Source organism: Salmo trutta, unplaced genomic scaffold, assembly GCF_901001165.1.
Source record: "Salmo trutta unplaced genomic scaffold, fSalTru1.1, whole genome shotgun sequence".
NCBI classification, from domain to species: domain Eukaryota; kingdom Metazoa; phylum Chordata; class Actinopteri; order Salmoniformes; family Salmonidae; genus Salmo; species Salmo trutta.
The window spans coordinates 2,360,796-2,431,867 of record NW_021823258.1 but is presented as its reverse complement, the minus strand read 5'-3'; the positions used below and the strand labels follow the sequence as shown (position 1 = coordinate 2,431,867).

Sequence of the window (71,072 nt, the reverse complement as noted above, 5' to 3'; positions counted from 1 at the left end):
TCTCTCCAGGAACAGGGTTGGAGTTAAAACCTACAGGACAGTAGATCTCCAGGAACAGGGTTGGAGTTAAACCTACAGGAGGGTATCTCTCCAGGAACAGGGTTGGAGTTAAAAACTACAGGAAGGTATCTCTCCAGGAACAGGGTTTGGAGTTAAAACCTACAGGTCAGTAGATCTCCAGGAACAGGGTTGGAGTTAAAACCTACAGGAGGGTATCTCTCCAGGAACAGGTTTTGAGTTAAAAAACTACAGGAAGGTATCTCTCCAGGAAACAGGGTTGGAGTTAAAACCTACAGGAGGGTATCTCTCCAGGAACAGGGTTGGAGTTAAAACCTACAGGAAGGATGTAGAGCCCTGGTGTAGATGATGTTGATTATCTCCTCCTATTCTCATCTTCTTCCTCCCTGCAGGTTTCTATGTGACCCTGGTGGGTCAAACCGCTGGTGGAACCAGTTTGTGAATCTGCCTTGGGCCCGATCGCCTCATGTTCCTGGTCTCTAGCTGTGTTCACGGCCATGACGAGCAGGGCCCGCCTCCTCAGACGCACGCTGATGCGCTACGTCACCTCACCCTCACTGCTCATCTTCCCGCTCCGTCAGCACCGCCGTCTGTAAGAGATTCCCCACCATGGAGCATGTGGTGGAGGCAGGTACGACCCCCAAGGGGATAACGGAATGCAAATAGATGGGGTCAGGGGAAACTCATTTGACAGATAGATGCTGTACATAACGTCATGGACCAAGTAGTGGAAGCAGGTACCTCAATGACATGCGCTTGGCCTTACCTGGCCCCAATAGAAATACAAATAGGTGGGGTCAAAAGGTCGACAAGGTTTGGTTTACAGGTTTGGTTCAGGTCAAGAGTGTTACTCATCAACCTTCAGATGTTTGGTTCAGATCAAATGTTCTCTCAACCTTCAGTAGGTTTGGTTCAGATCAAGTGGTTCTCTCAACCTTCAGTAGGTTGGTTCAGATCAAATGTTCTCTCCAACCTTCAGTAGGTTTGGGTTCAGATCAAGTGTTCTCTCAACCTTCAGTAGGTCAGGTTCAGATCAAGAGAGTTCACTCAACCTTCAGTACAAAATCGTTTTACTTTTATCCCTTTTTCTCTCCAATTTCTCCCAATTTCCAATGGGTAGTTACAGTCCGTGTCTCATTGCTGCAACTCCCGTGGGGACTCGGGAGAGGTGAAGGTCGAGAGCCGCGTGTCCCTCCGAAACACAAACCCACCAAGCCGCCTGCTTCTTGACACATTCTCACTTAACCAGGAAGCCAGCTGCACCAATGTGTCAGAGGAAAACACCGACACCTGGCGACCGTGTCAGCGTGCATTGCATCTGGCCCGCCACAGGAGTCACTAGACCCGCAATGGGACAAGACCATCCCTGCGGGCCAAACCCTCCCCTAACCCAACGACGCTGCCAAAATGTGCACCGCCCCATGGGTCTCCCAGTCACGGCCGGCTGCGACAGAGCCTGGCCTCGAACCAGGATCTGTTGTGGCACACACCTTAGACCACTGAGCCACTCGGGAGATGCTTCCATAAATGTTTTATTGGTAAACAGGATGCGTGACATGTGAAAGTTAAACAAGGATCTGTAACTGGATCTTCTAGGACCATCTTTTCACTTCCTTCTTCAGTTTCGTTGGACTACCCAGGATCAGCCAAATCATTAGGATTCCAGTGATTGAATTAGACCTACTAAAAGCCTTGTTTCCTCTAACCACTAGTATTGCCCTAGTGCTGCTGTATCCATGCCTCATCCTCTCCCCCTACCCTCCTCCTTCTCCTCTTCCTCCTCCTCCCCTTACTCTCTCCTTCCACTCCTCATCCTCCACCTCCTCCCCCTCCCCTCCTCTTCCCCCTTCTTCCCCTCCTCTTCCTCATCATCTTCCTCATCATCTTCCTCCCCCTCTTCCTTCTCCTCTTCCTCCCCCTCTTCCTCCTCCTTCCTCCTCCTCATCCCCCCTCCTCCTCCTTCTCCTCCTCCCTGCAGGCTTCATGACTCCAGAAGAGAGGAAGATCTTTGGATGCTGTCAAGTCCTCCCCACCTGAAGTACTGGATCCCTGTGGTGTGGTTTTCTAACATGGGCGTCAAGGGCTAGGAACGGAGGGGCGCATAAAGGACAGCGTGGACCTGCAGACAATCCTTACGTGAGTATGGCAGTAAGCTTGAACAGGCATAGATAGATAAAGTATACCTGCCACCGGATACAGAGGAGACATTTTGGCTCTGAATCCTGCAGAGGTTGTAGCCTGGACCCGCGTGGACCTTCAGAACCATCCTCAATATGTGTATGGCAGTAAGCTGAGCAAAGCAGAGATATACCAGTAACAGAGGAAACACAGAGTCTAATCCCACTCTAAATAGAGGAGATTGACTCCATTTTAGCTCTGATGGGTTACGGGATACCTTGAGGACAGGAAGGAAAGATACAATCCTAACACAGCCTGCAGGGTTACTGGATACCTTGAATCCAGGAAGGAAAGATTACAATCCTAACAACAGCCAGCAGGGTTACTGGATACCTTGAGGACAGGAAGGAAAGATACAATCCTAACAACAGCCAGCAGGGTTACTGGATACCTTGAATCCAGGAAGGAAAGATACAATCCTAACAACAGCCAGCAGGGTTACTGGATACCTTGAGGACAGGAAGGAAAGATACAATCCTAACAACAGCCTGCAGGGTTACTGGATACCTTGAATCCAGGAAGGAAAGATACAATCCTAACAACAGCCAGCAGGGTTACTGGATACCTTGAATCCAGGAAGGAAAGATACAATCCTAACAACAGCCAGCAGGGTTACTGGATACCTTGAATCCAGGAAGGAAAGATACAATCCTAACAACAGCCAACAGGGTTACTGGATACCTTGAATCCAGGAAGGAAAGATACAATCCTAACAACAGCCAGCAGGGTTACTGGATACCGTTGAATCCAGGAAGGAAAGATACAATCCTAACAACAGCCAGCAGGGTTACTGGATACCTTGATCCAGGAAGGAAAGATACAATCCTAACAACAGCCAGCAGGGTTACTGGATACCTTGAATCCAGGAAGGAAAGATACAATCCTAACAACAGCCAGCAGGGTTACTGGTACCTTGAATCAGGAAGGTAAGATACAATCCTAACAACAGCCTGCAGGGTTACTGGATACCTTGAATCCAGGAAGGAAAGATACAATCCTAACAACAGCCAGCAGGGTTACTGGATACCTTGAGGACAGGAAGGAAAGATACAATCCTAACAACAGCCAGCAGGGTTACTGGATACCTTGAATCCAGGAAGGTAAGATACAATCCTAACAACAGCCAGCAGGGTTACTGGATACCTTGAATCCAGGAAGGAAAGATACAATCCTAACAACAGCCAGCAGGGTTACTGGATACCTTGAATCCAGGAAGGTGAGATACAATCCTAACAACAGCCTGCAGGGTTACTGGATACCTTGAAATCCAGGAAGGAAAGATACAATCCTAACAACAGCACAGCAGGGTTACTGGATACCTTGAGGACAGGAAGGAAAGATACAATCCTAACAACAGCCAGCAGGGTTACTGGATACCTTGAATCCAGGAAGGAAGATACAATCCTAACAACAGCCAGCAGGGTTACTGGATACCTTGAGGACAGGAAGGAAAGATACAATCCTAACAACAGCCAGCAGGGTTACTGATACCTTGAATCCAGGAAGGAAAGATACAATCCTAACAACAGCCAGCAGGGTTACTGGATACCTTGAATCCAGGAAGGAAAGATACAATCCTAACAACAGCCAGCAGGGTTACTGATACCTTGAATCCAGGAAGGAAAGATACAATCCTAACAACAGCCTGCAGGGTTACTGGATACATTGAATCCAGGAAGGAAAGATACAATCCTAACAACAGCCAGCAGGGTTACTGGATACCTTGAATCCAGGAAGGAAAGATACAATCCTAACAACAGCCTGCAGGGTTACTGGATAACCTTGAATCCAGGAAGGAAAGATACAATCCTAACAACAGCCAGCAGGGTTACTGGATACCGTGAATCCAGGAAGGAAAGATACAATCCTAACAACAGCCTGCAGGGTTACTGGATACCTTGAATCCGGAAGGAAAGATACAATCCTAACAACAGCCAGCAGGGTTACTGATACCTTGAATCCAGGAAGGAAAGATACAATCCTAACAACACCTGCAGGGTTACTGGATACCTTGAAATCCAGGAAGGAAAGATACAATCCTACAACAGCCAGCAGGGTTACTGGATACCTTGATCCAGGAAGGAAAGATACAATCCTAACAACAGCCAGCAGGGTTACTGGATACCTTGAATCCAGGAAGGAAAGATACAATCCTAACAACAGCCTGCAGGGTTACTGGATACCTTGAATCCAGGAAGGAAAGATACAATCCTAACAACAGCCAACAGGGTTACTGGATACCTGAGGACAGGAAGGAAGATACAATCCTAACAACAGCCTGCAGGTTACTGGATACCTTGAATCCAGGAAGGCAAGATACATCCTAACAACAGCCAGCAGGGTTACTGATACCTTGAATCCAGGAAGGAAAGATACAATCCTAACACACAGCCAGCAGGGTTACTGGATACCTTGAGGACAGGAAGGAAGATACAATCCTAACAACAGCCAGCAGGGTTACTGGATACCTTGAATCGAGGAAGGAAAGATACAGTCCTAACAACAGCCTGCAGGGTTACTGGATACCTTGAATCCAGGAAGGAAAGATACAATCCTAACAACAGCCAGCAGGGTTACTGGATACCTTGAATCCAGGAAGGTAAGATACAATCCTAACAACAGCCTGCAGGGTTACTGGATACCTTGAATCCAGGAAGGAAAGATACAATCCTAACAACAGCCAGCAGGGTTACTGGATACCTTGAGGACAGGAAGGAAAGATACAATCCTAACAACAGCCAGCAGGTTACTGGATACCTTGAATCCAGGAAGGAAAGATACAATCCTAACAACAGCCAGCAGGGTTACTGGATACCTTGAGGACAGGAAGGAAAGATACAATCCTAACAACAGCCAGCAGGGTTACTGGATACCTTGAATCCAGGAAGGAAAGATACAATCCTAACAACAGCCTGCAGGGTTACTGGATACCTTGAATCCAGGAAGGAAAGATACAATCCTAACAACAGCCAACAGGGTTACTGGATACCTTGAGGACAGGAAGGAAAGATACAATCCTAACAACAAGCCAGCAGGGTTACTGGATACCTTGAATCCAGGAAGGAAAGATACAATCCTAACAACAGCCTGCAGGGTTACTGGATACCTTGAATCCAGGAAGGAAAGATACAATCCTAACAACAGCCAGCAGGGTTACTGGATACCTTGAATCCAGGAAGGAAAGATACAATCCTAACAACAGCCAGCAGGGTTACTGGATACCTTGAGGACAGGAAGGAAAGATACAATCCTAACAACAGCCAGCAGGGTTACTGGATACCTTGAATCCAGGAAGGAAAGATACAGTCCTAACAACAGCCTGCAGGGTTACTGGATACCTTGAATCCAGGAAGGAAAGATACAATCCTAACAACAGCCAGCAGGGTTACTGGATACCTTGAGGACAGGAAGGAAAGATACAATCCTAACAACAGCCAGCAGGGTTACTGGATACCTTGAATCCAGGAAGGAAAGATACAATCCTAACAACAGCCAGCAGGGTTACTGGATACCTTGAATCCAGGAAGGAAAGATACAATCCTAACAACAGCCAGCAGGGTTACTGGATACCTTGAATCCAGGAAGGTAAGATACAATCCTAACAACAGCCTGGAGGGTTACTGGATACCTTGAATCCAGGAAGGAAAGATACAATCCTAACAACAGCCAGCAGGGTTACTGGATACCTTGAGGACAGGAAGGAAAGATACAATCCTAACACAGCCAGCAGGGGTTACTGGATACCTTGAAGTCCAGGAAAGAAAGGATACAATCCTAACAAACAGCCAGCAGGGTTACTGGATACCTTGAGGACAGGAAAGGAAAGATACAATCCTAACAACAGCCAGCAGGGTTACTGGATACCTTGAATCCAGGAAGGAAAGATACAATCCTAACAACAGCCAGCAGGGTTACTGGATACCTTGAATCCAGGAAGGAAAGATACAATCCTAACAACAGCCAGCAGGGTTACTGGATACCTTGAATCCAGGAAGGAAAGATACAATCCTAACAACAGCCAGCAGGGTTACTGGATACCTTGAATCCAGGAAGGAAAGATACAATCCTAACAACAGCCTGCAGGGTTACTGGATACCTTGAATCCAGGAAGGAAAGATACAATCCTAACAACAGCCAGCAGGGTTACTGGATACCTTGAATCCAGGAAGGAAAGATACAATCCTAACAACAGCCTGCAGGGTTACTGGATACCTTGAATCCAGGAAGGAAAGATACAATCCTAACAACAGCCAGCAGGGTTACTGGATACCTTGAATCCAGGAAGGAAAGATACAATCCTAACAACAGCCTGCAGGGTTACTGGATACCTTGAATCCAGGAAGGAAAGATACATCCTAACAACAGCCAGCAGGGTTACATGGATACCTTGAATCCAGGAAGGAAAGATACAAATCCTAAAAACAGCCTGCAGGGTTACTGGATACCTTGAATCCAGGAAGGAAAGATACAATCCTAACAACAGCCAGCAGGTTACTGGATACCTTGATCCAGGAAGGAAAGATACAATCCTAACAACAGCCAGCAGGGTTATGGATACCTTGAATCCAGGAAGGAAAGATACAATCCTAACACAGCCTGCAGGGTTACTGATACCTTGAATCAGGAAGGAAAGATACAATCCTAACAACAGCCAACAGGGGTTACTGGATACCTTGAGGACAGGAAGGAAAGATACAATCCTAACAACAGCCAGCAGGGTTACTGGATACCTTGAATCCAGGAAGGAAAGATACAATCCTAACAACAGCCAGCAGGGTTACTGGATACCTTGAGGACCAGGAAGGAAAGATACAATCCTAACAACAGCCAGCAGGGTTACTGGATACCTTGAATCCAGAAGGAAAGATACAATCCTAACAACAGCCAGCAGGGTTACTGGATACCTTGAATCCGGAAGGAAAGATACAATCCTAACAACAGCCAGCAGGGGTACTGGATACCTTGAATCCAGGAAGGAAAGATACAATCCTAACAACAGCCAGCAGGGTTACTGGATACCTTGAATCCAGGAAGGAAAGATACAATCCTAACAACAGCCTGCAGGGTTACTGGATACCTTGAATCCAGGAAGGAAAGATACAATCCTAACAACAGCCAGCATGGTTACTGGATACCTTGAATCCAGGAAGGAAAGATACAATCCTAACAACAGCCAGCAGGGTACTGGATACCTTGAGGACAGGTCATGGAAGAGATGACTAGTCCAAGACTGTCTGCTAAACACAAGGCATGCTGAGTATTATGAGGAGTAACATTATACCGTTTACTGGGAGTTAAATATTCTTAAAGTACAGCTCCTTCATTATAGGGACATCTTTATGAGGATTAACATTATAGACATGGACTTAAATGTAGTTAGTTTACAGCTCTTTTACTTGTGGAAATAGATATGAAATGCAATGATATAAACTGCAGTGTGACCCCTCACTTAACACTATGCTAAACTCTGAGCCTGTCTCCTCTAATATAATAACTACCGTGATCCGGAAAAGGGTCCTTGGGGGATCATGTTGCTGATGTTGTATGTGTGTGTGTGTGTGTGTGTGTGTGGGTGTGTGTTGGTGTGTGTGTGTGTTGTGCTGTTGGTGTGTGTGGTGTGTGTTCGTGTGCGGGTGGTGTGTGCCGGCAAAGGCAAACTCAGTCACTCCCCATGCTCGGTCTCTCTCTCTCTCTCTCCGTCTCTCTCTCTGTCTCTCTCTCTCTCTTCTCTCTGTCTCGCGCCTCATCTCTCATCCTCCTCTCTCTCATCGCTCTCTGTCTCTCTCTCTCTCCTCATCTCTCTCTCTCTCTCTCACTCTTCCTCTCCCGTCTCTCTCTCTCTCTCGTTCTTCTCTCTCTCTCTCTGTCGTCTCTGTGTCTCTTCCTCTCTCTGTCTCTGTCTCTCTCTCTCTCTGTGCTCTCTCTGGTCTCTCTCTGTCCTCTCTCTGTTCTCTCTCTGGTTCTCTAGGAGATGAACACGTTCAGGACTTGGTGCTCCACTCTATTTGGTTATGACTGGGTTGGGATTCCTCTCGTCTACACACAGGTGTGGATAGCACGTACGCACACACACGCACGCACGCACGCACGCACACACACACACACACACTTACCCAGGGAATCTTCTGGTAATAGCCACTGTGCATACCATGTACTATAACTCACACTGTCCTTCCGTGTTCTCTTTAAAACCCAGTGGTTGTGACAGTGTGGGTAGCCTGAAGCAGGGTTTCCCAAACATGGGCCTGGGCCCCCCCTGGGTGCACATTCTGGTTTTCGCCCTAACACTACACAGCTGATTCAAATAACCAACTCATCATCAAGCTTTGATGATTTGAATCAGCTGTGTAGTGTTAGGCCAAAAACCAAAATGTGCACCCAGGGGGGGCCCCTGGCCCATGTTTGGGATACCCTGCCTTAGAGGATGGCTTCCCTCTCTCCCCCTCTCCAATCCCTTTCCCTTTCCACTCCCTTTCCCTCTCTCCCCTCTGCTCTCTCTCACCCTCTCTTCCCCCGTCTTCCTTCTCTCCCCCTCTCCAATCCCTCTCTCCACTCCCTCTCTCTCTCGTCTCCCCTCTCCCTCTCTCCTGTCTCCCCTCCCTCCCCTCCCCTACTCCCCCTCTGCTCTCTCCCCCCGTCTCCCCTCTCTCTCCCCTAGTGGGCAATAAGCCCTTGGCTCCTCTCTCCCTCCATCTCCCCTCTCTCTCCCCTAGTGGGCAATAAGCCTTCTTCTCCTCTCTCCCCCATCTCCCCTCTCTCTCCCCTAGTGGGCAATAAGCCTTCTTCTCCTCTCTCCCCCGTCTCCCCTCTCTCTCCCCTAGTGGGCAATAAGCCTTCTTCTCCTCTCTCCCCCCATCTCCCCTCTCTCTCCCCTAGTGGGCAATAAGCCCTGTGTTCCTCTCCTCCCCTCAAGCGGTTCCAACCAGCTGTGGACAGGGAAGATGCCGTCCCTTTGTGATGAGCACGTCCAGGGCAGCTTACTGTAACACCACATGATGATTACAGAGAAATGGAGAGTTCAGAGTAATGGATGGGGCAGCAGGACCCGAGGGTAGGATGTGTTCTCTATAGCCATTGGCTAATTGGGTAGCTGCCCTCTATCTCTCTGCGGTCAAATTTCCAGTGTGACCTCTGGCGAGTCAGTGACATCTGTTGACTGAGTGTTCTGATGACCTGCCCAGGGACTGCAGTTGAAAATGAGCTTTTACAGTAATGTTGACTAAAGGTCCCTGTAAAACTAAATGTATTAAAGTAAAGTTTCATGTGACGTTTTTAGACTGATTTGTTGCTGTTCAGGCAGCAGCACTGTGAATTAAATGAAACCATTGACGTGATCGTGATCAGTTTTCAGAGGCTATGTAATCTCAGACAGTAAATCACGTCAATGGAATGACTTGGCCATGAGTGTCTCAGCCAACAATGAAAATACTCACATGGTCACATGCCAAATAAATCCTGTTTATTGACATTGTGTTTATTGACATTGTGTTTATTGACATTGTGTTTATTTGCATTGTGTAAGTGTTTATGTATACTTGTAAATAGCTACAAAGACAAACTGTGGAACCATAACTCTCCTTCCCTCTCTCTTCTCCCCCCCTCTCTCCCCATCTCTCCTCTCTCCCTCCCCCTTTCTCTCCCCCTCTCTCCTCTCTCTCCTCTCCCTCCTCTCCTTCCCCACTCTCTCCCTCCCCCTCTCTCCTCTCCCCCTCCTCTCCTTCCCCCCTCTCTCTCCCTCCCCCTTTCTCTCTCCCCCTCCTCTCCTTCCCCCCCTTTATCCCTCCCCCTCTCTCCCCCTCCTCTCCTTCCCCCCCTCTCTCCCTCCCCCTTTCTCTCTCCCCCTCCTCTCCTTCCCCCCTTTATCCCTCCCCCTCTCTCCCCCTCTCTCCCTCTCTCCCCCCCTCCTCTCCTTCCCCCCTCTCTCCCTCCCCCTTTCTCTCTCCCCCTCCTCTCCTTCCCCCATTTATCCCTCCCCCTCTCTCCCCCTCTCTCCTCTCCCCCCCTCCTCTCCTTCCCCCCTCTCTCCTCCTCCTCCCCCTCCCCCTCTCCTCCTCTCCCCCCCTCCTCTCCTTCCCCCCTCTCTCTCCTCCTCCCCTCCCCCTCTCTCCTCTCCCCCCCCTCCTCATCCTCCTCCCCTCCTCCTCTCCTTCCTCCCCCCCTCTCTCCCCCTCTCTCCTCTCCCCCCCTCCTCTCCTTCCCCCCTCTCTCTCCTCTCCCCTCCTCCTCTCCTTCCCCCCTCTCTCTCCTCCTCCCCTCCGTCCTCCCCCTCCTCTCCTTCCCCCCCTCTCCTCCCCCTCTCTCCCCCTCTCTCCTCTCCCCTCCTCCTCTCCTTCCCCCCTCTCTCTCCTCCTCCCCTCCGTCTCTCCCCTCTCCAGGTAGTAACCCTGGCCGTCTACACCTTCATCTTTGCCTGTAGTATGGTAACAGTTTCTTGGACCCAGCTCAGGGTTACCCAGGGCATGACCAGGACTTTTACGTTCCCATCTTCACTATGCTACAGTTCTTTTTCTACTCTGGCTGGCTCAAGGTACGACACAGACACACACAGTTGTTATTGTAGTCCAGCTGGCTCAAGGTACGACACACACACACACAGTTGTTATTGTAGTCCAGCTGGGTCAAGGTCCTGTCCTCCACAAACCTTTTCGTCTTTTGGTTTCAACCAGGGAAATTAGATCCCGGTCATCAAATCACAGCACTGTGGATAACAATTTGGGGTTGGGATGTTATTATGAAGGTCTTGTGAGAGTGACTGTGGGGTTACAGAGTGTACAGTGTCAGTGTACCATGTCTGTACAGCTGCTGCACAATGTCTGACAAAACATTTAATTGGATGAAAATGGGGATTTGTAAGGAGTGGAAGTATGGAACCCAAATTCTGTTGACAGTAAGATTATCTATGCCTTGTTTTTAGTGGGATTTCATTTGTCAACCAATGTTGTAATCTCTGATGTCACATGAATGCCAGTTGTTTGATATCACTTCCTTATCAAGACATTTTTCTGGGATAATGAGCAGTGATGTGAGAGGTCCTTCTCCTTCAGGTTGCTGAGCAGCTCATTAATCCATTTGGGGAGGATGATGATGACTTTGAGGCTAACTGGTGTATCGACAGAAATCTGCAGGTTACTTTCAATCAATCCATCAACCAAACATTTGTTGCAAAGTGCCTCACAGTAACCCAGACTAGTTTTCATGTCTTTCCCAAGCCAATATTATTGATTGACATGTAATTTGTGCCAATCGATCATTCAGTCAATACCTGTGTGTCTCAGGTGTCGTTGATTGCTGTGGATGAGATGCACATGAACGTCCCTCCAATGACTAAAGACATTTACTGGAACGACTCTGACGCTCTGCCTCCCTACACCCTGGCTGCTGCCGACTACTGCATACCCTCATTCCTCGGATCCACCAGAGAGTTGGAGTGAGGACATGCAACACACACACACACACACACGTTGTACACGCAAATGTATACTCAAGTCCTACGTATGCAAGGACACGTGTTGGAAAAACTCCCATCTCTCCTCAGCTAGATCTGTCTGAGAGAAGATGGACAAGAGGGCATGACTAGAGAGGGTACAGTTTATGTGTCAAATTGACACATTGTATCTAACCCTAACCCTTTTCCTAGTCTCGTGTTGCCATACCTCCAAAATCACATTGTTTTTTTCCTGACCTGCTACGAAAAGTCAATTCCGGTCAATTCTGACAAGCTGTATACTATCTAGTCTAATGTAGTCACTAATATCCATAAGCTGTATACTATCTAGTCTAACGTATTCACTAATATCCATAAGCTGTATACTATCTAGTCTAACGTATTCACTAATATCCATAAGCTGTATACTATCTAGTCAAACGTATTCACTAATATCCATAAACTGTATACTATCTAGTCTAACGTATTCACTAATATCCATAAGCTGTATACTATCTAGTCTAACGTATTCACTAATATCCATAAGCTGTATACTATCTAGTCAAACGTATTTACTAATATCCATAAGCTGTATACTATCTAGTCTAACGTATTCACTAATATCCATAAGCTGTATACTATCTAGTCAAACGTATTCACTAATATCCATAAGCTGTATACTATCTAGTCTAATGTATTCACTAATATCCATAAGCTGTATACTATCTAGTCTAACGTATTCACTAATATCCATAAGCTGTATACTATCTAGTCAAACGTATTCACTAATATCCATAAGCTGTATACTATCTAGTCTAATGTATTCACTAATATCCATAAGCTGTATAACTATCTAGTCTAACGTATCACTAATATCCATAAGCTGTATACTATCTAGTCTAACGTATTCACTAATATCCATAAGCTGTATACTATCTAGTCAAACGTATTCACTAATATCCATAAGCTGTATACTATCTAGTCTAACGTATTCACTAATATCCATAAACTGTATACTATCTAGTCTAACGTATTCACTAATATCCATAAGCTGTATACTATCTAGTCTAACGTATTCACTAATATCCATAAGCTGTATACTATCTAGTCAAACGTATTCACTAATATCCATAAGCTGTATACTATCTAGTCTAATGTATTCACTCATTTCCATAAGCTGTATACTATCTAGTCTAATGTATTCACTAATATCCATAAACTGTATACTATCTAGTCAAAAACGTTATTATTCACTGTAATATCCATAAACTGTATACTATCTAGTCTAATGTATTCACTAATATCCATAAACTGTATACTATCTAGTCTAATGTATTCACTAATATCCATAAACTGTATACTATCTAGTCAAAACCATTATTATTCACTGTAACATCCATAAACTGTATACTATCTAGTCTAATGTATTCACTAATATCCATAAGCTGTATACTATCTAGTCAAAACCATTATTATTCACTGTAACATCCATAAACTGTATACTATCTAGACTAACGTATTCACTGTAATATCCATAAGCTGTATACTATCTAGACTAACATATTCACTGTAATATCCATAGGCGGTATACTATCTAGTCTAATGTATTCACTGTAATATCCTCTATCTTTCAGTCTATCGGGCATTTTTCAGTTCGGAGAGGCAGACAAAATTGACATTCACAGACAGGACAGCCACAACAGCAATCACAACTTCCGTCATGGTCGTCAAAGGTCCGTCCTGGGGCACGTGCGTAGGCTTCTCAGCGTCCAGGATCCCCCCGAGCTCGTCCCTCCTCGTCCCTCCTTCAAACGTCACAGCAGTGAGGCCTTCTTCCCCTTCAGACCTGACTCCCATGACTACCCTGGATCAGACGACCAGGCTCCCCCAGGACCGGATCACTCTCTGTTCCCCAGACCCAACCTCTTTAACTCCCATAACCCCCTCTCACCCAACCACCCTCTGGATACGCTACGGGAGGTTAGTAGTACTCTTTCTTCCCTGGACACTGAGCCCCGTACGCCGTCCTTCACAGACCTGCCTCAGTGGGTGGTAAGTCCACCTGCTTTTTCTGATGATCACGGGGATAGTGGTTATGGGGGTGATGGAGGGATGTGTGGGGCATTATCTGGGGCTCCACAACCCCTGAATCATATAGAAGTCTTCTCCCAACAGACAGGGCATGAGCAGGTCTCAAGTAAGCCTGGGACTCCAGTAGATCTGTCCCCCATTGTGGAGGCTCTGGCCCTGAACACGAATCAGGGCAACAGCTGTACCCAACCGAGGCCCAAGAAGTTGAGCTGGAACGTCCCCAAAGACTGGTGTAAGCCACAGAGACGTCAGCTGTCCTTCCAGTTCTCCAGACAGGGCTCAAAGAGCTCCCTGCACAGCCTGCCTAGTCCTAAAGGCCTAGGGAGGAGGAGAGGCCGAAACACTTCCACAGCCCTCCACTTTCCTGCTGAGCCTGCCCAGTTCGAAGCACTGCAAGTCCCAGAGACAGACATTCTGGAGTCCAATGGTCATGAGAGTGACAAGAAGAACACGGATGACAGCCAAGAGAACAAGGACAAGTCCCAATCAGAGAACTCATAATATTAGTCTGACATACAGCACATATCAACCTGTTGTGCCCTAATATGAGTCATTTAACAGGATCTCTAAGGGTGTACCCAGCATTATTCATTGACACCCTAATAAACATCAAATGTTTGTTTTATAATAAAAATATAATTTATTCAGTCACCGTTCAATGTTAATCATTGTACTCACTCACAAAATGATGCAACAAAAAACACCTGGTTGCATTAAAACAATTATTTATTAACTTTAGTAGAATGGAAATGCATTAATTATTCTCAAAAGATGCCAGACAGCCACTGATAATGCTGGACAGACAGACACTGATAATGCTAGACAGACAGACACTGATAATGCTAGACAGACAGACACTGATAATGTTAGACAGACAGACACTGATAATGCTAGACAGACAGCCACTGATCATGCTAGACAGACAGACACTGATAATGCTGGACAGACACTGATAATGCTAGACAGACAGACACTGATAATGCTGGACAGACAGACACTGATAATGCTAGACAGACAGACACTGATAATGCTAGACAGACAGACACTGATAATGTTAGACAGACAGACACTGATAATGCTGGACAGACAGCCACTGATCATGCTAGACAGACAGACACCGATAATGCTGGACAGACAGACACTGATCATGCTAGACAGACAGACACTGATCATGCTGGACAGACAGACACCAATAATGCTAGACAGACAGACGCTGATAATGCTAGACAGACACTGATAATGCTAGACAGACAGACACTGATAATGCTAGACAGACAGACACTGATAATGCTAGACAGACAGACACTGATAATGTTAGACAGACAGACACTGATAATGCTAGACAGACAGCCACTGATCATGCTAGACAGACAGACACCGATAATGCTGGACAGACAGACACTGATCATACTAGACAGACAGACACTGATCATGCTGGACAGACAGACACCGATAATGCTAGACAGACAGACGCTGATAATGCTAGACAGACAGACACCGATAATGCTAGACAGACACTGATAATGCTAGACAGACAGACACTGATAATGCTAGACAGACAGACACCGATAATGCTAGACAGATAGACACCGATAATGCTAGACAGACAGACACCGATAATGCTAGACAGACAGACACTGATAATGCTAGACAGATAGACACCGATAATGCTAGACAGACAGACACTGATAATGCTGGACAGACAGACACTGATAATGCTAGACAGACAGACACTGATAATGCTAGACAGACAGACACTGATAATGCTAGACAGACAGACACCGATAATGCTAGACAGATAGACACCGATAATGCTAGACAGACAGACACCGATAATGCTAGACAGACAGACACTGATAATGCTAGACAGACAGACACCGATAATGCTAGACAGACAGACACTGATAATGCTAGACAGACAGACACTGATAATGCTGGACAGACAGACACTGATAATGCTAGACAGACAGCCGTTCAGCCTTTCCATGAAGCACTTCTGTCTCAGTGATGATGACAGGAGGTGAAGCATGGTGATTCCATGCATCGCTTCATCCACTCTTCTATCACTATCCTTCCTTCTTTCCTTCCTTCCTTCCTCCCTTCCTTCCTCACTTCATCCCTCCTTCTATCATCCATCCATCTCTCCCTCTGTCCATTCCTCCATCCATCCATCTCTCCCTCTGACCATCCCTCCTTCACTCCCTACTTCCATCGCTCCATTTACCCTTCCCACCTTCCATCTATCTATCCATCTCTGCATCCAACGTTGTATAGCGTGTGTGTCTGGCCTTAGCGAAGCCCACCCTGTCCTGTCCCCGGTCATAGATGCTATAGTAATCAGAGAGGAACACGTCCCCTAGGATCCACAGAGGATCCGTCGAGGAGGGCAGATCCTCCGCCTGGAACCCACTGAAACAGATCTCATGATCACCCATCATCTCCTGAAGAGAGGGAGGGAGGGAGGGAGGGAGGGAGGGAGGGAGGGAGGGAGGGAGGGAGGGAGAGGAGGAGGGAGAGGAGGAGGGAGGAGAGAGAGAATGAGAGAGAAGATATGAGAAGGGGAGGAGAGAGAAGGAGAGAGGGAAGGAGGGAGAGAAGGAGGGAGAAGGAAGGGGAAGGAGAGAAAAGGAGAGAGAAGTAGGGAGAATAGAAGAGGGGAGAGAAGAATAGAGAAGGAGGGAGTGAGAAGGAGAGAGAAGGAGAGAAGGAGGGAGAGAGAAGGAGGGTAAAGGAGGGAGAGAGGGAGTGTGTCAGAAATATGACAACAATCATAACAACCACTCATCAAATACCGTATGTTTTTTGACACAGGCCTACCGTAGGACACCAAAAAATATATATATCTATAATTGACACTAAAATGTTTATCACACACAAGTTAAAGTATATACTGTAATAGTATGTATGCCGAAATCTGGAAATATCTCACTTGTCATGTTCATTCACTGTATGTTGGACCAGTACCCACCCTTCTGACGTAGGACTCAGCAGTGAGCACGTATTCCACCCCGTTGAGCATGATGGTCACCTGGGGCAGGCTGGAGAGCCGGGCGCAGTCAATCAGGTACTGCAACACATTTTCCTCATTGAAAAGCATTGAAGAGAATTGGAATTTCAGTGTACTTCCTGAATCAACTGGAATTTAAATGGAATTGAGCCTCGTGCAGCCCCTGTAACTCTACAGACTGGCATGGAATGGGCACACTTCTGCAATGGAGGTGGGGGTAGCTCCTATCAGTAGTAGTAGAAGTAGAAGTAGTAGAAGTAGTGGTAGGATGAGTAGTAGTAGGAGGAGTAGTAGTAGAGATAGTAGTAGTAGTAGCAGAAGTAGTAGTAGTAGTGGTAGTAGCAGTAGTAGCAGTAGTACTAGTAGTAGTAGTAGTAGGAGCAGTAGTAGTGATGGTAGCAGCAGTAGAAGGAGTGGTAGAAGCAGTAGTAGCAGCAGTAGTAGTAGTAGTACTAGTAGTAGTAGAAGCAGCAGCAGTAGTAGTAGTAGTAGTAGAAGCAGCAGCAGTAGTAGTAGTAGTAGTAGTAGCAGTAGTAGCAGCAGTAGTAGTAGTAGTAGTAGTAGTAGTAGCAGTAGTAGTAGTAGTGGTAGTAGTAGTATGGTAGTGGTAGTAGTAGTAGTAGTAGTAGTAGTAGTAATAGCAGCAGTAGTAGTAGTAGTAGTAGCAATAGTAGTACTAGTAGTAGTAGTAATAGTAGTAGTAATAGCAGCAGTAGTAGCAGCAGTAGTAGTAATAGTAGTATTAGCAGTAGTAGTGGCATTAGTAATAGTAGTTGCTACATCTGCTCCTGCCACGCCTACTTCTCATCCTGGACCTCCCTAAACTTGCTACCACTCCCCAGTGCTCTCTCCCTCTCTCTCCCTCTCTCTCTGTGTGTGATTGTGTGAGTGGAGACAGGTGTACTGGAAGCAGAGCAGATTCCCACCAGCTGCAACCTGTTCCATAATCAAGAACCCTATAAATACTTAGCCCTGCCACTTCCACACTGCCAGATCGTAGCCTCTACTCAGTCAGTCTGCATTTCTAGCTGTTTGTTACCGCATAGATTTTGTTATCCTATTGTGCCACGCTGCTTTTTCTCTCCGCTACAGTCCCGTGTGCTCTGACTCTGTCACCTGTCCCTCGTCTCCTCAGTCCTGCTTCCTTCCCCTGGGTCCCCACTCTACTGCTTCATTGGATTCTGCTCCAGACCTGCTTACTTCTCTATTACCCACCCGAGATTCCCCTGGACTGCACCCCATCTCCTCTCCCGCTTTTCAATAAATACACTGGTTACCTATCCTTATCTCCTCGTCTGAGTCTGCATTTGGGTTCACCTGCTCCGCCAGGAGGAGGGGGGGGTGGCTCATAATGGGTGGAATGGTATCAAACACGTGGTGGATACATTGCATTGACTCCATTCCAGCACTGCATCTCAGTGCTAGAGATGTCTCTAGAGACCCTGGTTCAATCCCGGGCACTATCACAACCGGCCATGATCGGGAGTCCCATAGGGCGGCGCACAATTGGCACAGCATCATCTGGGTTATGGGAGGGTTTGGCCAGGGTATGCCATCATTATAAAATAAGAATTTGTTCTTAACTGACTTGCCTAGTAAAATAAAAGGAGTCGGTAGTATATAACGTGGTCTTACCTCTCCAAGGGAGGAGAGGGTAGCTCCTATCAGCTGTTGTAGTACTAGTAGTAATAGTATATAATGTGGTCTTACCTCTCTAAGGGAGGAGAGGGTAGCTCCTATCAGCTGTTGTAGTACTAGTAGTAATAGTATATAATGTGGTCTTACCTCTCCAATGGAGGAGAGGGTAGTAGTAATAGTATATAATGTGGTCTTACCTCTCCAAGGGAGGAGAGGGTAGCTCCTATCAGCTGTTGTAGTACTAGTAGTAATAGTATATAATGTGGTCTTACCTCTCCAATGGAGGAGGGGGTAGTAGTAATAGTATATAATGTGGTCTTACCTCTCCAATAGAGGTGGGGGTAGCTCCTATCAGCTGTTGTAGAGCGAGGATGTCACGGGTGGGACCGATGATGAGAGACGTGCCTGTATCAATGATGGCCTGACAGCCATGGGGACAGAATGTCAAGGCTCCCTGGACCTGTATACTGCAGTGGAAGAGGTGTAGCAAAACATGTGTTCAGAACTATAGGGAGATTACCTTTTTGAAGAATTCAATCTCTAATTTGGCTGCCATTTTGGTTTACTATGATACAGCAACAAGATGAGACTAAAGGGACTTTTCTGACCAGCATCCCATTGACTTCCTGACTAGCCAAAACCTAAAACCTTCCCTACCATAACCTAACCCTGACCCTAACCTGCTTTTAACCAATTCTGAAATGTAATATTGGTTTGTACATCACACCCACGTCCCCTTAGTTTTCCCCACAGCATCACAGTTGAAATCAGGGACAATTCCACCATTTCCCCACTAGATGACCGGACAGCACAATATTCTCCTTTTCTCAGTCATATGAAATGATCAAACAGCTGCCTCACTCTTGTAGGCAGCCCTACTACTAACTGTGGATATGTCCCCCGGTTTGACAGAGGGACAAGATGATATGAGTTATCCTAGTTCTGACCCAGTTTGACAGAGGGACAACATGATATGAGTTATCCTGGTTCTGACCCAGTTTGACAGAGGGACAACATGATATGAGTTAACCTGGTTCTGACCCAGTTTGACAGAGGGACAACATGATATGAGTTATCCTAGTTCTGACCCAGTTTGACAGAGGGACAACATGATATGAGTTATCCTGGTTCTGACCCAGTTTGACAGAGGGACAACATATGAGTTATCCTGGTTCTGACCCAGTTTGACAGAGGGACAACATGATATGAGTTATCCTGGTTCTGACCCAGTTTGACAGAGGGACAACATGATATGAGTTAACCTGGTTCTGACCCAGTTTGACAGAGGGACAACATGATATGAGTTATCCTAGTTCTGACCCAGTTTGACAGAGGGACAACATGATATGAGTTATCCTGGTTCTGACCCAGTTTGACAGAGGGACAACATATGAGTTATCCTGGTTCTGACCCAGTTTGACAGAGGGACAACATGATATGAGTTATCCTGGTTCTGACCCAGTTTGACCGAGGGACAACATGATATGAGTTATCCTAGTTCTGACCCAGTTTGACAGAGGGACAACATGATATGAGTTATCCTGGTTCTGACCCAGTTTGACAGAGGGACAACATGATATGAGTTAACCTAGTTCTGACCCAGTTTGACAGAGGGACAACATGATATGAGTTATCCTAGTTCTGACCTGGACATCTTGATCTGCCAGTAGCCCTTCAGGGTAACAGGGTTCCAGTTGATGGGGCCACTGTAGAGCGCCTCGTCCATCCCTCCTAGCAGCAACTCTCCCCCTGGGTCCCTTGGCAACTTACTCCTGGAAGCAGAAGCAATCACATTACGATGGGTAAATGGATCAATTCTGCTCCTCTAGATCAGTAGGGGAGTGATAAAGGAATTTATATGTTAATGGCTGTAAGGCAATCGTTAATGTGACTGACTTAGGTTTGGAAGTACAGGAGAAAATTCTTAACCTCACAGCACTTATAACTGATGTATGGTGGGCTTGTACCAGCAAAGGACGCATACGATAGACACTACCAAAAGGGTGGTTAGGAACTTGCGCCCCGATGTTATTGGTCCAACCAGTTCGAGTTAGTCATCAGGGGCCAGTTATAGGAGGCTAAAGTAGGCACAGGAGGAGTTTTGACCAGGATGGGAGTAGCCCTGTCTAGATGGATGCTATTGGCATCCCAGGGGAGTTCCAGATAAATACAAAGCTATGAATCAAATAGGTGAAGGCTTTACCACTACGTTCTTTTGGTGGTTGACAATAAATAAAAATGTGGATTGGAGTAACTACATCTATTATAAACAACAGAGATTCATGAATGAAACCGGGGATGCAGTAAAGGGGTTCTCTGACCAATTATCCGCCACCCCCCTCATGACCTGGTAAAATAGACTGACTCTCGATATGTTATTGGCAGAAAAGGGCGGGGTATGTAGAATGATAGGGGTTCATTGCTGCATGTTTATTCCTAATAACACAGCTCCAGATGGATCCGTGACCAAGGCCCTGGCCGGTTTAACCACATTGGCTAACGAGTTAGCAGAGAACTCTGGGGTGGTTACCTCACTGACTGGGTGGTTCGATAGTATGTTTGGAAAATGGATTTTTTAAAATAATTACTGTGTTATGAGCTGCATTCACCTGTATGAGTGTGTTGGTGTTGTGTGGTTCCCATGTGTGAGAGGTTTAATCAGCAGGACTCTAGAGAGATCGATGACGCAACAAATGATGAGGTATGGACAGATTCCGAGCTCCGACCAGTGGGATGACAACTTCATGCCTCCAGGCCTAGTAGATGGTTCCGTTTCTTTCAACCACAAGGAGCTCATGTTGGATGAGACTATCTTCAATGTTTAGACAGACTGTTCATTTAAATTTCTAAGGTATAGGGGGCAGTATTTTCATTTTCGGATGAAAAGTGTGCCCAGAGTAAACTGCCTAATACTCGGGCCCAGAGTCAAATATTTGCATATTATTAGTAGATTTGGATAGAAAACACTCTGAAGTTTCTAAAACTGTTTGAATGATGTCTGTGAGTATAACAGAACTCATATGGCAGGCAAAAACCTGAGAAAAATCCAACCAGGAAGTGGGAAATCTGAGAATTGTAGTTCTTCTTTTGAATCCCTATCGAAACTACAGTGTCTGTGGGGTCACGTTGCACTTCCTAAGGCTTCCATTGGCTTTCAAAAGCCTTTAGAAACGTGTTTCATCCTTCTCCTGTTACTGGGCAGAAAATAGGAGCTCAGTCAATGAGTGGACTGCCTGAGGACAAAGGACTTGGTGATGCGCGAGCCCGCCAGCGCGCCGTTCCTTCTTTTTCTTCTTGAATGAATACGCTATTGTCCGGTTGGAATATTATCGACGTTTTATCTTAAAAAGACCCTTAGGATTGATTGTAAACAACGTTTGACATGTTTCTACGAACGGTAATGGAACTATTTGACTTTTCGTGTCTGGATTTATGCTTTCGCCGTAAAGCCTTTTTGAAATCGGACAATGTGGTTAGATTAACGAGAAGTTTATCTTTAAAATGGTGTAAAATAGTTGATTGAGAAAATGAAATTATTAGATTTTTGCTGTTTCATCGTTGATGAGTATATGAGGTTAATACATGTATATTGGTTTTGTTTGATTTTGTGTGACATTTATAATTCCAATCGCAATCAAGGTTGACATATCAGTGTGTAATATTTAGTCAAAGGGTGGATTGATAAAGGAATTTATATGTTTAAATTAATGACTAAAGAATTCCACCCTGAAACATATAATACTATAATTCTAATAATGTATGTGTGGGACATGTTTAGAGGGAGAAAACAGAGGCTGGTAGACTACACATGATAACTCTGAAAAAGCTGACGACAGGAGGGCCTGTTGTTTATCACTTCCAAGGCCTCTCTAATCTACGGAGGAGAGGATAGAACAGCGAGAAACTGCCAAGGCCGGTAGAATAGTGATGTGTGTGTGTGTGTGTGTGTGTGTGTGTGTGTGTGTGTAGAGGGTGTTATAAAGACTGTTAAAATTTTGGTTGACTTTAGAACGTTCTCTAGGCTACCTGCCGCCCCGCCCCACCCTGTCCCGCGGCAGGTAGCCTAGTGGTTAAGCGTGTTGGCTTGAATCCCTGAGTTGACTAGGTGAAACATGTGTTGATGTGCCTTTGAGCAAGGCCCTTAACCCTAACTGCTCCTGTAACTCACTCTGGATTAGAGTGTCTGTTTATTGACTGGATTAGAGTGTCTGTTTAATGACTGAACTGAAAAACGTACCCCATACGTACCCCATAACCGGGGCAAGTTGTGCCAAGAAACCGCTTTTTCTGGACAAGCTATGTTTTCAAAACTGTAGTGTTTACATTAATTCTGATTATTTCCAGAGATACACAACATCCTAAAATATATGTAGATATCTTTGTTAGAAAGAAAACTATATTTCCCTTGACAGAGTAATACTAAAAAATGGCTCAACTTACCCCACTCTCCCCGATCATTATCATCAAGTTTTAGCCTACAGTAACCTGTAGGTCTGTGTGCCTGGGTAGTGTACTTCACCATCATCATCATCATCATCATCATCAATAACAACATCATGATGGGTAGACAGACAGATCTATTCTCTGTGGTCTTGGGTAGTGTACTTCACCATCATCATCATCATCATCATCATCAATAACAACATCATGATGGGTAGACAGACAGATCTATTCTGTGTGGTTCTGGGTAGTCTATATGTGTACTTGTACCTACTTGCTGAGGTAGAAGGAGAAGATGGGCTGGTCCACGGACTTCTGGTTCATGATGCTGTCGAAAACGGGTGTCCCCAGTTCCTCAGCCAGGGAGGGGTACGCCAAACCCAGCACCCCGTCAAACTTAGCCATGACAAAAACAAAACCTGGCTCGTACACCGACTCTCCAAACTCCTGGTTTTGCACCGTCAACGGGCCTATCTGGACAACCACAGGGACGTGTCAGGTGTATGAACTACTGTGTCTATACAAAGGCCTTTCAGGAATCTAACATCCCACTCCTGGTTCAGTTGTCAACGTTACATTGTACATGTGTTGCTGTAATACTAGTAAACGACTCAATCTTTTCAAAACATTTACACCTTTTAAAGAAAACAAAGCATCAGTAAACAATGTCGTCCCCCACAAATGATGCACCCCCCCTCTATTGCAAGACCCATCCTTCACCCAAGTTTAGTTCAAATCATGCCAGTGCTGTCAGAGACATCGCTTATGAGACTAATGTATGATCGGAGACAGATCCACAGTCATCTCCCCGATTTCATCGTGGGGGACAATGATATATACCATCTAATGAAATCAGATGTGTTTAATAGAACATATTAGACAATCCCCACTAGAAGCTGAGCTGACAGAAACTACACTCCAATTCATTTGGAAACACGGGCAGTACAGGGATAGGGGTTAGGAATATTGTGTCACCTTGAGGATTTCCCTGCCCATGATGCCCAGCATGTGTCCCTTGCCATAGTGGATGCCAAACATCCTGCCGTCGTGGTTAAACGTGCTGGACTCAAAGGCTTTGAACTTGTGGTGCATGCCTGGAGAGAGAGAGAGAGAGAGAGAGAGAGAGAGAGAGAGAGAGAGAGAGAGAGAGAGAGAGAGAGAGAGAGAGAGAGAGAGAGAGAGACAGAGAGAGACAGAGAGAGAGAGAGAGAGAGAAGAGAGAGAGAGAGAGAGAGAGAGAGAGAGAGAGAGAGAGAGAGAGAGAGAGAGAGAGAGAGGAAGGGAGTGGGAGGGAGGGAGGGAGGGAGAGGGAGAGAGAGAGAGAGAGAGAGAGAGAGAGAGAGAGAGAGAGTAAGAGAGAGACAGAGAGAGAGGGGAGGAAGGGAGTGGGAGGGAGGGAGGGAGAGAGAGAGATTGAGAGAGAGAGGAAGCGAGTAGGAGGGAGGGAGAGAGGGAGAGAGAGAGGGAGAGAGAGAGAGAGAGGGAGAGGGAGGAAGGGAGTGGGAGGGAGGGAGGGAGAGCGAGAGAGAGGGAGAGAGGGAGAGAGAGGGAGAGGGAGGAAGGGAGTGGGAGGGAGGGAGTGAGAGGGAGAGAGAGAGAGAGAGTGAGAGAGAGAGGAAGCGAGTAGGAGGGAGGGAGAGAGGGAGAGAGGGTGGAACACAGTGACCTATAGAGGCTAGTCTGCTCTTGTCTGTGTCACACAGTCAGCAGATAAACACTGACTAGATAAACAGGAATACATTCGTCTGTTTGGAACAGATTCTAAAAAGATAGTATGGAGCAGGTAAATGTGTTTTATAGTGTGGTCCAGTCCCAAAAAAACAGATTGGATTAATCACAGAAATACAAATGTCCGTTTACCCGTAAGTACATGTCACACGACCATAATACATCTTGCTCTTTGGTACCATTCAGATAAACATGATTGTTGTAAAATAGTTACTTTGTCCCCTAGGTGTAGGTTCTGTTAATCCCTAGCTGTGTTCTGAAGTCTCACCACAGGCCTCTGAGACGCAGTACGAGGATGGGACCCATAGGTCAGACGATCCTGTATCAAACACTACGGTGAAGTTCTGTTGCGGGGTACCCAGGCTGATCAGTCCATAGTACTGGGCCTGGACAATCACACACAGGGAATACAATCACATTTGTCCATCCATGTATTCTGAAATCTATACAGTGTGTTGATCAACTCTTCACAAATGTACAGGTCTGACTTCAACACAGTGACACCATAAAAGTACGATAGGTGTTTTGATGTTTTTCAATATACTGAACTGATGACTGGTTTTTTCTTCTCTCCATATAATACACCAGATACCACAGCAGAGTCCCTTGGTAGGGAACCAGCAGTTATTACAGTTCAATACAGTTATTCACTTCCATTCAGTCCCACTTACATCCATGAAGTTGTAGAGCCTCTCGCTGCTCTTACCCAGCCTGAGAGAGGGGATGCCAGGGGGGTAACACTGGGCGTACCTCCGGTTGAACACATCAGGCTGGTGGTCCCTCATGAAGACCTCCAGGCGATTGGAGGCTCTCAGCTGAGTACGCACAGAGAGCATCCGACGCAGGGGGATCCTGGGCCGAACATACTCAGGTTGGTGGCCATACTGAGGTAGTTTAGATACAGTACACTTGTAGATGCTTCGATAAGGACCAGAAAGTAACTTTTCATCCACCAGCAAGTCAGACTTTTGGCTGCTGAAGGTAATGTGTCCCCGATTGAAAGCCTCTTTCATTCCTCACTTACTTCTTATAATGATTGTAATCAGGGTCGGGACGGATTATATATTTTTGGGGTTGGGGGCCCCTGGGAACGTGCCCGTTCTGTAATCCGACCCTGATTCTCACGCATTACCAAAAATATTCAAGTAGGGCAAAACATTTTCAAGTATCTTGAAAGGTTTTCAAAGGCCAAATGTGAAGGATCTGTCAGTTCTTACCTGATCAGCCCATGTGCAGTCCAGGTACAGCAGATCAGGGTCAACACAGTCCACCTCATCCTGACTGGTAGTGTCTGTCAGTGGCTGCTGCAGACCAGACGCTCACTGAACACAGGCTGTAGACACAACAGACTGGCTGTCATTCAGCACTGAGAGGAAAGGTAGGAGGTGAAAATGGGTGGATCTCATTTCCTTGAGTCCTCGCATCCTCTCTTCATGCCTCCTCTGAATTCTCATTCAATGGGCTTGGAGGTGAGGAGTCAGAGAAATGCAATTGATATTCTCCAATGGACTTCTGATCCCAGTAAGACCAGCCCGAACACAGCCCAGCAGATCTCTCCAGGGGAAATGACAGTGAGACAGTACAACTATGAGGATCTATATTTTATGCATGTGTAACGTCCAGGATGGATTGATGCATCCTTGAATGCTTTCAAGTGGATATTGCACTTCCTTGATTCTGGGTATTTGAGATTGCTGGATTCCCAATATACGTAGAACACCCCCATACCAGCCTAAACATCTATCTGGATACTTTTACCAGACTCTGAGGTTGAGGTGACCGAGACCTGCGGATGGTGTTGACGTTAGGTAAATACCTGTGTTTACTAGAGATCAGAGTCAATCAGATAATCAAAAGCAGCTTGGGTAGTACAATGTGTACAGAAGGCATTCAGATGTCAAAGGCAAAAGCATGATAGTCTTCTTGTCATGGTGTTCTGTTAAAAACAGATTCATATTCGTCATGTTATATAGTAGATCTATATCCTTAAAATGTTATAGTGCATTTGGGCTCCCGAGTGGCACAGCGGTCTAAGGCACTGCATCTCAGTGCTAGAGGTGTACACTACAGGCCCCGGTTGGAATCCAGGCTGTATCACATCTGACCGTGATTGGGAGTCCCATAGGGCGTCACACAATTGACCCAGCGTCGTCCAGATTTGGCTGCCATTTTAAATGAGAATTAGTTCTTAACTGACTTACCTAGTTAAATAAAGGTTAAATAAAATATACATCTAGATCCTTAATATGTTACAGTTCATCAATACAATTAATGTTATAGTATATCAATATTCTATATATGTCATAGTAGTACATCAATAATCTTCATATATCATAGTAGTACATCAATACAATGAATGTTACAGTACATCAATATTCTTCATATATCATAGTAGTACATCAATATTCTTCATATATCATAGTAGTACATCAATATTCTTCATATGTTGTTGTACATCAATACAATGAATATGTTATAGTACATCAATATTCTTCATATGTTATAGTAGTACATCTATATCCTTAATATAAATGTTAAAGTACACCTATAAGTCTTCTAAATACACATTTCAAACTAAGGCCCTCAAGGCATAAAACATTCCACAGACATGGATTCAGAGTGAGTTTTTTATTTATTATTATTTCAGTAAACATGTCCATACAGCCATCTGCATGAGATATCAAGTGTGTTGAGTCTAGCCTCTGCAGTGCTTCATAACACAGCACTGACAGTCTAACCTCTGCAGTGCTTCATAACACAGCATTGACAGTCTAGCCTCTGCAGTGGTTCGTAACAGTGTTACAACCCCACAGTCTAAAGGAGCATTTAGACTAACCAAAAGAGACTGAAGCTTTGATTTTGGGACAACGGTACAGAAAAGATCAGAACTTTAATTTCAAAGTGACATATGGTACATAGCCTTGGACAGGAGTATCATAAATACAGGCTTTTCTGTTCCCCTTCCCCTACCAGCAACTCCTGTTACCCCCCTCTCCTCTTCCTCACCCCCCCTCCTCTTCCTCCTGGTGGTATTAACAGGGGTGATGGTCTGGTACTCGCTTCCTGCAAGGGGAAAGAGGGAGGAATCAGTAAAAAGGACAATTAATATGTTTTCAAGGAATGAAAACAATCTCACCATTTCAGAGTGGTAATTAAATGATCAACTTACAAATGAGAACAACTGCACTTTGCAAGTCATGTTTTGGACTGCCTAGTGCAAAGCAGATTGGGATAACAAGGATTCTCTACTCTAGTCATGTGGTGGACTGTTAGCTGTAGACTTGACCAATCAGAATGAACCAGTCATTGAGGATAGAAGCAGAAGACAGGGAACATTCTGGCATCGGAACACACTGGACCTGTTATCCCTCCATAACAGACAGTACAGGAGAACAGGGAGACAGCGTGCATGCCAAGAATGGAGGTTTAAGTCAGGCATTTGACTGCACCTACTGCAAGGATTGTGGGATATCTGGAACAATAAAAGATAGCTGCAGGGTGTGTGGGGCAGGTGTTGGTCCTCACCTGGGCGCAGCCTTGATGATGTTGTCGACGCGAAGGATCATCTCTGCAGCCTCCGCAGCAGACAGCAGAACCTGTCTCTTGACCTGGAAGCTCTCTGTCACCCCCATCTCTGACATGTCACCGATGGTACCCTGGTTCATATCTGAGGGACCCGGGAAGACAGACAGACAGAAATAAGCCTAAGTGTGATGGTGCGATGCATCAGACTCACGTATTCAATCTGTTTTAATTCCTCTGGACCGGTTCAAATAAAATGACTAGAAAAAAAACAAAGGTCACAGGTCAAAGGAAGCTAGGTTTGAAACATCTAGGAGAGTGGAGGTGTATTGAGACGGTACTCACTCAGACCCATGGTGGTCTTCCCCTCCTGATGAGCAGCTCTCAGCTGGGCCACCAGATCGGCACTGTCGTAACCGGCGTTGTCCGCGATGATGGTGGGCAGCATTCTAAGAGCTTTGGCGAAGGACTCCATGGCCACAGCCTCTTTGCCTGGTGTCCTGAGGGCCAGGTCTGTCACCACCTTAGCCATCAGCATCTCAGAGCAGCCTGGAGGGACAGCAGCATGGAGATTCTCACAGTGGCTTCAGACAGTGTGTTGAACTATTCCAGCCTGTTATTTCCCCACAGTATCCATGTAGATGGGCAGTGTGTGTATAGACCTCACCTCCTCCGTAGACGGTACGGGTCTCCTTGACGGTCTGAGCCAGGACACACAGGGCATCATGGAGAGACCTCTCAGCCTCATCCAGGATTTGCTGTGTGGCTCCACGCAGCACCACAGTACACGCCTCACCTGGGAGAGGGGAAACAAAAAGACAGGCAAACATGGTCAGGACTTACAATCAGAGAAAATACCAGGAAGACAAATTCTGACCATCAAGCCATTATCCTGCTAGAAAATCAGAAGTCAGCCTGCTGTGGTATGAACACTGACCCATGGCCACTCCTGAGAAGTGGATGAGAGTGTCCTCGCCGATCATCACCTCCTCGATCAGCTTGCAGTGGCCCAACTTCACCAGCTCAGGGTGGTCGAAGGTGGACGTGATCTCTCCCCCTGTGACCAGAGCCAGGCGCTCCACTCCAGAGAAGTCAGCATGTTCTATGGCCATGACGCCTGCTGCAGCAAACAGCTGCTCTGGGTAGTTGTAGATCAGCTGTCTGGTGATCAATCATTACTGATTACTAAATTACTCAAATCAGTCACACACACAACGCTGAAAAAACCTTGATGAATAGGTGAACTTCTACTTAGTACGTGTGTGTGTGTGTGTGTGTGTGTGTGTGTGTGTGTGTGTACCTGTTGATGAAGCAGTTGATTCCGTGCTTGAGGATCCGCTCCACCTTCTCCTTCATCTTCTCTTTCTCAGCCATCTCTATCTCAGCCACCTTGGCCGTGGAGTCCACACGCACTCTGGAGCCAAAGATCTGACACAAGATTATACAGCTGCTTGGTTAGAAACGTCAAGGGAATTTGCAGCCATTTTTACAACCCGTCTTAAGAGGCTAACAGGAGATAGCAGGGAAGAGTATCAGGGATGGACTTCATTCTGATTCAGACAGCTGGAATTCAAAACATACATGTTCCTTGTTGTTTTTCAAAGAGGAAAATTGGAACTGGAGTTACAGTTTACTTCCTGAATTGATGGTCTGTAACCCTAAGAACATTTAAAAAAAGGTAGAACCTTGATCTTATCGGTGTCCATGCCAGTGTTGGCGATGAGGATGTTGACGTTCTCTAGTCTCTTGGGCTGGTTCACACCAATCTTCTTGTCCAGCAGAAAGCCTACCAAGACAACCAACACATGAAGCTACATTAAACTCAACACAGAGTAGATGTTTGAACAATCTGTCCTCTAACTAAGAGTGGCTTGTTTATTATTAATGTTCACACATATATATTACACACAGTACAGTAGTTTTGTGCATAGACGTAACATTAGCTGTAATGAATGTCTCATATAGCCAGTTTGTTGCATCTACCCGATTTTAATTTAGGAGGTTATTAACCAGTTATAACAGCACAGTATGAAGCTGCTACACCTTCTCAATCCTCCAAGAGCACATATACACAGCTCTGGGTCAGACTAGAGCTCTTTAGATGTATTCATTACGTCACAACGTAGCAAAGGTTTAGCAACGTGAACAAAAAAACCCTGCGTTTCTTATTGGTCATCTTCAGGTAATCCCTCCCTGTTTCAGTCAGTTTTTCTTCCGTTTGGTATCCTAATGAATATGACCCAGCTGAGACCAACTGCTATGTTCTGTCAGAGGTAGAATATGCATCAGCCTCCCAGTGGTCTCACCTTCGTCCAGGTAGGAGTCGATGAGGCTGCCTCCTAGCTTCTTGATGACGTGGATGGCTTCCAGGTTACCGGAGCTCTTCAGCCGGAGCACGGCCTCCACGGCCAGCTTGGCAAAGTGGTCCTTGTGGTGGGTCAGCAGCTTGGAAGACAGGGTGGTGCGGGAGATGTTCAGAAGGTCCTCCTGGAACTTCACCTGGTCGTTACTGAGGAGGGGAGAATAAACAGGAGGGAGGATGGTATTTTTCACAGCTTAGCAATGTGATGTGTCTAGTCCTTCTTTATGGCTTTGGATGGGTGGTTACTCATCTATGTTATTAAAAACTTATATCTCATGACATAGCTAAGTTCAGTTGTGTGATAGAGACCTCGTAGTTAAACCTGACATTATATTCTAGAAAAGCTTCATCATTGTAGGCCTACCCATGGTCCACAGCAGCGTCCTTCAGAGCCTGGCGGGCTGCCTGGGTGGCCTTCCTCCAGCCAGAGATGATGATCTGAGGGTGGATCTTCTTGGCGATGAGGAGCTCAGCTTCCTAAAAGACAAGACACCAGGGTTGTGTTCATTTGGCTACACCGTAGAAAAACATTTTGCAACGGGAAACAAAAAACAAGCATTTGTTATTGGATCATTGATAACTTTAGGAAGTATTACCAAGACAACGCACTATAGCTGGTGTTGATAATGGTTTTACTTCCAGGAGTTAATCACTTCACAACAGACAGCTATGTGAAATACAGTATTAGCTAGATGTGCTCAAGAGGATGATTAAGGTTTGTTAAGTAAATCATCCACTCTTACCCTGAGCAGTTCAGCAGCCAGTACTGTGACAGAGGTGGTGCCGTCTCCAACCTCATCATCCTGGGTCTTGGACATGTCTGGAAAACAGGAGGACTAAAGGATCAGAGGGTCTAGGACATGTCTGGAAGACAGGAGAAGTAAAGGACCAGAGAGGACAACAACAGTGTCCAGAAAGACAGCATAGCAGAGGGCCACTGCCCTGGGGAGCAGCACTATACCGTGTGCAGGCCTTTCATATTTCCCTACAACTACATAGTTAAACTGGTGAACACTCACCAAGCAGATAAATACACAACGCAGAGGACGAGAAGTCAATAGAGCAGTAAAGGTCAAGAGGACTAAAAGTCAGAGTAATAATGATCAATGGAAAGTGTTATGTAATAGGGGATTAATGATCAATGGAAATAGTGTTTTTTATGTAATAGGGGATTAATGATCAATGGAAATAGTGTTTTTATGTAATAGGGATTAATGATCAATGGAAATAGTGTTCTTATGTAATAGGGGATTAATGATCAACGGGTCAGAGACATGGGAGGGATTTCAGTCCGGGACTCATAACTACACGGCAAGTTCTCATTGGTCCAAATTGTTTATACATTGAACCTGAAATATGACACTTGCTATTTGGCCCAGTTTAATTGCAAGGAATTCTAATTGGTCAACAACAGGCTAGGGATGGGTTATAAAGCACATCCTGTCCCTTTGTTCTGTGGAGAGAACCACAGGAAAGAACCACTGAAGACAGGGGAGAATGAACATCTACCTCTCAACATTACATCTTCCTCCCCCTGATTTGCTTTGGGGTCTGAGTTATTGAAGAGTAACATCAACTGCTAACACTGGTGAACATAAACACTCACCAACCAACACTTTGGCAGCGGGGTTGTCCACTCCGATGGCTTTGAGGATGGTGGCCCCATCATTGGTGACTGTAACAGTTCCCTCCCTGCCACCTCCGATAAGGATCTTGTCCTGCAAGGTGGACAGTCAATGTGAGTTTCAACCACACAAATTATACATTTGGTCTAGTTGAGTTTATCCAGTCATGCTATGCATTTAGGGATTTTGTGTTGTTTTGTTTATATAAATTGTTCATAATTGGGAATTTGGTATTAATCATTCATTGATGTCAATGACAGACTTGTTGAGTGATACATACCATTCCTTTTGGTCCCAAGGTACTCTTCACCAGATCTCCAATGGCGATGGCACCGATGAAGGACGACTGGAGGAAACCCAAAACATCAGTGTAGCACGGTATACCGGTACCACGGTAATATCACGGTACCAAAACGTCTTATAATACCAACATGTTAGAACACCATAGTACCGTTTCATATGATACTACCACATGCTTTAGCCCTACAACTGGCGCCTGTAATGTTAATAAAGTCAGTAGAATGTTTTTAAGCAACAGCCACTAGTCTCTTGTATGGGCCGGTTCAATAATATCCACCTAAATTCCATGCACATATCTGGTGTGGAGCTGCAGTCAGTCATCTGCATTCTCTTCCAGCATCACAATGACATCCAGATCATTATGCATGTATATTCCTTCCTCCCATTCCTCCAACCAAATCACAGACAGGCCTTTGCCAATATGAGCAAATCAGCCGTTCTATGCCGTATTCTATTACACAGTGTGAAGTTAAATTCTACGTGTTGTTCTGAGTAGAGGTGTGAATATCAGTGACATGTTTTTGAGTGTAGCACATGTGTATAATGTTTAGAATATGGGAACAAGAGTCGGAGGGAAGGGGCGAACAGGACATTAGGCCACAAATGTTTTCTCTGTGGTATCGCGATACTTGGCCTGGTATCGTAAGTAAAATGTTTGTATCGTGACAACATTACAAAACATTGTTATATATGAATGGTACAGTAGAAAAACAACTATTAATGTAGTGTCATGACGTTGGCCTGTGGGTGAGGTTTATGACCCTCCCCATAAATACCTTTCCTCTCTCTTGACTCTACAGAAGGAGTCTTGAAAAGCCTTTGTTAAACATATAGAGTCTGACAACATCAAAAGGTGGGGGGAAAGGAACCATATTTCGGTAATCCAACAAGTTGAAAATATGCGTTGGTACTTAATGAATATGATGCCAGATCAGTTGGCGTCTGAGACATTATTACTGATGATAGGATGACAAACTGTATCTTGGAAAGTCTACACATTATAGTCATCAAATTCACATAGAATTGTTGTGCAATTTAAATTTTTAAATATGAAACTATTTGTGAAAAGATTAAATGTAATTTTAGCTTCCAAATGAGAGAACTGGGTTTTCATACGGTTAAAGCTCTGCTCACTCAGTGGCCCCGCCCATGTGAAGAGACATTGGTTATAAACTATGAAACGCGCCCTTCTCTCCCCTCCTACATAAAGCCATTGACGAAAACCTAACTTGGTGTTCCGAGGACGTTAGGGAGACAGTCCCACGTTGAAAGGGCCCAGATAATAACCTAATGAAATTAGCATTGAATTTCAATGTGAAGATGACGATCAACACGCCGAAAGGATGAATTTCGACTATACCAGCCAGAATATAGCATGAGCTAAAAGTAAGGAAACTTGGTATGAACTTTGAACTTATTCACTCCAGAAGTGATACCTCCTAGCCGTTGAGTTAGCAGTGGCCGCTGTAAACGTGGGCTAGGAAAGGACGGACGACGTAACCAGCCTACCACACAACGACGATACTACAACGTATCCAGTTTACCACCAGAGACACTCTTCAAAGGACAAGGAAGATCTCTGTTGGGCAACACGGCCTTCCATCTACAACCAACCTATTTAAGCGCAGCTCAGAGTAAATATTTAATGCATTTTCCTTTTCCAAATGGGAGGTTATTTAGAATGCATAAGATTCTGTATTTACGATAGCGTAGCTTCTCCCTTTGTTCTTCAGTCCTCTCGCGCTTTCAATCAAGCCCAACCCCCTCTCTTTGTGTAACCAGCCGTCGTATCTGTTCCGTCCACCAAGGAAGTTTTCTTTATGACATCATTTGCATTCTGTGTATATGTAAATCTCTGTGATTAGTTAGGTATTTAGTAAATAAATAATTAACCCAAATTTTGTATTGCTGATTCAACTTGTTAGCCAGGGTTCGTGAAGATAACCAAGAATGTACCACTTTCAGATGAGACTAACCAAGGTGACGATTAAATATTGACTGCTATTGATGTAAAAGATTACCAGGTCTTTAAGAGTTTATTCGGACAATAACAGCTCTAAACATTATTTCGTGGTGCCCCGACTTTCTAGTTAATTATCTACCTGATTAGCTTAATCAGGTAACATTAATTACAGAGAAATAATTTTATAGCATAGCCAAAGACACGACAGTAGTATAATATAACGGGGGATAATTTACTAACATAACATTACATAAAGTAAACATCACAGAGCACAGCTCACCAGACGGGCTGTCTCAGCTTTCTCCTCGTCAGCTCCTTGCCTGAAGATGTTCACTGGGGCCATGGATAGGGATGCCTGCAAGACAGGTTAGGATATCAGACAACACAATCTTGCCAGAGTCACACCCCCGACACAAGGCAAACTGGTGAATGCTTGTGCACAAAGTAAAATGTTTTGACTTGACAATCTCTATGATAATATATTATGTCAAAGAAATACCCATAATCATGGTAGTGTCAAGATGAGGAACATGTGTAAGAAGCCACGGGCTGCTGACATCATTTGACAGGTGTTGTGAATGATGCATTGAAATGTCTAAGACTCATGCTTACATTTGAATCAAATCAACAACAAAAAATAAAAACACTGTGCCTTATTATCAAACTCAAAAATGTACATTGCCAACCATACATGGTCACAGATGCACTTGGCTGTTTGAACAGCAGATGGTTGGTAGCATGGGGCTCGGGCTGTAACAAGGACCAGTTGCTGACTCCACCCACTTCTCCTAAGAAACCGCTAGAAGCTTTGTGGCCCAAGCTAGCTGCGTTTTGGCAGACGCTATAGCTAGCCATGTAGCCTTCATTGTTCTGTCATTGTGCAAGAACATGAACACTTTGAAATCTGTCGTGTCATACTACTGTTAGATGGCCAAGGCCAGCAACTAGCTAGCTAACTACAAATCTAGGGATACTGACGGGAGACAAAGTAGCTTAGCTAGTTAGCTCCACCCCTTAGCAAGTTGCTAGTTTGTAAAAAAAAAAGTAAAAACATAATACAATAATTACGTCACTTCTACTGCTACGCTAATTCAAAGTGTATCCAGTTTAAGGTGAAAATGAATTGTTTCTACATCAGGCTTGATTTTCTGTTGATCACATAATCCATCCACATAAAATGACCACATGACGCTATTAGCTAACCAGCTACCTTAGCATGCTAGCTAACTAGTTGGCTGCGTCCAGGGCCCATGTGCTTCCCCAGTCAATGGTACACCCGTCAGAAATGAACAAAACCCATATTAATGCAAGATACTGCAAAGTTTAAGAAAATGTTGTTTTTACTCAGTGTAGTTACCGGTTACAATCATGTCGTTAAATAAAATATTTATAAACGGAACAAAGAGGTTCGCTTACCATGATTTCTGTGAGTTGATAGCAGAAGCCGTGCACGCACCGGGAAGGAACAAACAGGACTGACGCAGCTACGTAAGGACTCGCCCATAGCAAAGGTACGATCGATTTTGTCCCCCGGGGCGCAGCGTTTGCACTTTTGGTACAATTTCTCTTCTCTCTACCGATCCGGCATTTAGGGGGAGATAAATCAAATCCACCTAATTTAAAGAGTGTTGTGCAGATTGTGCGAACTCACTGCACACCCCTCTCTACTCTTTCTCCAATGCAGAATAAATCATATTCAAAACAATTTTCTAGACAGTAACCTACTATACTCAGAGTATGAGTAATAGGAATTGATATTCAATAAACCAGTGAATAAGAGAACATTTTGACAAAATAAGCAGAAACGTCATGTTTATGCATAATGTACATAGTTACATGTACCCCAAACAAAACATCACTGTCATTCAAACAATTTAGCAATGTTTGTAATAGAAAATGTGATAACTAGATTATTGGCCCCAGATGTGACGTTTTCTGCTTTCCTGTTTGCATTTTGTCTTGTTCAGGTCGATCGGTGGAGGAGGTGGTCTGGAAAATGGCTGACGGAGTTGATCACATCGACATCTACGCCGATGTTGAAGAGGATTTCAACCAGGTATGCAAACCGTTACATTTGCTTAAATCCTACACCGTTATAGACATATTTGTGGTTTGCCCTGTGATTTTTATTCGCTAAAATGCTTATTGAAAGTTAAACCGAGCTATCTGGCGTCCGATGAGACCTGCAAAGCGTTGCCTGTGTTTGCCGCAGCATTTTTGAATTGCAACTACGCAATAGCTTGTCAAATATTGAAGAAAAAAAATAGTAACGTGAATGTTGTGTACGTCTTGGTTTTCTATAATGTTTGTTGGCTAATGTATACATTTGGTAGGTAAATATGTTTGACTTTGCAAGCCAACGTGGTCGTTCCATTGTTAACGACAGAAGCTTGTTGTACTGGAGGCGAAGTGGCGGGGAAGGCCGCGCACAACACAAAAACCCTGGCCTGGTTTGTCGTCGTGCGCTAACATTATACTGGTGTTCAACTACCTAGTTACACATTACCGTGTAACTGTTTAGCTAATAGTATAAAACAATAGGGACTGTTCGCTAATAACGCGTTTTTTGGGGTGGAGTGATGGTTTGTAGTTTCCCTCCGGTCGGAATACTGTTTTAAAAAGGTTGTTTCTCTCGGCGTCACTCCCGCTGCTTGCTGGCTAGGCTAAAGTTAGCTGCTATGTTGATGTTGCTAGTCTTTTCTCAAAACAACAAAACCGTCTTCAAGATACCATGTTGCATAAACATGAATCACTTTGTTATTTTTTTTATCAACTGCCTTTCTAAATCTGATAGTTTGGTTATTTTTCTGTATTTTTGTTAATGCCAAATGGAAATTCTATTCAAATCAAACTTTGTCTCATGCGGCCGAAAACAACAATTGTAGACTTTACCATGAAATGCTTACTTACAGCCCTTAACCCAACAGTGCAGTTCAGGAAGAGTTAAGATGGAAATGCTATTCGTTTTGAGATTAGTTTGATTCTCATTAATCAATCACATAGGACTTGTTATCTCTGGTTGTAAATTTACTTGGGGATATTTGACCCAGTTCTCACACAAAAATGCAGATATCTCTATGGTTTTGCATTTGAGCTTTGTGCAAAGATTGCCAACTGCACTCTGATGCAGTGTGTGTAGACTGAAGTGTTGTGTATGCTGAGGTTGGTCATACTTGCAGTCTTTTCAATGTGGTTCTGTGCACTTTAAAGGGATATTTAAAAAATGTTTCTAGTCATAATCTCCAGAGCAGTATCCATTTGTACCAAACAAATCTGCATATTGCAAACACTAATTTGGATGTTTTACTTATCTAAATTCTGTGTTGTTGACTCAAAGCAAAGTAACTTGATAGTGTTTGTTAGGACCTCATTAGCACGGGGACTGTCCACGATTTTATACATGCTGTTGGACTCAAAATAGAACCAGCTTTAGGCAACAAACTGTTACCATTGAAATGTTGGCTAGATAATGTGGCTCACATTGTTGCCTATTCAGGCAATAATGTCTGCATCTTTTGTATTTCATGTCCTGAATATCACAAAGGGCATTAAATACAACCTGGAGCACAACTATTGATTGACTGACTGTGATGTAAGGTTGACCCATTGTGTTCTATTCCCCCCCACCACAGGAATCAGACTACCCTGCCCATGACCAGATAGACTTGTATGACGATGTTATCTCTCCTTCGGCCAATAATAACGGAGACGCACCTGAGGACCGGGACTACCTGGACAACCTACCCCCACCTGCTGGCTCCGAGGGGAACAAGAGCACCCCGCCCAACGTGGTTTACACGTACACTGGCAAGAGGATCGCCCTGTACATAGGCAATCTCACATGGGTAGGTTATGGGTTTGGATAAGAGCGTCTGCTGAATCACAAAGATAAATCTAAACGGGCCAGTTACTCAGACCCAGTTAAGCTTACTTCCGGAGTTAAAAAGCGTGCTCAGTGGGTCTTTGAGAATTGCCATTGGAAGTGTTTTTTTTAGTCCAGAGATGGGCTTAGTGGGGGTCAGGGACACCAGCCCTTAATGTGCATCAATTATGTAATGGGTCTTGATGTAAAAAGTGCCTCCCCTTTCCAGTGGACAACAGACGAAGATTTGACAGACGCCATTGGATCAATAGGCATTAAGGATTTGCTGGAGATCAAGTTCTTTGAGAACAGAGCCAACGGGCAGAGTAAAGGGTGAGCTTCCTCCTTGCCTTTCATGATCCCTCATATTACACACTGACACTCTCAACACACTGTGTGTTTTTTGTGGATGACTTTCCTAATACCTTTGAACTACACACAGGTAGTTGTACTCTGAGCCTCATTTAATCAATTATTTTAAAGTGATAAACAGAAAGAAATGCCCAAATAAAAGCCAGAAGGAAAGAAGGAGATGGTGACTTGGTCCCGTTATGCCCTGGTGTGTCCCATTAGGTTTGCCCTGGTGTGTGTGGGCTCAGACGCGTCCTCTAGGAAGCTACTGGACCTGCTGGCTAAACGGGAGCTACACGGACAGAACCCCATTGTTACCCCCTGCAACAAGCAGTCCCTCAGCCAGTTCGAGATGCAGTCTCGGAAAAGTAGGTGAACCTGCGTGCCTCCCGCTGGGATGGCCAATTAGAGTTCTAGAATAATTATTATATGTTAGTTATCTGGTTTTTCTGCACGGTTTAATGACAAGGTAGGTCTGATAACCTGGCAAGACCCAAATACACTGAAGCAGACCCAAGTATTTGGGGCTTGAATCTGCCTCTGCTGTCAATGCAGAAATTCCCGAAAAATAGTTTATAATTTTGACTAATAACTACATTTATTTGAATAAATGCATTGATTTAGTGAACTAATTAGAGTTTTAGCGCTCAGAACTAACTAATTGGATGAGCACAATGAGTTGGGGATTTGAATGTTCTCTCCGCCCTCTTCTTTCCCTTTATGCCCAGGTACATCGGGTGGGCAGATGTCCGGCGATGGGAAGGCGGGACCCCCCACCATGGGCCCCCGCGGTGGCTTCCCCATGGGCATGGGTAGGGGCCGAGGCCGCTTCCCTGGCCCTCCTGGCCCTGGAGGAGACCGGTTCCCTGGGCCCATCGGACCCGGAGGACCACCGCCACACTTCCCAGGTGAGTACTCTTCCCACTCCAGGTCCGTTCACACTGCTCTCGGCTAAAACCAGGGTGTCTGCTGGTTCTTATAAAGTCTGTCTTAAATTGATTTATAAGTCTTTAAAGTATCTTAAATTCAGTTTTCAAAGGTCTTAAAAAAATGTGTCAGAGATGACTACAGTGTTTGTTATATTGTGCTGCTGCTTAATTGTTGACACGCGGCAAAAAAATCTAAACAACGGAAGGTCATAATACTGGAGGCCACTTTCAAGATGTTGGAGAGAGCTATCCAACCACATGTTTTTAAATGGACTTACTGTTACCCATAAGTCAAAGCCCTGTCTAAGCCGGGGGGTGGGGTTCTACTAAGCTATATGGAATTATTTTAACAAGGTCATACCAAGGATCATTTTACTATACTGAACAAAAATAAACGCAAGAATTTAAGATTATACCGAGTTACAGTTTATATAAGGAAATCAGTCAATTGAAGTATATAAGTTAGGCCGTAATCTATGGATTTCACATGATTAGGTATCAGTTGGTCACAGATACCTTAAACAAAATGCGCCTCAGGATCTCGCCATGGTATCTCCGCATTCAAATTGCCATCGATATAAAATGCAATTGTGTAGGTGGTCTGTAGCTTATGCATGCCCATACCATAACCCACCGCCAACATGGGGCACTCTGTTCACAACGTTGACGTCAGCAAACCGCTCACCCACACAAAGCCATACACGTGTTCTACGGTTGTGAGGCTGGTTGGACGTACTGCCAAATTCTCTAAAATGACGTTGAAGGTGGCTTGTGGTAGAGAAATTAACATTACATTTTCTGGCAACAGCTCTGGTGGACATTAATTCAGTCAGCATGCCAATCGCACACTCCCTCAACTTGAGACATCTGTGGCATTGTGTTTTAGTGGCCTTTTATTGTCACCCGGGCACAAGGTGCACCTGTGTAATGATCATGCTGTTTAATCAGTTTCTTGATATGCCACACCTGTCCAGTGGATGGATTATCTTGGAAAACAAGATATGCTCACTAACAGGGATGTAAACAAATTTTGACACATTTGAGATATATATTGTTTATGAAACATGGGACCTACAATTTATGTGTTGTGTCTTTATATTTTAGTTCAGTGTATTTGCTTTTGAATTTTAAGACCCCTTGAAGTATCAAAATATATAGCAACATTTTTGTGGGGATTAACATTTTTATTTGGCCTTACTGCTGTTAGCCCCAATGCAAACGCATTGAATACGATTCACTACATGGAATAATAGATGGTAGTAGACTCCCAAACTCTAAAGGAAGTTGGTTCTGATGTGTCAGTCCTTGAACATTTAACTCCTTATTTTTAGAGTTTAACAGTCTAATCTCTGTCATTCTAATCCCAGTCTAAACTTGGGGGGCCTATTAGGCTATATGAAATTGTTTTAAGAAAGTATTACCAAGGATTAATTTTGCTATTTTATTTATTTATTTAGCTATTCTATTTATTTTTTAATCTAAAACTATTAGAACATTTGGCCGTACTGCTATTAGCCCATACAAATGCACTGATTAAAAATAGGGCAGCCGCAGGTTATTGTGAGTGTATCAATTATTTCTCAACTGTCAATATAGATGAAATAACACCACTTTACAGAGTATGTTATTGAGATGTCACAGCGGAGTGGGCCAATAACACCACTTTACAGAGTATGTTATTGAGATGATGTCACAGCGGAGTGGGCCAATAACACCACCTTACAGAGTATGTAATTGAGACGATGTCACAGCGGAGTGGGCCAATAACACCACCTTACAGAGTATGTAATTGAGATGATGTCACAGCGGAGTGGGCCAATAACACCACCTTACAGAGTATGTCATTGAGATGATGTCACAGTGGAATGGAGCTGAGTGGGCCATTCACTGTGGATACAAGTAGCTTATATAGGTCTACCGATGGAGTGTTTTTGTAGGACATTTCCTGTTAAATCAGTTGCATGGCTATCTAACAGCAGTATCATATTTAGACTTAGTGATCTAGCTAATGTGTTCCCACTTCCTCAGGCGGTGAATAGCCTAGGCCCCAGGCCAATGGGTACCAAAAACATTCAGGCTAATTCATCTCTAAAGATCCAAATGGATATCTGATTATTCTGGATCCTATTTTGACATGTTGCACATGAAAATATAACCATCATGCGTTTCCTGAACAAATAGATGAAATGGCTAACTTATTTTATGTCTGTCTTGGCACTGGAAAAACAGCCAGTCCTAAAAAGACTAGTTTTTGCCAACATGGGCTCATTTCTGGAGGGAATATTAGCAGCTGTGGCAGACCTCAAAAGAACTATTAAATTTCATTCCAAGTGGCATTAAAAAGGTTGTATAAGTCTTAAATTCAACTAAATAGAACCTGCAGATACCCTGAAAAACAGTACACCAGAAAGGAAGCCCATTTTAATTGGTTAAATTTAAACCGTGCCCTGACTACAACCAATGAAATGGCTTCCTTTCTGTTGTACTGTTTCTGCTGTAAGCAGTGTGAATGGATGTTACACTGACAGCCAGGCCAGTACTGTTGGTGTTATGGACTGAACTGAAGATGGGTCCTCCTGTCTGAGTGTTATCCTGGCTTCCATGTGACCATATGTGGAAAGGATTGGTTGGAAAGCACCAACCTACCATCTCTCTTCACATGTGTCCGTTTCAATCCAGTCTGACTCCTGTTCTCTGTCCCCTTGCTTTCAGAAGTTGAGTGAAGTACTTGGATTGGGGGGGAGGGGGGTAATATTCAACATTTATTTTATCCAGTTTGTCTCATCTTTACCCCCTTCAGATAAAAAAACAAAACAAAAAAACACACTTTATTTTTTGCTTTGGCAACTTCTTCCTATGTTGCTAGCTGCGCTGCTGCCATTGGCCGAATGGCCAGTGAGGTCACTGTGGCACCAGCCTGGTTGTGATTGTGTTTTTCTCCCACTAGGGTCGGGGATGAGGCCACCTGAACTCATTAACCATAGACACCAAGAAGGCCACCTGATGGATATGAATTTCAATTGCTTCCCGCCGGGACGTGATGGGAATTGGCGACCCAGAGGTGAAATGCCTCGACTCCTGTTGACAACAGTGCTAGGGTTGGCAAATTTCCCCAAATCTTCCCAAAAATCCCAGATTTTCAACAAATCCCAGTTGGAGGATTTATGTAATCCGCAGGGAATTTGCTGCAATGGAATCCTCCAACCTGGGATTTTTGGGAATTTTGGTAATGTTTTGGATTTTTGCAACCCTTCACAGTGCTAATGTACTAAATAAGAATGATTACCCCCCCCTCTCCCCCCCGCCCCCTCTCCCCCCTGCTTACATGTTCTTTTTTATTAAGGCCTGTCTGTCTATGGAGTCCTGGGCAGACTGACTGACTGACCAAGCCTCTTTATTAAGGCCTGTCTGTCAATGGAGTCCTGGCCTCACTCTGACTGACTGACCAAGCCTCTTTATTAAGGCCTGTCTGTCTATGGAGTCCTGGCCTCACTCTGACTGACTGACCAAGCCTCTTTATTAAGGCCTGTCTGTCTATGGAGTCCTGACCTCGTCCTGACTGACTGACTGACCAAGCTTCTTCTTCTTCCCCACTTTTAAATCCTGGGTTATTGATCATTCTGTCTCTGTCAATCTTTATATGATGTGTTGCTTGTTCTGTTTCTATTGGCTGTTCTGACAGTGTCCTGGCCAGCACTCCTGAAGCTAGACAACACAATGAGTATAGAAGGGGTGTCTTGGATGGCTGACCTCTTACCATCCAGACCTGTCTGTCCTGTGTGCTCCATACCAAGCTGGTCTTTCCAGCCATCCAGACCAGTCTGTCCTGATACTCGGCCTACTGGTTCTTGGCTTTCATTGCTAATATCTGGAAAAATCTAAAATGTTGGTCTCGCTAAATCTTTAATTTTGATTCACAGGACACCTAAGGTGGGTTGCACCAACATGGTATAAATTAATCTGGGATTAGAGCTAATCTAGGGTTATAAATAATCTCGGATTAGAGCTAATCTAGGGTTATAATTAATCTGGGACTAGAGCTAATCTAGGGTTATAATCTCAGATTAGAGCTAATCTAGGGTTATAATTAATCTGGGATTAGAGCTAATCTAGGGTTATAATCTCTGATTAGCGCTAATCTAGGGTTATAATCTCGGATTAGAGCTAATCTAGGGTTATAATTAATCTGAGATGTGTTGCACCACTTCATTTAAAATCTGGATCAGTAAATCCGTGATTAACGGTTTTAAAATATGATTAGTGACATGTTACACCAATATATTCGGTATTTCGTGAATTGAAACGAAGTAGCTAGCCTACTTCAAATCAAAATCAAATTTATTTATATAGCCCTTCGTACATCAGCTGAAATCTCAAAGTGCTGTACAGAAACCCAGCCTAAAACCCCAAACAGCAAGCAATGCATGTGAAAGAAGCACGGTGGCTAGGAAAAACTCCCTAGAAAGGCAAAAAACCTAGGAAAAACCCTAGAGAGGAACCAGGCTATGAGGGGTGGCCAGTCCTCTTCTGGCTGTGCCGGGTGGATATTATAACAGAACATGGTGAAGATGTTCAAATGTTCATAAATGACCAGCATGGTCAAATAATAATAATCATAGTAGTTGTCGAGGGTGCAACAAGCACGTCTGGTGAACAGGTCAGGGTTCCATAGCCGCAGGCAGAACAGTTGAAACTGGAGCAGCAGCATGGCCAGGTGGACTGGGGACAGCAAGGAGTCATCATGCCAGGTAGTCCTGAGGCATGGTCCTAGGGCTCAGGTCCTCCGAGAGAGAGAAAGAAAGAAAGAATTAGAGAGAGCATATATAAATTCACACAGGACACCGGATAAGACAAGAGAAACACTCCAGATGTAACAGACTGACCCTAGCCCCCCGGGACATAAACTACTGCAGCATAAATACTGGAGGCTGAGACAGGAGGGATCAGAAGACTTGACAAATGAGGCCACAAAGTTGCTGTTTCTTGATAAAATAAAAACAATGTAATGTTAGAACTACTGTAACTCCATTGTGAAAGGTTCTCATGGGTTGGCTGATTTGAAATAAAATCCGTTATTTGCCAGTACTAGACAGAACTAATTTGTTAGCAACTGTAGCTAGCTAGTTTATAAACCAAGCTAGCTAGCATACCATATTATGTATTGTCATTACTTAACGTTATTTAGCCATGTATTATTTGTCCGCTAGCCACCTGATCATGGCACGTCAAAGAAGTTCAAATGTATCAGTTTATGAAAAAATAAATATATATTGTCGGAGCTGATGGGGGAATTTATTAATGTGCTGGAGGATAAAAAGACAGACCACACGACTGTCATAAAGAAGGAAGACACTTGGACCATTTTATGCAACAGATTTAATGGATCGGCACGGATTCAAGAGAAGAGGGACCTAAATCAGATGAAAGCAGGCTGGATAAAACTTCAGCACGAAAGCCAAACAGGATGCGGCAGAGTAGAGGCGGGGTCTGTTTCAGACCGGAGGGAGGGCCTCCATCCAAGGGAATTGATCCCATCACCCAGAAGATATGAGATGATTCCCCCAGCAGTTTGCCCCTCTCCATAACTCCTATTATGACAATGGACAACTCAACCCACCAATATTTAGTGAGCATAAATAACAGGCAAATATCAATGCCTATAATGCATGTTAAAATGAACGTTAATGCTACTTCACTACAATGTTAGCGTTATCAGGCCCGTTACAGCATGTTCCATAACATCATCCTTCGTACCAAGGCTGGGCATATCACAAGCCCCAGTTCAATTGTTGTACAAATTGGGAACGTAAATAGCCTACTAATAATGAGTCAATTATTCTAAACCTCAACAGGATTCAACCTGTCTATAATTTATTCTCTGAGGAACTGTCGTTTTGGTCTCTCCACTGTAGATATGCTGCCATTTTATCAGTTCCACCACAAGGGGCAGTTTAGAATTCATCTCCAATCTGAACTTTTTGTATTCATTGAGCAACAGGCTTAAAATGTATCTAGGGTTAAATTGCAAACTAAATTTAGATTAGAGGAAGGATTTAATTTAACTAGGATTAATGTAAAATGTGGTGCAACAAGATGAATAGATAATTTGATTTAACCCAGTTTAAGAGTTGATGCAGCCCACCCCTTGTGTCAAACAGTCAGAGATGTAAATGTGGTCCTTCATGTTGTACAACGTCAGTGTTCACGGCTTCTGTTTGAGTCCTTTTGCTGTGTTTCCTTCTAAGCTTTAACTTTGATCCCACTAAGTCGAGGTGGCCGCCAAGGCAGTGACTGAAACATACAGGATCACACATTTTAACATTTTCACCAACACGTCATGCAACTTAAAATGGCCCAATTCCTATCCGGAAGTCATCAAACCCAAGCTAAGACATTTGCTGCAGTACTTGAGTTCCCTGTTTGTGGTCTCTGGATTCCAAGAACTGCTCGGTGCCGCCTGCTGACACTGGGATCTGCTCGGTGCCGCCTGCTGACACTGGGAGCTGCTCGGTGCCGCCTGCTGACACTGGGAGCTGCTCGGTGCCGCCTGCTGACACTGGGAGCTGCTCGGTGCCGCCTGCTGACACTGGGAGCTGCTCGGTGCCGCCTGCTGACACTGGGACACCACAATGCTTTAATTTGCTTTCAAACAGTTGGTAGTGAATCCAAACTCAAGAAGGTTCTGTTTTGTGTTTCTGTGTTCCAGGTGGTATGCAGGGCCCACCTCGACCCCCTCCTGGCCCACTAGGTCCCCCTGGACCCCTAGGCCCCCCTCCCCCAGGACAGGGCCTCCCCCCTCCCATGCAAGGCCCCCCCAACCGTGGCGACCGCCCACCACCCCCGGTCATGTTCCCCGGCCAGTTTGGCCAGCCCCCCATGGGTCCTCTCCCCCCTGGCCCTCCCCCACACGGCTTCGGCCCTCCTCCTGGCCCCCCACCCCCCCAACAGGGCCCTCCACCCCCTGGTCATTTTCCTCCTCGCCCCCCTGGTCCCCTTGGACCGCCTCTGGCCCTCGCTCCCCCACCACACATGACCGGGCCCCGACCTGGAGGTCCCCCACCGGCTCCCCATGTCAACCCAGCGTTCTTCCCTCCTCCTGGGGGTCCTAACAACATGGGGGGCCCTCCTGGAGGGGACGGCAGGGGCCCCAACGGGCCCAACGACCCCTATGGACGGCCACCTCCGTATGACCGGGGAGACTTCGGACCCGCCGGCAGGTAATATAACCCAACAGGATCATGACATCACGTACTGCCAGCTCTACAGAAAGTCAGTTGTTTCCCCTCTCCTCCTCCTCTTCTTCATTGGTTCTGTTCCAACCTCATTTACTGTACTCTAGATGATGGTTCGTGTTTGAAGAAAACTGATCTATTGAATGTCAAATACTGCCAGTTTTAGTCAGAATTGATTTCAGTATGTAGAACAGCTGTGGTAGAAGCAACAAGGAAATCCTCCAACACCTTCTATTATAGCACTGTCAGGTTCCCTTAGCAACAGTCCGCCATCGTTTGTGTTTGTGTGGGGGCGTCTTTTAAAGGGGGGTCTTTTACGTTAGTATTTTGACTAAGAAGCGTGGTTTCTTTAGTGACCCTCCTGAATCTCCCTTCCTCCATCCTTCCCTCCCTCCCTCCCTCCTCTGGCTGCCTACAGTAACCAGCGTCCCCCGCTAATCTGTGAGTTTGACCTCAGGGCCCCCCTGCCCCGCGGCTGCCCAGACCCCTGGATTAACGAGGGTTTGGTCGATCTGAAAAATGGCGGCCAACACTTGCACAATGCGAGTGACCCAGGGTTAGTAGAAATACTGCCAGACCGTTGAACCAACATTAGGAACTAGCTTCCCCTGTAATGACCTGGTGCCTGGCTTTGTTGCATTTTGAGAGTGGATGCTTGTTGTGGTTGATGGATTGGCCGAGCTACGGTTTTGATAAGCGTTAGTGAACTGTGTGGTGTGTCTTGTGTATTTCCTTAGATGAGCTAGTTATCACTGGTGTTAATTCCCACAGGCTTGGATAACATGGTTTCATCTGCTGTGTAGTTTTAGCTGTCCATTAACTGTGTTCCTTGACTCATCTGATTGTCTCACCCCTCTGTTTTCTCAATCTCTCCTTGCTCTTGATCAATTTCTCTATCTTGCAACCTCGCAAAATTCATTGGTGGAGAACAGCCATGGTCCCTCCCCTCTGACCTTCTCCTCCAATGACTTTTGAGAAGGCGAGGAGTTAGGAAACACTCATTGAAAAAATAGCTTTTCCTTCCTCTTAAACGTCCTCTTTCCTGTATCTGGTGGTTCTGAGTTTGTCATTGAGTTAGAGGACCGTTGTTTTTAGATATTGATGCTGTCTCCCTCCTGCTTGTCTCTGTCCCAGGGAGATGGAGTCGGCGCGGACACCGCTGAGTGAGGCAGAGTTTGAGGAGATCATGAACCGGAACCGAGCCATCTCCAGTAGTGCCATCTCTAGGGCGGTGTCAGATGCTAGCGCTGGTATGGACCATGCCCTAAACGCACTCACACCTCACAAATACTACAACACCCTCTACAGAGGGGCTGAATACACACTCACACATCACAAATACTACAACACACTCTACAGAGGGGCTGAATACACACTCACGCCTCACAAATACTACAACACACTCTACAGAGGGGCTGAATACACACTCACACACACCTCACAAATACTGCAACACCCTCTACAGAGGGGCTGAATACACACTCACACACACCTCACAAATACTACAACACACTCTACAGAGGGGCTGAATACACACACACACACATTTTATCTATGTGCTGCTTGTAGATTGTATTGCGTACTTTCACAAGTGTCCCTTATCTAAGTGTCTGAGCTATACCCATGTGATGTCTTCCTTTGTCCATTAGCTGACTATGGCAGTGCCATAGAGACTCTGGTGACAGCCATCTCTCTGATCAAGCAGTCTAAGGTATCTGCTGACGACCGCTGCAAAGTTCTCATCAGCTCTCTGCAGGACTGTCTCCACGGCATCGAGAACAAGTCCTACGGCTCTGCCTCCAGGTAAATACAGCCTCTTCCTCGTTCTCCTGTGGTTCCTATCAGGGTTGGGGGGGTCACTTCCATTTCAATTCAGGAAGCACACAGAAATTTTAATTCTTCTTGAATTTTAATATGGTTCACTTTCTGAATTGACTGGAATTATAATGGAATTTACCGATCTTTGACTCCAACCCTGGTTTTTATAATAGACAACTGAGAGAAGTGATATGAATGAATTGAAGGTGTGTGATAACTCATGGTGATGATCAGTACCTGCTAGTCATGGAGCTTGTATTCCTGTTCTTATTGGCTGGGAGTGGTGCTGAGATGTTTCATCCACTTTAGTTGAATGCACTTACTATAAAACGCTCTGTAATATTGTCTCAAATGTAATTGATTGACAGATCAAAGTGTTACTGACAGTTGTATTGATGACGTCATTATTTCTGGTATTATTGATGGTTTTGGCCGATGGACAGACCTGCTTTGGCGGTGGGTTAAGAGTTTGATGTATGAATGTAAGTTCTGCCCCCAAAAGACGCGAGAGGTCGAGGGAGCGTGACCACAGCCGATCCCGGGAGAAGAGCCGGCGCCACAAGTCCCGTAGCCGCGACCGCCACGAGGACTACTACCGCGAACGCAGCCGGGAGCGAGAACGGCACCGCGGGGACAGAGAACGTGAACGCGAAAGAGACCGTGAGAGGGAGTACCGACATCGTTAGGGGAGGTGTGTATGCCCGTTCAAGCTCCTTACCCGTAACGGTCTCACCACTCTTCTCCCTCAGCTTAATGCAGGCCAGGGGCCGGGTCGCTACGCCCCAGAACAAGAGGCCCAGAGCGGGACATGACGCGCCCTACGGAGCCTACGGTAGGTGGAGGTGGTAGGTAAGGCATTGTTCCATCAGTCATTGTTGTAGTCTTGACCAGTACTGACTCATTGCTGGTATATGTGTGTATATATATATTATTTGTCTGAAACTTGTAGGTTTTGACCGTGTTTTACTTTCATCCTTTGAACATTGACTGTGTCGTCAGGCTTCTACTGCATGTGTGTTGTAGGGGAGGTTTTATATGTAAGCCCTGCTAAGCTTGAAAATGTTTTTTAAACCTTTGAAAAAGTACTTTATATGACCAGTGATCAACACCTGTGAAAGTTGTAAAATACGCAAATAGTTTATTGAAGGGTTTCTTTGACACTGATGCCACAATGTGCCAAGAAATGATTAGTGTACATTTTCCAGTGTTCAAACGTTGTCAAGGTTGAACTCTGACGCTACAACTTAAGGGGGTTGGATGAATTGTTCTGTAGGCCACCAAATGATGACCAAACTCTAGGTGTTTCCTGACTCTTTTTAACCTGAGGTAATGGTTACATGCCAATTGAAATGTCTAAACTATTTTAAAACCACTGTCAGTTCTCTAACCTATAGTATAAGCCAAAGTATGGTTTTGGAGTTAAAAAAATTGAAATGATTTTGGTATATTGTCTGTGAACTTGACAAATGTCTTTGACATATTTTTCATTTCATCACGCTGAAATTGATGGTCTTGAACAAAAGGGATTTTGATAATGTTTTTGTATAATTAATGGCATTGATATCAAGCTGGTAAAATGTTTTGTCTATATTAATTTTAGGCAAATAGTTATCTGGTCATACTCCCTTAACGGTTGACAGGAATGTGGTAACTAGCCCGCTATGTGTCCTGTAGCATCGTTGGTCATGGTCTTCACTCTAAAGCCCCATTTTTGTAAAACAGAGCGTTTTGAGTCTTGGTGCTGCTCTTGGTGCTGCTGCTCTTGGTGCTGCTGCTCTTGGTGCTGCTGCTCTTGGTGCTGCTGCTCTTGGTGCTGCTGCTCTTGGTGCTGCTGCTCTTGGTGCTGCTGCTCTTGGTGCTGCTGCTCTTGGTGCTGCTGCTCTTGGTGCTGCTGCTCTTGGTGCTGCTGCTCTTGGTGCTGCTGCTCTTGGTGCTGTTAACATAAGATGAACCTGGTTTTACCTTTTACATTTCTGTATGTGCCATTTTTTTGCGCTTGTTCCCTGACATTGAAGGTTTGAGTTCCAAAAAAATTGGGCTCAGGTTTTGATCCATTTTGTATATCTTGATGGTAACATAGGGTTATACATGATGATGATAATATATATATTTACTTCATGGCCATGTAGGGCCCTATAAAATCCACACTGTGGAGAACGCGGACAGAATCCAGACATTAAAACGGAATGAATCAATATTCAATAATGTTAGCAGGAAATCAACTAAAGGGAATTGAAGCTAGTAGGACGTCAACTAAATGTGTTGAAGCTATTTGAAAATTAAATTTGTCCACCACTTTGTTAAGCCGTTAGCGATGATGCTAATATAATGACAGCAGTCTTCTGGTAGATGGAAAGGTTTTCCCAAAAGGCTTCTCTGTAGTTCATATTTACTTGGCAGAATGGTATCATGATTATTTGCATAAATCCACTGGCCATTTGTTTAGCAAACTCTGCCATCACATGAGTGCTACAGAAACATCGCTAACCAAAGTGACGCTTGCTGGTGCACAGTTGAATTAAAGGGTAACTACACCCAAAAATGTACATTTCTGGTCTGCTGATGTGTAATCATGGTTGTGTACTTAACATCCAATGTTTTTATATATTTAAAATGAAAATAGGCAGGGGGAAAATTCTATTGATTTTATAGGGCCCTAGCAATTTCTGTTTGCCTGTAAATTTTCGGTCAATTTGATTACTTTTCATCCCTTAATACTGTGAATCACAATGTGCTGATCTTGTAAACAAATAAGAAAATGATAGAAATATTTTTGCCCGAGGTACAGTACTTCAAAGATGCTGAAAATATCAATCAATACAGGTACAGTACTTATCTGATATTTCAATGAGGACTAAAGAATCATCACTATTGTCCACAATTAAATGGCAGCCATTTTGTTAATGTGGATATTTTAGGTTTCAAATGGTACACCTATTTGAAGTGGATCTCAAGATTTTACTATCGGTTGTCTTGTTTTTAGGCTGTAGTTTGAAATCAACGGCCAGACAATTTTGACATGGTACCTTGACAAATATCTTGTAGGGATTGAAGGTCAATGGGTGTTTGACTGAAATGGCGTAGTCAAGAAAAGAATGTTGTGGTATTTGTCCTATTTTTAAATGGGTTGATGCTCACTCAAATTGAATGTTGACGTTGTAAATCCCCATAGTGATTTGAATGTATACCCCAACATCTGATTGTATTACCGGTTGTTATATATATTATATTGGTTAGTTTGCTGATTAGTGACTCCATGCTTGCATTAAATGGGATTACTCCTTTGAATGTACATGTTCGATGAAGTAACTTCTCTGCATTTGTTTTCTCCATTATTAAATGGCAATAGCATTTTGTTAAATTATTCAAATAAATGTAATCCTTTTAATAATACAACTGACAAATCAATCTAAAAATCTTAGTTTTGGTCATTACTGTTAAATCTCAAGGGAACAAACTTAAGAGGGGGTTACTTTATTATCCTGTACAGTCCTATTTGTCTCACGTCATGGTAAAGGAAATGCTTTGATCTATGCTTACTACCTGTCAATCTATGTTCACAGATCTTAACGTTGTTTCATTTAGCGTTGGGATCATGTGCCCCCTACAGGGAAGAAATGACTAGCTATTTTTCCAATTTGTCTATAGGTGTCAGTGATGTTTTGCAGGCATGGAGAAAGCAGCCCTGATTTCCTGCTACCATATTTCTGCTGCTGTTTTAACTGTTTCTCTCTCTCTCTCTGGTGTATTCATCCTTCACAACTACACATCATGTGGTTCCTGCAACACTCATTGGTGTCCACACCATCTCAGGAAGGGTCATTTTGATGACTGTTCAACCACCGTAAACACTTTCAATGTCTCCTGTAAAAATAGACTCTGCAGGAAGATAGTACCAGGTCTATACCTGGTCACATTCTTTAATCCGTTAGTTATAATTCTAATTGATTTGTAGTGTTTTGAGAACATGTCTTGATGATGCTGTGGGCCCTTTGAGATGCTCAGTGGATCAGAAATGATTGTGGAGGGTGATGGGACGTCTGTTCAATGAAATGTTGGTATTATTCACTTTCTAAATGTGATCTTGCCAACTATGCACCATGTAAATTCACTCATAGAGCAGTACCTGGCTTTAATTTAATTAAAAATAGTATTGATAAACAATTAAACTAATAATTATAGATATTTTTTTTTAATGGAAATTGTCAAAGACAACCAAACCGTACAGCATATTCCTTTACCTGGTGTATGAGTTTGGAAACTGTCTGGAGTGAGCTATGAACTGAAATATTAATGAATGGTTATGTGGTTTGCAATTCCAATGAATTATCAGTGTAATGTTGTCCATGCCAGGATCTAGCTTTGTGAGATGCTTCAGACCACTGATATAAGAGTGTTTTTATACATTCATCCTGATGTAATACTACTGTTCCTCTATGTAAACCTGAACATGTTTGTCCTCTGCTTTTCCCAGTGCTCCAGGCCCAGTTTATTTTTTTCCATATGTTATCTAATAGGTTTTCACCTATTGGATAGCTTTAAATGCATAGCTGTAGAATGACTAGAACGAGGGTCTGCATCCAAGTCAATGAATCGTCTGTTCTATTTATTATTTCTATGCGTTTAAATCCTATCCAATAGGTAAAATCTGGGATAACTTCTGGAAAAACTGCCCTCGTCACCTCTTAGACTAGGGGACCAATACCAAACCGGCCGCTTAGACCTTCTGGTCTTATGGACTTGTTGAAATCTGAGAGGATTTGATAGGTGGAATTCTCACATTACTTCCACCTATCAGAGGACAAGGTAGACTTAATACCATATTGTGTCCATCTGTGAAATCCTCTAAAGATATTGAGAAGTACGTACGGTCTAGGGGTTGGGATTGAGCGTTCTGTAGATACCATCTTCTGCCCATGCACTTCTACATTAGATTAGAAGATGTTTTGTGAGCAGCCTTAAACAGGTTTATCCTATCCACACAAATTGATTGTAAACCTTCTCTGAAATGAGTTGAGTACTTAGCGCATGGCACATTTTGAAAACCTACTAAATTCAGATCTCAACAGTATAGCAGGGTCATTGTGGGCACTACGTTGTTCTTCCTTACTCACTGTAATGTGGAATCACTCTGACAAGTTGACTACCATTAGAAAAAGCAGTACCTGCATGTCTTTGTTTTGTGTCCTCTGTGTATGCTGTAAAATTAGAGGGGGTATGACACAAACAACAAACTGTATATTGTTGGGCTGCCCCAAACCAAACTCCACCCTTCGTTTTCACACATTTCAGCCTACGGAAGAGGACAGGGACGAGGACGCCTCGTCTCAACCAGCAGGCCCTACTTCAGGATCGCCTTGTCAACTAGTCCCCCCCTCTGTCTGTGTCTCCATGGTTTCCAGGGGACTGACTACCTGGGAATCGCTCACAGCTGTGTAAGGTTATAAGTAGTGTTCTTTAAAATCATACTCATGGTATATAAAAAAAACTTCTCAACAGCTATTTTTATTTTTACTGAAATTTTATTTGATGTGAACGAAAAAAATGATTACCTACCTGTGTTGACAGGCTTCTTCAAGCTTTGCGAAAATAACAAATTACTACATTTGCCTGCTCTATTCCAAAACGGACAGCTTTTGACTGCTATAATGTGTACATTTTGTCAGGTTAGAGTTGATTTTACAGGGAGTTTTTTTTTTCTTTGGTTTTTCATCTTTATTTCCTCTCGTGCCCCTCCCTACTTTCCTCGTTAGGATAATGTTTGTAAATGTCTCTGCTTTGAATATTAAAATAGATTCTGTGTTGTAATAAACTGTTTACTGGGGTTTTGACACTTAATAATAATTTAAATGTGTACGTTTTTGCCTGCATACATTTTTCATGTTGAATTTTACGAAATAGTTCTTTTAAATTTACTCTCACTTAAGTTGCGATGTTGTGCTGTTATTGACCAAATTTAAGCACAGTTGACCAAAAGGTTGTATTTGTCCTGATGCCCAGAATTAGTGAAACCTGACTGAATTTAGCGTAGCTACTTTTGCATTGAATGATCATGTGACAGATATTTTCATCTTTGACTTATTAGTTTGTTCTAAAAGTTCTACTTAAAATGTAGCTACTTGTTTGGCGAACATTTTGTTTTTAGTCTCCGTATACTACTGTATGCCATTTGAATACCAAAAGTGAAAATCCATGTCTTGGCTAACTGATTTTAGAGGTATTCAGGACTTGATTATACTTGGGCAAACATTTTTTAGTTTTATTATTTTTTTATTTCTTGATTCTTTTTTTTCATGTTACCAGGAAGTACATTCCAAGGGTTCATTACCCTAAAATTCATGACACAAGTAGAACAAATGATTGAGTTATATGGAATTATTTTAGTGATAGTTGATGCAAACTTCACAGATCTGGACAATAATACTACTACTACTACTTCTGTGAACAGAATTAGTCCCTTATCTGCAAACTTGTGCTCCGATTGGCTGGCTGATGTACTGCACTGATTTCTTATTGAGGTGCTTGTCTCACTGGTTTCGCCCAGTGAGGGTTGTGGTAGCCTGGTCCCAGATCTGTATATATTTTGGCCGAGTCTTGACTTGTTGTCCAGCCTACATTGAATAGCAATAACATTGCTAGCCAGAGTAGTTGGCTAAAACGCATACAGACCTGATCGGTATACTACAAGGCAGGACCAATGCGTTAGCCAGCTAATTTGCTTAAATATTCTGAATTAACTTTTAGATTTTTGTTGGGAATAGAAGCTTGACTCAACTTAAACACATGTCTAAGTTCAGCTTTCTTAATGAACCACAAAATTAAATGTTATTTCTGGTTGTTTATCAAAGTTAGCTGGCTAATGCATTGATCCTGTTTTGTACGATCCCCTTCTGGGACCAAGCCAAAGGGCTAGGTGTAGTAAATGGATAGGGATTACAGTAGTGAGGTTCTGGGATAAGGCTGAGGGGCTAGGTGTAGTAAATGGATGGGGATTACAGTAGTGAGGGTCTGAGACCAGGCCGAGGGACTGGGTGTTGTAAATGGATGGGGATTACAGTAGTAATGAGGGGCTGGATGTCGTAAATGGATAGGGATTACAGTAGTGAGGGTGTTGTAAAAGGGTGTTGTAAATGGATGGGGAATTACAGTAATAAGAGTATTCAAGTGAGGTGTCCATTTTGTAAAGCATGAGAGCACAATCCTTCCCTAGTTTCTCAGGGTCTGTGCACTGACTGGTCTGCCAGATTGAAATAACTGATATCGATGCCTGTTTTAAGGCAGTAATACCTACCTCCCCATTTACTCCCATGTATTTTCTACATGGCCCTGATAGACTTAGGTGGTGCTCTCCTGCTTGCATTGCGTTGCCATTTTAAAGATAGTTATTTAGTTGGTTATTGTGGCTTCGATCATTCACTGAAACCACTGCTTCAGTCAACTTAACATTTTTTACAATTTACTGGTTAGACTTTACATCCAACTATTGGCACATAAATATCTCCAAGTTTTTAATAAATATTGCCCACTAGCTACAAAGAGCATTTTGAGCACTTTACAATGTTATTGGATGGAACTTTAGTAAAGTACTCCTTCAGGTAAAGTTTGCATGACAAACACTTTCTTTTATACGTGGGACTTTTGTATTGCATTTATTGTATAAATGCACTGAGATATTTAATATGTTGTAAAGCATTCATAATGCTCTATGTAGCTATTATACCATGTTTATTGTGCTAATGGATAGGTTATGAATGCTGTGTTAACTATTCGCTGATCATTACGAATTGTTTTCCAGCCCAACGTCTTTTCAAACCGGTTGAATATTTGAGTGGAGCTGATTTGAAACTGGTTTGATACGTCAATACTGTACATATATACGCAGTCGACAAGTGTTACCTATACTCAATTAGTGTTTTGTCATTTTGTACATATAATAATGCATCCATCTTAGATATTACCTTGGAATACTTTTTACAATCAGATCCAAGGTTTTACCCGATCAATTTCGCTCTCGGACGTGTTCAGGAAATGGAACTTTTTTTAAGGTGCACTGTCTTGTTTTGAGTGTTTTCAATAAACTAGTTTTCTCCGTCTTTGAAGTCGGGTCTTCGTGAACCATTAGGCCAAATATTACTGCTCGTCACATTGCTGATTTGGTTTCATCAGATGTACACTTAATCAATAGAATGCAATGTATAAAGGGTGGAATAAGACCGTAGAATATTACTGAGGACTGTGTAGTTTTTCTGTTCTGTGAAAGTATTGTAATGGTCTAATTTACTCAACAAAACTTAAAACCATTGTATTTTCCTCAGGTATGATTGACACGATAAAGGGAAAGTAGTTTTCGGCCCTTCAAGGCTCTTGGTTATCTTTATATATAATTTACTCATAGTTACACTTACACCAGATGCTGAATTGTACATTAGGCTGTAGTTCTTTTTGTCCTTATTTAATTTACAGCTCCATGACGTTCAGCCAAAGGTAAGTCGTCGGTTCCAGATCCGTGAAGAATGACGGCTGCAATCTGAACACGTAGCTTTTCAATCTACTCTGTGTTCCTCTTCGCAATATAGCATTGTAAGGACATAATTACATATGGATAATTATTAAATATGCAAGGTCTCAACCAGACGGGATTGATTATTGCATTATTCCACCATGCAGACTAAAACACTGTCAATGTTTGCTATTTCAGATTATATTGCTATTTTAATTATATGATTTATTAGAATATTTGCATTAAGAATAAAGGCAGTAGGTTTTCTAAGCTTGTACCACCTTGTGCCTTCTCAAAAAATAAAATATTCGAAACTACATTGTGACTCCATTTATTTTGTTTATTACTTACGATATGAGGCTATTGGATTATATTTATCCAAATTGCAACGATCAGGTCCGTGTGTGAAGCAGTTGGTGTAGACTAAAGGCTGACAGGTGGGGATTTTGCAGACGACTCGGATATCGCCATCTGCTGGCCTTTGGACTACAGTTGGTGAGAAATGCTTATAAAAACAACTAGTCCGAAGCCTTGGCTCAGACACATGTTTATAAATATACCTTTTATTAATTTCAGTAGCCGATGTGGGATTATGTATAAATGGCCTATCTTCGATGATCACTCGAACCCTGAGTCGTGTCCAGAAGAGAGTGCAGAATAATTCGGGACGGGTCGTTCACCAGCTACCGGGGAAGTCCTCGGAATCATGTCCTTGGAAAGCAAACGGGAGCAGATCTGCCTGACATTTGCTAAATCCCTGCAGAACTCTGTTTGCAGACTGGCTTCCCCCAACTAGACAGCAGACTACTGGACGGGCAACCGGCAACGGCCACAAACGGAACACTCCTATGACACGCGCCGGCTGCTTATCGGGAACTTTCCCATTTCATACTTCACTAAACGGATCAATGCACACACCATATAGCCCAGGGGCCTTAATAATGCCTTCTTAAAAGCGCCTAAAATGTATTTTTTTTAAGCTGCCATCCCAAACATTGTCGTTGTATTATTGTTGTTTTGTATATATTGCATAGTTTAACATTGTTTTGCTAGTTTAGGATTTTAATATTTGATGATTGTAAATTGGTTTACACAATTCAGTCTATATGACTGCAAGAAACTAATAAACTTGCTACTTACTACTACAGGGCACAAAGCAGAACATTAGTTCTGACTGTTTCCGGTGTTCACATCGGACCACGAACAATGTAACGTACTTCCGGTGCTTGTTTGGCTGGCAATTTGAAATGTGTACAATGTAAAATCGTGTTGTTTTCATAGATTTAATGGCAATCTTATTAAATGACACATCCCAAATCACTACCGCAAGAGTCCTATAGTGACATATACGAGTTTAACGTGACTTTCTAGTCTCTATACTATGTTTAAAAGGATGGCTGAATTTGGACCAGATTCCGGGGGTAGAGTGAAGGTAGGGGACGGATGTCACTAATATTTGATACCGGTAACTATAAAAAGTTGTATGTTAATAAGAGACAAATTGACTAACTGTGTTACCTAATTATATGATATTTAATGTTTAATAAGTCTATGGAAGCGTGTCAGTAAAGTGCTTGTCGTGAGGACGCGGTTGGAAGGCAGGCAACAACCCGCATCTCTTCTAACTGTCTATGCTAACCGGTTCACCATATTATTATCATCATTGATCTGCATGATGTTGCAGAAAACATCATCTGTCTGTTATCCACAGGGTGTTACGATCGTCAAACCCATCGTATTCGGAAACGTTGCTCGGTATTTTGGAAAGAAGCGAGAGGAGGATGGTCACACTCACCAATGGTCTGTGTATGTGAAACCATACAGAAACGAGGTAAACTCAACTGTAATTACATTTACATTACATTTAAGTCATTTAGCAGACGCTCTTATCCAGAGCGACTTACAAATTGGTGCATTCACCTATAATATCCAGTAGAACAACCACTTTACAATAGTGCATCTAAATCTTTTAAAGGGGGGGGGGGGGTTAGAAGGATTACTTTATCTTGGAAAATGGATGGTGTTGACTTCAAGGTCTCATTGGATAACCACAGTATTGACCTGACCCAATTATATTCCAGGATATGTCTGCATATGTGAAGAAAATACAGTTCAAGCTACATGAAAGTTATGTGAATCCACTCAGAGGTAAGTCAAGTTCGTAATGTATCCACGTATTAACAGTGATGTAATTTGTCATGAATGTAGGGCTCATGGAGACCTCATGGTGTTCTCTTTCTGATCCGCTGTAGTCGTGACCAAGCCTCCGTACGAGATCACAGAGACGGGCTGGGGAGAGTTTGAGATCATCATCAAGATATTTTTCATCGACCCCAATGAGAGGCCGGTGAGTGGTGCTCTACGATGTCATTTAGGACCTCATTCACATCAGTCTTTATTAATATAGCACCTTTTTTTAACAGAGGATGAATTTCAGAGTGTTTAAGACAATAAAATAATAGGAAGGTGAGAGATAAAAACACAATACGTTTTCTAAATTAGGACTCATTCAAATTGTAAAACAATAGCTTAATAACAGTGGACTTGAGACTACATTTTCATTGTACAATTACATTATTTTTTATGACCCTCTTCCCCCAGTTACATGATAGTCTGTCAGTCTGTCTACAGGTGAACCTCTTCCCCCAGTTACATGATAGTCTGTTTGTCTGTCTGTCTACAGGTGACCCTCTTCCCCCAGTTACATGATAGTCTGTCTACAGGTGACCCTCTTCCCCCAGTTACATGATAGTCTGTTTGTCTGTCTGTCTACAGGTGACCCTCTTCCCCCAGTTACATGATAGTCTGTTTGTCTGTCTGTCTACAGGTGACCCTCTTCCCCCAGTTACATGATAGTCTGTCAGTCTGTCTACAGGTGACCCTCTTCCCCCAGTTACATGATAGTCTGTCTGTCTGTCTACAGGTGACCCTCTTCCCCCAGTTACATGATAGTCTGTTTGTCAGTCTGTCTACAGGTGACCCTCTTCCCCCAGTTACATGATAGTCTGTTTGTCAGTCTGTCTACAGGTGACCCTCTTCCCCCAGTTACATGATAGTCTGTTTGTCTGTCTGTCTACAGGTGACCCTCTTCCCCCAGTTACATGATAGTCAGTCTGTCTGTCTACAGGTGACCCTCTTCCCCCAGTTACACGATAGTCTGTTTGTCTGTCTGTCTGCAGGTGACTCTCTACCACCTACTGAAGCTCTTCCAGTCAGACTCCAGTGCCATGCCCAAGAAGACAGTGGTCTCTGAATTCTATGATGAAATGGTGAGAGATTTTATTTATTTATTTTTCAAACAGTGAACCAAAGAGGACATGAGAAGCGAAGTGAAACAAGGTGCAAGGTGAGGAAAGAAACCCGAGAGGCCCGTCTCAACTCTCTGTCCTTCCTGTTCCTCTCAGATCTTCCAGGACCCCACAGCCATGATGCAGCAGCTCCTTAGCACCTCTAGACAGCTGACCCTGGGAGCCTATAAGCACGAGACTGAGTGTGAGTAGCACACACTTTTCCCATACAGTTCAGTAACAGACCTGTACATTTAGTACCTGTAGATTTATATTGTAACTACTGTATCTAGCAATGCCTTTTTAAGCCTCGTCAGGCAAATGTGTTTCAATTCAAATTATAGACATCATCAACTAGATTCAGCCGCTGGCCGATTTATTTATATTTTTTCTTAAGAGGCTGAACTGAAAACTTGGGGAGCCTAATAAAACCACCGCGGTCTAAATTCGGCCAGCGGGTCGCCAGTTGGGGAACCCTGCAGTATGGGCTTAGATTAAAAGTTGATGGCTGCGTTTACAAAGGCAGCCCACTTAGGATTTTTTGCCCAATTATTGGTCTTTTGACAGATCAGATCCTTTGCCATTAAGATCAGAATTGGACTGCCTATGTAAAGGCAGCCAATAAAACCCAATGTCTTTATCCTCATTGTTCAGTGCCACCACTGTGCAGTGCTGAGTGGACACTATCACTGGTGACTGACCATTCCTTCCTGTGTCTGTAGTTGCGGAGCTGGAGCTGCGGACGCGGGAGAAGCTGGAAGCAGCGAAGAAGAAGACCAGTCAGGAGATCACAGACCTGAAGGATAGACTGAAGGCCAGCAGAGAGACCATCAACTTCCTGAAGGGAGAGATACGCAAGCTGGAGGAGGAGGACCAGATCAAAGACCACTGATACACACACACACTGGGTGAATCTCAATTGTATTTTCTTGATTCCTCATACCTTCTCTCCTTGGATCCTTCTCAAAACTCATTGGAAAACAAGATGTGAGGTTCCTTGCCTTGGATCTTCTCTTCCTATGTGTTCTGAGAAGGAGATGAGAGAGGACACAATGAATCATAGATATACAATTGAGAAACATCTTCCCTAGGCACCCCTGTAGATCTGAAGGGTTTGGATAGGTGGATGCAATATGGTACTTGTGACTCACCTTGTCTTCTGATTTCTGATAGGCTGGATGGAGTTTACGCCTTTTTTCTTCCACCTATCCAACCCCTTCAGAGCAAATGGAGGTGCTAGGGAGGAGGGGCTAGGGATGGATTTGGAATTGCCCTCGTCTGGAATCCACACAGAATATCTCCATTTTATGATTGTTTAATTCTATAATATAATATCTGCCATTTCTCAGATGTTTTCATCCTAAGTGACTTAGTCATGCGTGTGTACATTAGTGGTACGGGTGGTCCCTGGAATGGACTCCACTATCCTGGCATTACTACCACCATGCTCACCCTGACAGAGGACCTCAACATCATTGTTATGGATGACGTAACATTGCACTAACAATAGAGAAATGTAGAGGTATTCAGTTTGAATTCCAGACTTAACACTGCCTAGCAGAATGGTTTTATATGATCATGTACATAACAAGAAAACTGAAGATAATCAATGTTAGTTTCTCTCCATCTCAGTTCAACTCAGATTTACCACAGATGGCTCTCAGTGCAACAAGTCACATTTTGGTAGACGTCTGAATGTGAATAGGTTTTGTGCTTCTGTTTTTTTAATGTAATTTTTATGTAAAACAAACCAGTTTTTCTTTGATTTCTCCTATGTACAAAATGATTAGAACACGACCGTAGAACTGATGGATGAAACATGTGTTACAGATGCTCTTCAGGGTTATTTGCAGATTATTGTTTTGTCAAAGATTGATCTCGTCAACACATCTGTAAAGCCTGGACATGCCATTGCCAACTATCTCAGTATCATGTGTCAACCCTTTTGATAGGAGTTCAGGTCTTGATCACCATGTCGATAAAGGATAGAGAACGGCAGCAGACATGTTTATTTCTGTTGGAGGGCGTTAAACTGTTGCTTTCCTTTTAAGGAGACCGGAGCGCTGTCATGTTTAATGGATATACAGCCTCTGCATTATCCTTCCACCACCACTAGAGAGCAGTGATGAGCAGATGTTTATTGGAAGAGGAATGTGGCAACAAATGTTTGTATTGGAAGAGGGAGGTGGCAACAATTGTTTGTATTGGAAGAGGGAGGTGGCAACAATTGTTTGTATTGGAAGAGGGAGGTGGCAACAATTGTTTGTATTGGAAGAGGGAGGTGGCAACAATTGTTTGTATTGGAAGAGGGAGGTGGCAACAATTGTTTGTATTGGAAGAGGGAGGTGGCAACAAATGTTTGTATTGGAAGAGGGAGGTGGCAACAATTAGAAAAAACGTGAGTGAAGAAGGGCAGGGGCTTTTTGCATCAACAACATGTGAGTGAAGAAGGGCAGGGGCTTTTTGCATCAACATGTGCATAGCAGCATTAATAGTGTATTGTATTATTACATATTGAACAGCATTCCTTTATTCTGCATTTCACTTCAATTGTCATTGTAGTTTTTTTTTATGAAAACGAATTTCCTAGTAAAATCTAAATCTAATACATGGTGAATGCTGCAGGGAGTTTAGTAGATGTCCAACTCATTTCATTTCAGACTCTTGTCTTCAAAACACAGAATACCACTAGAGTTAGTTAGAGGGGACAACTGAACAGATTGTGTGGCCCTCAACCCACATCATCTCCACAGAGGTCTCTCACTCTCTTCCCCTCTCTGCCTTGATGAACGCACCATAACGTAACACTGAATTACAGTATTTCTCAGACATTGAAAAGGGAGAGCCATGTGATTACAGTGTTTGGTAAGTACACGAGAGGTATAATAGTAACTGATCTGGGACAGCTTGAAGCATCCATGTGACATCCCAAATGGTACCCTATTCCCTTTATAGTGCACTATTTCTGGGGCTCTTGGTCAAAAGTAGTGCTCCACATAGGGAATAGGATGTGATTTGGGACGACGCAGGCCAGTCCTGTAATCTCCCCATCTTCTCCATCATTGGTTCTATGGAGACCTAGTCATCTATTGTTAGGCTGACTTGTTAAATATGCACATATTCAACTGACCACAGGCACAAAAACTATACAAGGACTCTCTCTCTCTTTCACATACACAGGGAGATAAATCATTCCATGCATGCAGAGGCTGCCCTGGACTCTGATCCTACAAAGATCAGACATTAAATAAATAGACGCTGAGCTCTGGAAGGAATGCTTGTTTATATTCCAGCGTTTAGAAATATCCTCAAGCTTTACACTGGCATGCGCTCACTAAGGCCCACTTGTAATGTAGCCTACTGTCTGGGTCCTTTGTCAATTTGGTGCCGTTCTGGAAATCCCAGGCTCTGACTGACTATTCCCTGTCTACTAGAAGTTAGTTAGTTACTGCTTATAAGCGGAAGAGAATAGTACGGCTTTCAAAGAAGATAGAATACTTTTTTTGCAAGAAATAAACTTTGAAAAGGATTTGACTGCGACCCGACCCGGATGCAGTCTAGGGATACTGGCGTGTTCGGGACGAGATCGAGGCACTGCACTGCCTGAGCTCGGGGAGGGGAGCTGCCTGCTGGAGAGAGCTGCTGGGCGAGGGAGCGGTTTACTGCAACAAGACAGGGAGACAGCCAGAACAACTTCAGCACGCCTAACTAGTTACTAGGTATTTTCAAAACGGACAGAAAACAAGGTCGGAAGGCAGAGCGGGGGCTGTTTAGAACATTTGCTGGCTGATAAAGTGCCACATTGGTCACGTTCGTAAAGTGATTTTTTTGCGGGGCGACAGATCGGAGGAGGGACGGGAGAGTGAAGCACTTTGATGTGGGCTGCTGATGGTTGTAACAGTGAGGAGAAGGGATTTAAAAACTTTCCTAAACACAAAAACAAGGGATTCGTGGCAATATTTCCCGAAATACATCTCTGGTTTACCCACGAAGCTTTTCTTCTGTAAGTATTTCCTAAACTTGCATGCTATTTTGTATTCCTCGCCAACTAGCCCATCTATGTCTTTTGATTCCTGTTTGTTGAAATATCATTTGATTCCTGTTTGATTATCACGTAGAAGTGACTAGCTGGCTAATTATATTAGTTTGCAAGGTAGAGTAACTAACTATTATATAATATAAATGTAGCTTACTAGCGAATGTATTAGGTTTGCTCTTCTATGGGAAGATAAGAACGAGCATGTGTTATAATCGCTTATTTTTATGGCCCACAGTTGTATTTAATTTTATCCAGCTACTGTCCGCTAGCAGCTAAACCACAAGAACCAGAGAAACATTCCTCACAACACTACCAGTGGTTTCAATACAAGCATAGGAAACTGAATAGCTAAAATCATATATATATATATAACTAAATCAACCACAAAGTAGTCACCTTATTTTTATAGTGTTAGACTGATCGCATTACATGTTCTGTTTTCATACCAAATGACATCTATCTTGTTTTATTGATCCGCATAGCTACAGAGTCGAACAACGAGCACATCACACCTCTAAGTCAGCTAAGTGTCAGTCAATTGAAACGTAAGTTTGTAAAGAGTTTTGTTTGTTTGTAGTGACAGTTTGTTAGCTGTGGTTGTTAGTGGTCATGTTTTCCATGATGTCGTCAATGAGTTTAGTCCGTGTGAGTGGCTTACTTCTGTCGGGAGAACAACAACATCAGATTTCTAGGAAATGTGTTCATGCACTTTACTCAGATGATCCTAACACAAAGGTACGGATTTCTAACCAACTAAGACGTTACACCCTGGACCAGGCTATTCACTCTGTTTGTCAAGTTAAAGTACGTAATGACTGGTTCACTTTGGCACTCACTTAATATGTACGCCCCAGTCACTCCATTACCTGTCAATCATACCTGCTATTTACAACGCAGCCCTCAGAAAAAGGCAGTCAGAGTGGAAAAGGCAGTCAGCGTGGACTGGACTGATGTGGTAGGAAGGCAGTCAGAGTGGAAAAGGCAGTCAGAGTGGACTGATGTGGTAGGAAGGCAGTCAGAGTGGAAAAGGCAGTCAGAGTGGACTGATGTGGTAGGAAGGGCAGTATAGAAGCTGTTATGTTCTTGTCTGTCTGCCGTCACATCAGGACAGTGATAACAAGTCTGGTCTTAGCAATGTGTCAAACTGATCTATAGACAAAGAGAAGGCCAGGGGGTTGAATGGATTATTTCTCCTGTATGTCCTACTGAACTAGACTTTCATCTGCCATTGGTTGGTGAGGGTTGATGGTTAACTTTTCCAGCCAGGACAACATGTTAAATGTGAAGCATCGAGGTCATCAGTGCTTTTTTACCAGTCATTTTTAAATGACTTGGTCGGTGTTTGTCCTCTCAGTCATCTGAACTGTATGTCTGTGAGACAATGCTGGTTATTATTGCTCGTTATTCAAATCATTCAACTCCCTCTCTCCAGTCCCGAGGGTCAGCTTGACATGGTGGTACGTGTTACTGAGTGCAACGCTTTGGGGGGGAAACTTTGTGCAGACAGATGGTTTAAACTAGCACAACACCCACTATAAACACTTTCAGCTCCAAATATGGGATGTGTCTGCTGTAGAATCCTACCCTCTTATAAGTGTCAATCAGAAGCTCCAGCTTTTTCAAAGCATCTCTGATGCTCTCTCTTTCTTTACCCTTCTCTCTCTTTTATCTCCCTTTATCTCTCTCTTTACCTTTCTATCTCTCTCTCTCTCCCTTTCTCTCCCTCTCTCTCTCTTCCCCCCTTTCTCTCTCTCTCTCTGTCTCTCTCTCTCTCTCTCTCCCCCCTCTCTCTCTCTCTCCCCCTCTCTCTCTCTCTCTCTCTCTCTCTCTCTCTCTCTCTCTCTCTCTCTCTCTCTCTCTCTCTCCTCCTGAGGGCGGACCATCTCGTCCCTACTGTTTGTCTAATGAGTCAACACTTCCTTTATGATGGGGCTAATTGTCCGTTAACAACATTTGACGTGCTTTCTGACGCCATCCACTGGCACTTAGTACTCCTACCCTCCAGATGCACAGCGCTTTGCTTCCTGCACAGCAGGGAAGTGAACACTGTACGCTATTGATTCCATTACCTGGAACTCCCAACACCTGTCACCCAGCTCTTTAATGGCATCATGGTTTTCCTCCTAACCACTTGACCTTACCAGGAAAGACTTGTCTGGATCCTAATTCTACTCTATTCAATAGTTAGTTCTTGTAAACTGTCTTTCTTATCCTCATTCATGTAAACACTCACATGCTCTTCTCTGCATCATCCTCTGTCAGAATAATCTGACAACATAAAGCCTTTCCATCATGTACCCATGGAGGATGTGTTTCTGCATCATTTCAGCCTGTTATTTCCCCCTAGTATTCATGTAAATGGCTGTGTGGTGGCGTGTTGCGGAGGTTCTCTCCCTGAGCAGCGTTAATGTTTAATGGGAGCGGTAAACGTGCGTCAGCAAGCGCCCTCCAGAGAGGGGAGTCCTTGGCTGACACACACACACACACACACACACACACACACACACACACACACACAGTAGGCTCTGCCTTTGCTGTGAAGACTCACTGTATTCTACCAATGGAACACCAACAGGAATAGAGTCTCTCTCTGCCACTCCATGATTTACCACTGGTAGTGGAAATGTCTGCTTGCTGTGTGGGGAATGGGAGCACCTAGTAGGTAGTGGACATTGTGCTACATAGAGGAGACCTGGACAGTGTTATTAGGCCCGTTATAACCTCTTCAGGGTTATTAGGCCTGTTATAACCTCTTCAGGGTTTTTGTGTCTCCAACCGTTGTCTTTCGTCTGCACTTGTTTTGTTTTTATCAATGTTAGTTTTATAATGAAAATGAATCTAGCAACCTCCTGTCTGTCTCTCTGTCTCTCTGTCTCTCTGTCCGCCTGTCTGTCTGTCCCCTCATCACTGTCTGTCCCAGACCGCCTGTCTGTCCCCTCATCACTGTCTGTCCCAGACCGCCTGTCTGTCCCCCTCATCACTGTCTGTCCCAGACCGCCTGTCTGTCTGTCCCCCTCATCACTGTCTGTCCCCCTCATCACTGTCTGTCTCCCTCATCACTGTCTGTCTCCCTCATCACTGTCTGTCCCCCTCATCACTGTCTGTCCCAGACCGCCTGTCTGTCTGTCTGTCCCCCTCATCACTGTCTGTCCCCCTCATCACTGTCTGTCCCAGACCGCCTGTCTGTCTGTCCCCCTCATCACTGTCTGTCCCCCTCATCACTGTCTGTCCCCCTCATCACTGTCTGTCCGTCTGTCTGTCCCCCTCATCACTGTCTGTCCCAGACCGCCTGTCTGTCTGTCCCCCTCATCACTGTCTGTCCCCCTCATCACTGTCTGTCCCCCTCATCACTGTCTGTCCCAGACCGCCTGTCTGTCTGTCCCCCTCATCACTGTCTGTCCCCCTCATCACTGTCTGTCCCCCTCATCACTGTCTGTCCCAGACCGCCTGTCTGTCTGTCTGTCCCCCTCATCACTGTCTGTCCCCCTCATCACTGTCTGTCCCAGACCGCCTGTCTGTCTGTCTGTCTGTCTGTCTGTCTCTGTCTGTCTGTCCCCCTCATCACTGTCTGTCCCCCTCATCACTGTCTGTCCCCCTCATCACTGTCTGTCTCCCTCATCACTGTCTGTCTCCCTCATCACTGTCTGTCTCCCTCATCACTGTCTGTCTCCCTCATCACTGTCTGTCCCCCTCATCACTGTCTGTCCCACTCATCACTGTCTGTCCCCCTCATCACTGTCTGTCCCCCTCATCACTGTCTGTCTGTCCGTCTGTCTGTCCCCCTCATCACTGTCTGTCCCCCTCATCACTGTCTGTCCGTCTGTCTGTCCCCCTCATCACTGTCTGTCCGTCTGTCTGTCCCAGACCGTGTCTGTGTGATCTTAAGTAGTAAGAAGTGATATAGTAAAGAAATAGAAGTGAAGTCTGGTCAGCGTTGTGTTGGCTGAGTAAAGTAATGTTCCCTACACTTTTAAACACCCCATGCAGTCTTGGTAAAACAATATAGTTTTAATCATCACTGTATGTCTAATAAATCATTGTGTTTTATTTAATTTAAAATAATGCCAAAATATATTTATGTATTTCCCTGAGACTCCTTTGGTCCTTGAAATGCTCATTCTGATCATGTGGGTGTTAGGACACAACATTGAGCCCTGATTGGCTGATGGATGGTCTAGAGCAGAGATCATCAACTAGATTGAGCCGCGGGATGATTATTGTCTTGAGCGGATGGTCGGGGAACAATAATTACAAATAATTAGTAGACTGCAAATTGACCTCAAGAAGCCGAACAGATATAATATTTCAATGTAACATAATAATTTCAAACCTTGGTTACATTTTGTATACGATCACGTGTTTCCCTATGATGGGTGAGAATACCTGGGAACAGATGACCAAAATAAAAATCCCTTGGAGCTGACTTCCTGGTGTTTGGGGAACCAGTTGGGGAACCCTGGTCTAGAGGCCACCTCCTGACCCAGATGAACAGTCATTGGTCTATTATAATCAGATCTCATTGTGATGTCATGATATGGGCCAGAAGTTCCATGCCACCCGAACAGGCTGAAATTCCAGCCATTTTCTTCCCACCACCTCTTACACATAAAGGGAATTCAGTGTTATTTAGACCTCATAGTGTGGAAATATCATCAACCTTAAAGGGGCAGTGCTGTTAAAAAATAACGTTTTTAATAGCACCGCCCCTTTTAAGACATTTTTCCACCAATGGTTTACGTGGATTTACCCTCCACCACATCGTTGGTGGTGAGGATGACGGCCCTCCACCACACCGCTGGTGGTGAGGATGACGTCCCTCCACTACACCGCTGGTGGTGAGGATGACGGCCCTCCATCACACCGCTGGTGGTGAGGATGACGGCCCTCCACCACACCGCTGGTGGTGAGGATGACGGCCCTCCACCACACCGCTGGTGGTGAGGATGACGGCCCTCCACCACACCGCTGGTGGTGAGGATGACGGCCCTCCACCACACCGCTGGTGGTGAGGATGACGGCCCTCCACCACACTGCTGGTGGTGAGGATGACAGGACTCTGGGTCCTGATGCTGGTGGTGAGGATGACAGGACTCTGGGTCCTGATGCTGGTGGTGAGGATGACAGGACTCTGGGTCCTGATGCTGGTGGTGAGGATGACAGGACTCTGGGTCCTGATGCTGGTGGTGAGGATGACAGGACTCTGGGTCCTGATGCTGGTGGTGAGGATGACAGGACTCTGGGTCCTGATGCTTGTGGTGAGGATGACAGGACTCTGGTTTCTGATGCTGGTGGTGAGGATGATGGCCCTCCACCACACCGCTGGTGGTGAGGATGACAGGACTCTGGTTCCTGATGCTGGTGGTGAGGATGACAGGACTCTGGGTCCTGATGCTGGTGGTGAGGATGACAGGACTCTGGTTTCTGATGCTGGTGGTGAGGATGACGGCCCTCCACTACACTGCTGGTGGTGAGGATGACAGGACTCTGGTTCCTGATGCTGGTGGTGAGGATGACAGGACTCTGGGTCCTGATGCTGGTGGTGAGGATGACAGGACTCTGGTTTCTGATGCTGGTGGTGAGGATGACGGCCCTCCACTACACTGCTGGTGGTGAGGATGACAGGACTCTGGGTCCTGATGCTGGTGGTGAGGATGACAGGACTCTGGTTTCTGATGCCGGTGGTGAGGATGACAGGACTCTGGTTTCTGATGCCGGTGGTGAGGATGACAGGACTCTGGGTCCTGATGCCGGTGGTGAGGATGACAGGACTCTGGTTCCTGATGCTGGTGGTGAGGATGACAGGACTCTGGTTCCTGATGCTGGTGGTGAGGATGACAGGACTCTGGGTCCTGATGCTGGTGTATACATGACAGGCAGATTGTGTAATGCCTGATAGCTGTCTACAAAGTCTTGATCTGTTACACACACACGCACACACACACACACACACACACACACACACACACACACACACACACACACACACACACACTATAGATAAGGAAGGAGATGTTAAATGCCTAACTCTCCACCACAGATTGTCCAGAGTGCTGGTGTGGAGCTGTGTCATTTACCCTGGTTACATGTAGATCTAACCTGACCCCACCTGCAGACACTCTAGAGCAGTGGTTCTTGACCTGGGTTCGATCGAACCCCAGGGGTTCGGTGAGTCAGTCTCAGGGGTTCGGCGGAGGTCAAGACACACACCCGACTCATATGATTCGTGATGACACGCCCCGCTTGGCCATCATTGGCTGCAGGTGATCACGCAACATCGCTTGGCCTATCTGTGCTGCAGGGAATTTGGCGCGCTCAGTAGTCGAATTGTGACTGTCGTGATGGTACGTCGTGTGATTTCTTTCTTAATATTTTAATCCCTTCATACTAACTATGTCGAGCAAAAAAAGAAAGTGGTCGGACGAATATGTACAATATGGATTCACATGTATAACGGAACGTGATGAGAGTCAGCGTCCTAACTGCATGATTTGCAATGCCAAGTTGAGCAATTCTAGTCTAGCACCGGCAAAACTAAGAGAACACTTCCTTAAGCTGCATGGAGATGGACAATACAAGAACACAACGCTCGCTGAATTCAAGGTGAAGAGAGCCAGATTCGATGAAAAGGCTACTCTGCCTGTTCTCGGCTTTGTACCCATCAACAAACCGATCCTCACAGCATCGTACGAAGTTGCTTACCTGATCGCAAAGCAGGGCAAACCACACACCATTGGTGAAACACTCATAAAACCAGCTGT

General features: G+C 44.3%; 4 protein-coding genes, 1 non-coding gene and 1 pseudogene across 13 annotated transcripts; 3 read left to right on the top strand and 3 right to left on the bottom strand.

Moving 5' to 3' along the window:
• LOC115189932 (bestrophin-3-like) overlaps nt 1–14,360 on the top strand; it is a 16,824-nt pseudogene extending 2,464 nt beyond the window's left edge.
• Nucleotides 14,361–15,861: 1,501 nt separating this feature from the next.
• On the bottom strand, nt 15,862–26,038 carry LOC115189933 (cathepsin D-like). The gene is made up of 9 exons (XM_029748443.1): nt 25,742–26,038; nt 25,196–25,376; nt 24,793–24,910; nt 23,772–23,890; nt 23,071–23,270; nt 20,003–20,128; nt 18,679–18,823; nt 16,680–16,778; nt 15,862–16,152 (listed from the first exon to the last, which is right to left on the bottom strand). Exons 1-9 carry the CDS (start codon nt 25,798–25,800, stop codon nt 15,952–15,954), a joined length of 1,248 nt encoding a protein of 415 aa, XP_029604303.1. The 5' UTR covers nt 25,801–26,038; the 3' UTR covers nt 15,862–15,951.
• Nucleotides 26,039–27,137: 1,099 nt separating this feature from the next.
• LOC115189926 (T-complex protein 1 subunit beta) lies at nt 27,138–35,814 on the bottom strand. The gene is made up of 14 exons (XM_029748435.1): nt 35,713–35,814; nt 34,577–34,651; nt 32,314–32,379; nt 32,015–32,126; nt 31,152–31,228; nt 30,773–30,885; nt 30,353–30,555; nt 29,732–29,832; nt 29,347–29,474; nt 28,984–29,207; nt 28,714–28,842; nt 28,392–28,595; nt 28,050–28,191; nt 27,138–27,587 (listed from the first exon to the last, which is right to left on the bottom strand). Exons 1-14 carry the CDS (start codon nt 35,713–35,715, stop codon nt 27,557–27,559), a joined length of 1,608 nt encoding a protein of 535 aa, XP_029604295.1. The 5' UTR covers nt 35,716–35,814; the 3' UTR covers nt 27,138–27,556.
• On the bottom strand, nt 29,963–30,104 carry LOC115189974 (small nucleolar RNA SNORA47). The gene has a single exon (XR_003877076.1). It is a non-coding gene; the product is annotated as a small nucleolar RNA SNORA47 (small nucleolar RNA).
• Nucleotides 35,815–36,226: 412 nt separating the features above from the next.
• LOC115189924 (cleavage and polyadenylation specificity factor subunit 6) lies at nt 36,227–56,581 on the top strand. Of its 7 annotated transcripts, none has more exons than XM_029748430.1 (12): nt 36,227–36,352; nt 37,929–38,141; nt 38,388–38,491; nt 38,732–38,877; nt 39,238–39,417; nt 42,386–42,499; nt 46,145–46,655; nt 47,089–47,226; nt 47,805–47,920; nt 48,320–48,473; nt 48,976–49,179; nt 53,781–56,581. In XM_029748430.1, exons 1-11 carry the CDS (start codon nt 36,293–36,295, stop codon nt 49,172–49,174), a joined length of 1,935 nt encoding a protein of 644 aa, XP_029604290.1. In that variant the 5' UTR covers nt 36,227–36,292; the 3' UTR covers nt 49,175–49,179; nt 53,781–56,581. The 7 variants fall into 7 exon arrangements, with proteins under 7 accessions (XP_029604290.1, XP_029604291.1, XP_029604288.1 ...); XM_029748431.1 differs by having other exon boundaries at nt 39,232–39,417; nt 48,991–49,179; XM_029748428.1 differs by having other exon boundaries at nt 39,232–39,417.
• Nucleotides 56,582–57,510: 929 nt separating this feature from the next.
• On the top strand, nt 57,511–62,892 carry LOC115189927 (YEATS domain-containing protein 4). 3 transcript variants are annotated; one of them, XR_003877059.1, is made up of 8 exons: nt 57,511–58,420; nt 58,700–58,819; nt 59,070–59,136; nt 59,241–59,335; nt 60,168–60,257; nt 60,393–60,480; nt 60,998–62,588; nt 62,621–62,892. XR_003877059.1 is itself a non-coding variant. In XM_029748436.1 (7 exons), exons 1-7 carry the CDS (start codon nt 58,370–58,372, stop codon nt 61,165–61,167), a joined length of 681 nt encoding a protein of 226 aa, XP_029604296.1. In that variant the 5' UTR covers nt 57,511–58,369; the 3' UTR covers nt 61,168–62,892. The 3 variants fall into 3 exon arrangements, 1 of the variants encoding a protein (XP_029604296.1); XR_003877058.1 differs by having other exon boundaries at nt 60,998–62,620; nt 62,653–62,892; XM_029748436.1 differs by having other exon boundaries at nt 60,998–62,892.
• The last annotated feature ends 8,180 nt before the right edge of the window (nt 62,893–71,072 follow it).

Bases quoted from the DNA above. Each gene is read 5' to 3' on its own strand.
- LOC115189933 (XM_029748443.1), bottom strand. From the start codon at position 25,800: ATGAGGTGGACTGTGTTGACCCTGATCTGCTGTACCTGGACTGCACAT. The intron at 23,891-24,792 runs GTGAGACTTCAG...CTCTCTCTCCAG, and splicing joins CTGCGTCTCAGAGGCCTGTG to GCATGCACCACAAGTTCAAA. The intron at 16,153-16,679 runs GTGGGTACTGGT...CCCTCTCTTCAG, and splicing joins CTGAGTCCTACGTCAGAAGG to GAGATGATGGGTGATCATGA.
- LOC115189926 (XM_029748435.1), bottom strand. The intron at 28,596-28,713 runs GTGAGGTCTATA...CTGTCCCTCCAG, and splicing joins CCGTACCGTCTACGGAGGAG to GCTGCTCTGAGATGCTGATG. The intron at 27,588-28,049 runs GTGAGGACCAAC...TTCCCCTTGCAG, and splicing joins ATCATCAAGGCTGCGCCCAG to GAAGCGAGTACCAGACCATC.
- LOC115189924 (XM_029748428.1), top strand. From the start codon at position 36,293: ATGGCTGACGGAGTTGATCACATCGACATCTACGCCGATGTTGAAGAG. The intron at 47,227-47,804 runs GTTAGTAGAAAT...TCTCTGTCCCAG, and splicing joins CACAATGCGAGTGACCCAGG to GGAGATGGAGTCGGCGCGGA. The intron at 47,921-48,319 runs GTATGGACCATG...TTTGTCCATTAG, and splicing joins GGTGTCAGATGCTAGCGCTG to CTGACTATGGCAGTGCCATA.
- LOC115189927 (XM_029748436.1), top strand. From the start codon at position 58,370: ATGTTTAAAAGGATGGCTGAATTTGGACCAGATTCCGGGGGTAGAGTG. The intron at 58,421-58,699 runs GTAGGGGACGGA...TGTTATCCACAG, and splicing joins ATTCCGGGGGTAGAGTGAAG to GGTGTTACGATCGTCAAACC. The intron at 60,258-60,392 runs GTGAGAGATTTT...TGTTCCTCTCAG, and splicing joins CTGAATTCTATGATGAAATG to ATCTTCCAGGACCCCACAGC.